Genomic DNA, 72,089 nt, shown 5'->3' with positions numbered 1-72,089 from the left:
ATGAGTATAGATGCTGGTTGCTGGTGACTGTTTCAATGAGTTCTTAAGCTTTGTCAATTGTCTTTTTCATGTGTATTGAACCACCAGCAGAATGATCTAGGGACATCTTAGCTATGTCTGTGAGTCCGTAATAGAAAATGTCTGGCTTTACCCATTCTGAAAGTATTTCCATGGGGCATTTCCGTCGTATTATTCTGTATCTCTCCCAAGCATCTTGAAGGGACTTCTTCTCTTCTTGTCTAAAGCCTTGAATGTCTAGCCTTGGCTGGGTTAGCTTCCTTGGGGGGAAGTATTGGTTCTAGAACTTGTCCACCAACTTATCCCATATTTTCAAACTTGATTTAGGTTAAGTATCCAACCACCTCTTTGCTTGTCCTTTTACAGCAAACGAAAAGAGTAGCAGCCTGTAGACATCCTGGTCTACTCCATCGGCTTGTATGTGTTAGAAATATGTAGGAAGTCTATAAGAAATTTTGTGGGTTCTTCATGTGGAAGTCCATGTTACTGGTAGCTTTACTATACTAAAGTAATCAACTGTGTGTTGAGCTCAAAATTGGCTCCAATAGGTGGTATACAAATACTCCTTCCATAGAAGTCAGGAGTGGGGCTGTATAAGACCCCAAGAATCTTCTAGGTTGAGCACTCTCATTCTGATCTATAGTGATTTTTGTGTTCCTCTGCAAACAAGAGACAAAGAAAAAGGGAGAGCCTCTATGTCACAGTCTAGAGAGTTGCCAGTGAGGTATCATAAAGAAACAAGAATGCATGAATTAAAAGAGAGGGTTTTCAAAGTTTTTATTTTTTTATTTTATTTTTTCAAAAATAAATGAATAAAAAATAAAATACTAAATTGAAATAAGAAAAATTGCTAAAAATTTTGAAAAATTAAAAAATTATAAAAAAAGGGTTTAAAAATTTTCAAAATTCAAAAAGAAAGAAAGAAAGAAAGAAAGAAAAACTAAAGAAATTCTAAACTTTAAAATTAAAACAAGATAAAACAAAAAATTAGTTAATAAGATTTGAAAATAAAATAAAAGATTTGATTTTGAAAGTTTTTGAAATTTAAAAAAAAAAGAGGCAATTAAAGATTTTAAAATTTAAATTTGGAAAGAAAAAGTCAAATAAGATAAGATAAGATTTTAAAAGATTTAAGTTAGAAGATTTGATTTTGAAAAATTTTGAAATTAAAAAGAGAAAGTCAAAGAAAGATTTTGAAATTCAAATTTTAAAGAAAGAAAAACTAACCAATTATTAAACTTTTAAAAATTGAATTTAAAAAGAAAGATAAGATAAAAAAATTTTAAAATCAAAGAAAAAGATAAGATAAAGATGAGTAAATAGCCATTTCTAACCATAAAAGATTTAAGTGCTGACAAAATTGACCATGACTAATTTAAACAAGATTTGTAACCATGAAAGATTAACTCCACTTGACAAATCTAACCAATCGATAAATTGAAAATTAATTCTATTAAAAATTTTATAAAATTTCTAAAATACCCTTTTCTTTCATTTTCTCCATCCCAATATTTTACCAAAACCAAATTCATCAGGCCCTCCCTTCACCACTCTCAATCTCCTTCCCTCTCCACTCTCAGAAAAGCATGTAACACAAAATCTCAACGAATCCTACACACTCATTTAATCATTGTTCAATCTAAGATTCATATTTGCCAGCGCCACCATTGGATCCTGGGGAGACCCTTCTCAACTATTGCAAGTACTACCACTTCATACAAGTATGTCCTCATTCATCACTTCAACACAAAAACCTTGCAGGAGGCACGTGGCTTTTTCGACCAAATTCCTTCCCCTCACGTGACCCTTGCCACCATCATGATTTCTACCTACGCCTGCCGCCACATGCTTCCTGGAGCGCTCGAACTCTTTCGCAAGATATCCTCTAAGGATGTGGTTTCCTGGAACTCCATCATAAAGGGTGGTATATATTGCAGTAATTTTGCCACTGTACGGAAACTGTTCGATGAAATACCACATCGAAACGTCGTGACTTGGACTACCCTTATCAACGCGTCTTGGCTATTGATTTTCCATTTGTCTGCTGGCATTGACAAAGTGGCGACGAGATGCGATGGAGGTGAGAAGGAGCAATCGATGACAAGGCTGACGGCCAGAAGTTGTTGGTGGCACAGAGTAGGAAGAGCCCAATAGTCACGATGACGACGCTGTCGAGGAGTAGATCTGGCGAGGAAGAATCTGGCAGCGACGATCTAAGAGTGGAGAGGGAAGGAGATTGAGAGTGGTGAAGGGAGGGCCTGATGAATTGGTTTTGGTAAAATATTGGGATAGAGAAGATGAAGTAAAAGGGTATTTTGGAAATTTTATAAAATTTTTAATAGAATTAATTTTAAATTTAACGATTGGTTAGATTTTTCAAGTGGAGTTAATATTTCATGGTTACAAATCTTGTTTAAATTAGTCGTGGTCAATTTTGTTAGCACTTAAATCTTTTATGGTCGAAAATGGCTATTTACTTGATAAAGATTTAAAGGCAAAAGATAACAAGAAAATTAAATGAAAAGATTACCAATGGAGCACCAACTTAAAATTTAAATTCAAAATTTAAAAAAATTGAAAATACTATATATTTTTATTATTTTTTTCCAAAAATTTAAAAAGAAAAGATAAACACTAGATGGACACCAAACTTAAAAATTTTAAGATCAAAGAACATAAAATTAGAAAAATTTGAAAAATAAAAACACTAAAAGACACCAAACTTAAAATTTTTGAAATCAAACAAAGAAAAACAAAGAAAATTTCGTGCACCAAGAAAGAAAAGTAAGAACAATTTCAAAAACTCAAGAAAAGAAATGAAAACCAAAGGGACACCAAACTTAAAAATTGACACAAGACTCAAACAGAAAAAAAAGATGACTGAAGATAAAAAGTTTTTGAATTTTTTTTTGAAAAAAAGAATAAGAAACATAATTAAAAGAAAACTAGTAAAAGATACCTGATCTAAGGAGCAAGACAATCGATAGTTGTCAATCTCAAACAATCCCCGACAGCGGCACAAAAAAACTTGGTGCACGAATTTGTGACTCGCACAACTGAACCGGCAAGTGCACCGAGTCGTCCAAGTAATACCTTAGGTGAGTGAGGGTCGAATTCACGAGGATTGCCAGATTGAGCACGTTGTGGTTATCCTAAAGAGCTTAGTCAGGAGAATAGAAAAATGGTTGTTGTTTGTTGTAGGCGCATAAACAAGCAATAATAATAAAACTTAGAAACAGTAATGAGAGATCGATTAAGTCTTCGGAGATGCTTATTCTTTTGGATCAACATGTCATACTAACTACTCCAATGATGAACGATTCCTTCAATGGCAAGGCTGTAAGTGATTAAGCCATTGGTCATGGTCATTAAACTCCTCATGTCCAAACCAAACACCCGAACAGGCTAGATCAATTTGGGAGAGGGCGAAGCGCACACAATTCAATCTCTTGATGATCCTAATCAAAATGCCACAGACAAGGTCGGATCTTCCGGATCAGAGAATGACGCTCTATGATTCTATCCCTTAGAGCCACAGGAACCTCAATTACCCCAAGTAACATGTTGGAACCCGTGATGCACTCTCAAGCTATAGCTCAACATTATCCGGGTCAGGACTCGTAAAGAACTCATGTAGAATAGGGAGTCATACTTTCGTTCCATCCCAAATTCATAAAGATGAAGAGCAACAATGCATCATAGAATAGAATCAAACATAGATTAAAGTAGAAAAGTAATTGTATTAATCCATAGGAATCAACAGAGCTCCTAACTTTAACCTAGAAGGTTTAGTTACACATACTGTACAAAGAACACATTAAGAAGGTGTAATGTAATATGTTTGTGCTTCTCCCCTCCTAGGATGCATAGTCCTCAGAAGGAAGTCCCATATTTATAATAAAAATTCTAAGACTAAACCTAAAAGATATTCTTTTTAGTTAAAAATTACAAAAAGGGAAATAAAATAAGCTAAGAAGTGCTAAAATCCACTTTGGGTCCACTTGGTGAGTGTTTGGGCTGTGCCTGGCATTCAAATTAGGATTTTGGGCGTTTCCTGCTCCTTGGCTAGCGTTGAACGCCAGTTTGGGCGTTCAACTTGGGAGGTTGGTCCTGTTTAGGTGTTGAATGCGAGAAAAATGGGTAGTTTGGGTGTTCAACGCCCGTTTTGGGTAGTACTTTCCAAAGCAAAGTATAGACCATTATATATTGTTGGAAAGCTCTGAAAGTTAGCATTCTAACTCCATTAAGATCGCGTCAATTGGACCTCTTTAGCTCCAGAAATGCGCATTTGAATGCACAGAGGTCAGGATCTGAATACATCTGTTGTCCTTTCTTTGCCTCTGAATTAGACTTTGCCAAAACTTGCCATTTTCACCCAAAAATCACCTAAAATCATAGAAAAATCACAAAAACTCAAATTAGCATCCAAAAAATAAATTTTTCACTAAAAACTACTAAAACACAATAAAATTTAACAAAATATACTAAAAACACTAAGAAAATAATGTCAAAAGTGTATAAAATATCCTCATCAAACCTTCTAGGGAAGCCACAAGTCAAGGCGTGCCACACTACAACTTCAAGCGGCACACCAAGAAAAAGCAAGCTCCAGGGGACAACAAAGAAGCTAGGGCATTCCACACCACTCCTTGATGTGGCACGCTGGGCTAAAAGCCAGAAGCATCCAATGAAGCTCCGTTGAAGGCGTGCCATGCACAACACGCCGCCCTACATGCCAGATTCTCTTCAAGTGGGCATGCAACATGCCCTCCATGCCTCCACATGCCTCGTGCCTAACCATGCATGGAACAAGGGCGTGCTAGAAGCCAAGTCCCTCTTAAAATGCCTTCGTGCACACCAAGTCTCCTCCAAAGCAAAGGCGTGCAACACAGCACTTCCGTTCCTACACGCCTTCGACCATGTCGTGTCCTCCTCCTTCAAAGGCGTGCCACGCTACTCCTTGGCATGGCACGCTGGGCCAAAGCCTAGGGATTCCATTCCTTCCAACTCCACTCAAGTGCCACACGCCCATGCACGTCATGCATACGCCCACATCCATCTTCTTGGGCCAACTTCCAGTGATCATCCAAGTGCAACACCACTTCATCCAAGTGCCACACTAATTGTGTAAGTTTCACATTAAGACCAAGATTAAGTTGCAAGCCCATGATTCCAACGAAGTAACACACCAACTCTGAATCTTGATTATAAGGAGAATATCACTTTTATTTTTGAAGCTTAGATTTTAGCTTAGGATTTAAATCGGTCTAAGAACTTTTTCCACAGACATCGGATCTTTTCACTCTACAATCTTAATTTTTTGTTTTCTCTGCACCATGAGCAACTAATCTCCTCTGTTAAGGTTAGGAGCTCTGTTTATCTCTTTTTATGAATTATTAATCTAAGTGTTTTATTTTATTTGAGGTTTATACTTTGATCTATTTCATGATTGAGTTTTCGTTCTTCATCCCTAAAGATTAGAATTGTTAGAAAATATTCTAACTCCGTTTTGGATTCTAGTATTACTTTGAGAAACTTAATATTGGAATTAGCTTGAAAACTCCTTCTCATGATTTTTCAATATTAACTAGGAATAGTGGTTTAAAAAAATGTGCGACTTTATAACTCATGATTTTCAATTGGATTAGAACTAGTTTGAATAAGTGACATATAATTCAACCTAGGATCACTCTTGAACTTTATGTAAATATAAATTAGAATTGTACTTAACTTCTTTTCCTTACTAATTGACTAAAGAATTAGCGATTAAGAGATTAAAAGAAAATTGAATTGCCAAGAAATTGAAATTTGATAATTTATGGTTTGTCATGAATAGATATCTGCATGTCTCTAAATAAATAAACACAAGGATTATTTTCTTAGAAAGTGGAAATCTCTGAAGCCTTAACATTCTCATCATCATTGTTTTCATTCACTATTTTGCTATTTACTTTGCCTTTGTTTTCTATTTATGCGTTTGAATTCCCTAATTCCCTTGTTTCGATTTGTCTAATTAGAATAATCAATTAATTATTGTCTCTTAGTCTATTAATCCTCGTAAAAATGATATCTACTCACCGTAATATTATTTGATACGATTTGGTGTACTTGTTGAGTTGGTTTTACGACCATCAGAAAACTGAACAATGATCGAAAAGAACTAAAAAACTTATCTATACTCTTATAACAATAAAACAGAGAGATGGAACCAATAGAATTATGAAATGTCCGATAACTTTTTGGTTTGGAGATAAAACGGCTGTAGTTGTTAGCTTAGCCAAAGAAAATAGTTGGTTAAATAAAAATATCACTTCAAAAATGATAACAAGAGATTTATATGCCATTTTGCCTACTATAGAAACAAAAATCATAATTATATCAGTACATGGAGACAATTTTAAATTTCATGGGAGAACAGGTATAAAATGGTGCCACACATTATGTATGTGAATGTCAACTATGGACAAAACCATGCATGCCATATAATTGATGTCAGAAATGTAGTGAGCAATGTCTCCATGCTTTAGAAGCAAGACATGGTGAAATTCCACTATGGGCAGAACCCTTTTTTTAGAATTATAATATAGATATAGATATAAATATGAGAGGGTTTTGTTTGGGTTCCTCTCATTTATTTTAGAATAATGTGTATTTGAGATTTGAATTTGTTTGGAGTCTCAATTTGTATCTTTATCTTATTTTTTATAGTAAGATATTTATTTGCTATTTTTTCTATAAATGTAGGTTTAAACCAAATTATGTAAATTTTGGTGTTTGTTTAATTACGCATTTGCTTTCATTTCTATTTGTCCTTCTGCTTTAACTTCTGCATCGATTTTATTTAAAAAAACTAACAAAATCATCTCTTTCCTTCCACCACTTTGCAATTTGCTATTAATTTTAGTTGTAGGATAACATAGTGTTTTTATTGTTTAGTTAATGGAACTGTTTAGTTAATGGAAGTGTTATGAATTTTTTTTTATTTTTTGTCGTAGCTCTTGCAGCCCAAACAAACAGTCCAAACCAATACAAAATACTCAATCTGAAAATCATCCAATGCCCTTCTTTCTATCATCCGTATTGAATTCATTGCAGATGCTCAACTCAGAGATGTGAGAAGTATCAATTGCCATCTAATCTCATCAAAGAATCAACTGTAGTATTGTCTAAGTTTCGGATTGCCAGCATCTCAACTGTGGTTTTCAACTACTACCTTGTGTTTCTTTTATCAAGACGATTAGATTGAGCTCCAACCACACAAGATTATGAGATCCTCAATCAAAAATCTTGTATTTTGAACTTCAAAAACTCTTTGGGTAGGCTTCGACCGAGTGTGTTAGGTGTGGATGCATAAATGCTATGGTAGGACTGAAATTAATGGGACTAAAAAAGTACACATAATATAAAATAGGATAAAGTATATTTTTTGTTTTTAAAATTTGTTAAAAGTTTTAAAAATATATCTAAATTTTAATTTTTAAAATTTTGACCCAAATTTTTTTATTTACATCAAATATACCCTTTGTTCATACCCTGGCCCAAAATAAAGCCAAGCCCATTAAGTATAAAGGCCCATCAAAGGTGGCCTCCTTTACTTACCCGACCTCCTAAAAGGTCGAACATGACAAGAAGGTCCAGTTTTACTTATCCAAATAAGTAACTGCCTCCTTGAATCTTTTCTACTATCTCTATATCCACTAAAAGATAGATTCTAATAAATTCCCAAGATAAAGGGAAGGATCATCCCCTAAAAAAGGTGTAACTACTCCAAAAGGTGGTTCTCGACTCTACTATAAATACACTGACACCCTTCAGGTACATTCACATCCCAATCTACTAAAAACCTACCTAAAGCCCTTGTTAACTTAAGTATCGGAGTCTCTTGTAGGTACCACCCCCTACCTCCTCAGGAGGAACTTGGATGGCGGCACCTAGGCACCAGCACAAATTGGACGCTGCCTCAGAAAGAGGCTGGACCTTACGTTCAGGCCCAAATCACCATTTTAGGTTACGCTCGGAACATTAGCATTGTTGTCGTGGAGCTCAACCCTTGATAATCGCGGAAAATCAATACGAAGATGGTCACACGGCGTCTGAGTCAAAACCAGAGCCCTACCACAATGACATCATGCTTGCACTACCTCCACCTCGAGAGAGAACACATGTTTCCTATAGAGAAGGAACATCGGAAAACACTCAGCCGTGGTGGATTCAATCAGAAGTCCATCCGCCCGAAGATGAAGAACATCTCCATTCAATAGAAATACTAGGGTTAGTCCACGGCCACCGCGGATGATTAGAGCAACTTGAACTGGAAACTAAATGACAACGGGAAGTAGAACGAGAATTGCGAAGGGAGTGATGAGCGGATAATTTATACGCTTTTTGGCATTGTTTTTAGGTAGTTTTTAGTAGGATCTAGCTACTTTTAGGGATGTTTTTATTAGTTTTTATGTAAAATTTATATTTCTGGACTTTACTATGAGTTTGTGTGTTTTATTCTGATTTCAAATATTTTCTGACTAAAATTGAGGGACCTGAGCAAAAATCTGATGGGAGGCTAAAAAAGGACTACATATGCTGTTGAATTCTGACCTCCCTGCACTCGAAATAGATTTTCTGGAGCTATAGAACTCGAAATGGCGCGCTCTCAATTGCGTTGGAAAGTAGACATCCAGGGCTTTCCATCAATATATAATATTTTATACTTTATTCGAGTTTATATGATGAAAACTGACATTCAACGCTAGTTCCATGCTGCATTCTGGAGTAAAACGCCAGAAACACGTCACAAACAGAGTTAAACGCCAAAAATACGTTACAACTTGGCGTTTAGCCCCAAGAGAAGTCGCTGCATGTGTAAAGCTCAAGCTCAGCCCAAGCACACACCAAAGTGGGCCCTGGAAGTGGATCTCTGCACTTAGACTTATTTCTGTAAACCCTAGTAACTAGTTTAGTATAAATATGACTTTTTACTATTGTATTAGACATCTTTGGATGTTTAGTCCTTAGACTGGTCTTTTTTCCTATTTTCAAATTCATATGCCATTTAGGGAGGCTGGCCATTTGGCCATTCCTAGACCTTGTTCTTATGTATTTTCAACGGTGGAGTTTCTACACACCATAGATTAAGGTGTGGAGCTCTGCTGTACCTCAAGTATTAATGCAATTACTATTATTCTTCTATTCAATTCATACTTATTCTTATTCTAAGATATTCATTCGCACTTCAACTTGATGAATATGATGATCCGTGACACATATCACCATTGTCACTTATGAACGCGCGCCTGACAAACACTTCCGTTTTACCTGCAAAAGCTACAGTGTGTATCTCTTGGATTCCTGACCCACGACGCATGGTCGCCTCACCTGACAACTGAGCCTCCCATTCCGTGAGATCAGGGTCTTCGTGGTATAAGCTAGAATCCATTGGCAGCATTCTTGAGAATCCGAAAAGTCTAAACCTTGTCTGTGGTATTCCGAGTAGGATTCAGGGATTGAATGACTGTGACGAGCTTCAAACTCACGAGTGTTGGGCGTAGTGACAGACGCAAAAGGATCAATGGACCATATTCTAACATGATCAAGAACCGACAGATGATTAGCCTTGCTGTGACAGCGCATTTGGATCATTTTCACTGAGAGGATGGGAAGTAGCCATTGACAATGGTGACGCCCTACATACAGCTTGCCATAGAAAGGAGTAAGAATGATTAGATGAAAGCATTAGGAAAGCAGAGATTCAGAAGGAACACAGTATCTTCATGCGCTTATCTGAAATTTCCACCAATGAATTACATAAGTATCTCTATCTCTATTTTATGCTTTATTTATCTTTATATTCGAAAACCATTATAACCATTAGAATCCACCTGACTGAGATTTACAAGATGACCATAGCTTGCTTCATACCAACAATCTCCGTGGGATCGACCCTTACTCACGTAAGGTTTATTACTTGGACGACCCAGTGCACTTGCTGGTTAGTTGTGCGAAGTTGTGAAAAAGAGTGATATTACAATTGTGCGTACCAAGTTGTTGGCGCCATTGAGATCACAATTTCGTGCACCAAGTTTTTGGCACCATTGCCGGGGATTGTTTGAGTTTGGACAACTGACGTTCATCTTTTTGCTTAGATTAGGTAAATTTCTTTTCAAAAAGTTTTCAAAAAATCTTTCAAAATTCTTTCTTTGTTTTTGTTTTTCAAAAAAAATAAATTTTGAAAAAAAATACAAAAAATTAATAAAATCATAAAAATAAAAAATATTTTTGTGTTTCTTGTTTGAGTCTAGTGTCAATTTTTAAGTTTGGTGTCAATTGCATGTTTTTTAAATTTATGCATTTTTCTTCGAAAAATTCATGCATGGTGTTCTTCATGATCTTCAAGTTGTTCTTTATAAGTCTTCTTGTTTGATCTTCATATTTTCTTGTTTTGTGTCTTTTGTTGTTTTTCCTATGCATTTTTGCATTCATAGTGTCTAAACATGAAAAATTTCTAAATTTGGTGTCTTGCATGTTTTTCTTTTATTGAAAATTTTTCAAAAATAAGTCTTGATGTTCATCTTGATCTTCAAGGTGTTCTTGGTGTTCATCTTGACATTCATAGTGTTCTTGCATGCATTATGTGTTTTGATCTTAATTTTTCATGTCTTGTGTCAATCTTGTTGTTTTACTCATAATTTTCAAAATATTTGGGTTGACTTAGCCAAAAATTTTAAAAATAAGTTGTTTCTTATTAGTCAAGTCAAGATTTCAATTTTAAAAATCTTATCTTTTCAAAACTTTTTCAAAAATCAAATCTTTTTCATTTTTTCTTTTATATTTTCGAATTTTTTTTTCAAAGAGTGATTTCAAAATCTTTTTCTTAATTTCATTTCAAAATTTCGAAAACTTTACTAACAATTAATGTGATTGATTCAAAAATTTGAAGTTTGTTACTTTCTTGTTAAGAAAGATTCAATCTTTAAATTCTAGAATCATATCTTTTAGTTTCTTGTTAGTCAAGTAATCAATTTTGATTTAAAAAAAATTAAATCTTTCTAAATTTCTTTTTTCAAACCTTTTTCAAAATATCTTTTTCAATCATATCTTTTCAAAATATCTTTTTCAAATCATATGTTTTTTAAAATCAATTTCAAAATCTTTTCTAACTTCTTATCTTTTCAAAATTGATTTTCAAATCTTTTTCAACTAACTAATTGACTTTTTGTTTGTTTCTTATCTTTTTCAAAACTACCTAACTACTTCTCTCTCTAATTTTCGAAAATCACCTCCCTCTTTTTCAAAATTCTTTTAATTAACTAATTGTTTCAAATTTTAATTTTAATTTTATTTCTTCTCTTAATTTTCAAAAATCGCTAACCATTTTTCAAAAACAATTTTCGAAAACTCTCTCTCTCTCATCTTCTTCTTTTTAGTTATTTATCTACTAACACTTCTCTTCTACTCAAAATTCGAACCCTCTTCTCCCCTCTACCTGTGTTTGGATTTTCTTCTTATTTTCTTCTACTCACATAAAGGAATCTCTCTACTGTGGTGAAGAGGATTCCTCTTTCTTTTCTGTTTTCTTCTTTTTCATATGAGTAGGAGCAAGGACAAGGACATTCTTGTTGAAGCAGATCCTAAACCTGAAAGGACTCTGAAGAAGAAGCTAAGAGAAGCTAAAGCACAACAATCTAGAGAAAACCTTACAAAGATCTCGAAAAAGAAGACATAGCCGAACCCAATAACAATGGTGGAGGCACAAGGAGGATGCTTGGTGATTATATTACACCTAATTTCAATTTTTATGGAAGAAGCATTTCAATCCCTGCCATTGAAGCAAACAATTTTGAGCTGAAGCCTCAACTAGTTGCTCTAATGCAACAGAACTGCAAGTTTCATGGACTTCCATTAGAAGATCCCTATCAGTTTTTAACTGAGTTCTTGCAGATTTGTGATATTGTTAAGACTAATGGAGTAGATCCTAAAATCTATAGGCTCATGCTTTTCCCATTTGCTGTAAGAGACAGAGCTAGAACATGGTTGGACTCACAACCTAAAGATAGCCTGGACTCTTGGGATAAGCTGGTCACGGCCTTCTTGGCCAAGTTCTTTCCTCCTCAAAAGTTGAGCAAGCTCAGAGTGGATGTTTAGACCTTCAAGCAAAAAGATGGTGAATCCCTCTATGAAGCTTGGAAAAGATACAAGCATTTGACCAAAAAGTGTCCTTCTGACATGCTTTCAGAGTGGACCATTTTGGATATATTCTATGATGGTCTATCTGAGTTCTCTAAGATGTCACTGGACCATTCTGTAGGTGGATCCATTCACCTAAAGAAAATGCCTGCAGAAGCTCAAGAACTCATTGACATGGTTGTAAATAACCAATTCATGTACACCTCTGAGAGGAACCCTGTGAGTAATGGGACGCCTCAGAAGAAGGGAGTTCTTGAAATTGATGCTCTAAATGCCATATTGGGTCAGAACAAAATATTGACTCAGCAAGTCAACATGATTTCTTAGAGTCTGAATCGATTACAAAATGCATCCAACAGTACTAAAGAGGCATTTCTTGAAGAAGAAGCCTATGATCCTGAGAACCTTGCAATGGCAGAGGTGAATTACATGGGTGAAGCCTATGGAAGCACCTATAATCCCTCATGGAGAAATCATCCAAATTTCTCATGGAAGGATCAACAAAAGCCTCAACAAGGCTTCAATAATGGTGGAAGAAACAAGTTTAGCAATAGCAAGCCTTTTTCATCATCTTCTCAGCAACAGACAGAGAATTCTGAGCAGAGCACCTCTAGCTTAGCAAACATAGTCTCTGATCTATTTAAGGCCACTTTAAGTTTCATGAATGAAACAAGGTCCTCCATTAGAAACTTGGAGGCACAAGTGGGTCAGCTGAGTAAGAAAATCACTGAAACTCCTCCTAGTACTCTCCCAAGCAATACAGAAGAAAATCCAAAAAGAGAGTGCAAGGCCGTTGATATAATCAAAATGGCCGAATCCAAAGAGGATGGGAAGGATATGAATCCCAATGAGGAAAACCTCATGGGACGTCCTCCAGACAGAAAGGAGTTCCCTATTGAGGACCTAAAGGAATCTGAGGCTCATATAGAGACCATAGAGATTCCATTATACTTCCTTCTGCCATTCATGAGCTCTGAGAACTATTCTTCCTCTGAAGAGGATGAAGATGTAACTGAAGAGCAAGTTGCTCAATATCTAGGAGCCATTGATGTGAGCGAAAATTGGCAGATTAAGAATTAATTAGAAAAATGGCGTTGCGAGTACAGTTCTTAACCGGCAAAAATCCACTTGTCAATTTAGAAAAGGGTTGTCACAAATTTTAGAAATAAAATACTGGGAGTATGAGTCCCAGGTCATCTCCCAACGAGTTGCAGGAAGATGTGCTATTTTATCAATCAGAGGTTTTCAAAGGGGGTTTTGAATTTGATGAACAGAAAATTAAATTAGAGAATTTATATTATTTAAATAAAATCTTGACTGGGAGAAGATTAATTGGAAGTTCTATCCTTGTTAGAATTTTATCAAGAGCATTTAATAATTAGTCATTGTTTACATTTAGTGACTAACAAGCCAACCAATAATGAACCAATTACAATTGAACTCTTGAGTATTCTAACTCAAAGTTCTCCTTTTAATCATCTCCCAATCAAGTTGGGGGACTACTCCATAATCGTAATTGTAGACTTCACCAAATCAATGGGAGAAATAAGAGAATACATAATAAATAATAATGAAAGAGATTAATTAAAAGTAGAAATAGTCTTATATTAATAAACTATGAAAAATAATCCAATGTCAACTCTGGACAAATTAAGAATATGGAAGAGTAAATGAAAAGTAAATAACAAACTATGATGACCAGTACCGGAGGTAGACTCTTCTCAAAAGCTAAAGCCAAAATTCTTCAAAATCCTAATTTATGCATGTTCAAGTGAGAAACCTAGGGGAGGAGTAAATTCAGATCTAAAAACTTGAAATTGTGTGGAATGAATTGTGTCTCCGTCTCTGCATGTTCCCTGGCTCTAATCTATGTTTCTGGGCCGAAAACTGGGTTGAAATGCGACCCAGAATCTCTGCCAGCGACTTTTGTAATTCTATAAATCGCGCACGTCACGCGACCATGTTGTCCACGCGATCGTGTCACTCAACGTTTTTCGTACCACGCGTGCGCGTCGTCCACGCATTCGCGTTGTTCGCGCAGCTTCCAATCCGCGTGGTCACGTCAGGCACGCGAGCGCGTCACTCTGATTTCTTCCATTTCGCGCGGTCGCGTGAGCCATGCGACCGCGTGACTTCTTGCTGGTCATCTCCTCAATTCCTTGTGTTCCTTCCATTTTTGCACGCTTCTTCTTCATTCCTTATGCTATCCTTGCCCTATGAAGCCTGAAACACTTAAACACATAGATCATGGCATCGAATGGTACGAAGGAAAATAAAAATATACAACTAAAAGGTCTTTAGGAAGCAAGTTTTCAATCATGGAATATTTTTAGGAAGGGATTATAAATACATGCAAATCATATGAATAAGTGGGTGAAGACCTGATAAAACCACACAATTAAACACAATATGAATCACAAAATAGTGGTTTATCAACCTCGCCACACTTAAACATTAGCATGTCCTCATGCTAAGTTGAAGGAGATAAATATGAATGAATAGGAACATGTAAGACTCATGCAATGCAACCTATATAAATATGAATGCAACTATATGATTTTGTCTACATGATTAAAAATAGATAAGTTTTCTAAGACAAAATATGGGGCAGATTTCACTAATTCAATTCATATTATAAAAGCAGATAAATTTGTAAGAAGATAGCTCGTGAAAGCCGGGAATACAGGACTGAGCATTGAACCCTTACTGTTGGTGCGTGTGCACTCTAATAATCTCTAGTATATGGGGTAGTCACTCTATCCTTCTCTAATCATGCCTTTCCAAAATTTTATTTTTCACCTAACCAATCAACAATTTTAAAATTCCCATGCAAACATCATGAGGTCTTTTCGTGGTTGTAATGGGGCTAAAGTAAGGGTGAGGATACACATATGGCTAAGTGAGCTTATACATTGAATCTTTAATTAACCTAAGCTCTCACCTAACATACATATATTCTATATAATTTTAACATTCATCTTAGCTACCCAAAATCTCCTTTTCACATTCCATATTCATGCATTAATCTTTATTTTAATTTTATCACATGTGCATTGATTATTAAACTCTGACTTATCATTTGGGTGATTTTGACCCCTTATTTACTAACATAAAGGAAATTTTTTTTGTATAGCTTATCAATGCACATAGATTTGTAATGTTCTTTTATGGTTTCACAAGAATAGGTACCCAATTTCCCTTTATTTCATCATGACATATTCTCTTATTACCCTTTATTCCCGTAATTTTTCCATACTTAGTTAACACACATTCTATCTTAAGCTAACCAAAGATTCAATTGGGATTTTTCATTGTTTTTCTGCTTAAGGCTAGTAATGTGGTAAAATATAGAATAAATGGGATTAACAACGGCTCAAAGTGGTTAACAAAGGTAATTAAAAGGGTTGGCTTATTTGGGATATGTGAGCTAAACAAACAATCGCCTCAATCATATGCATGCACATAACACATTAACATTGGACATATAGGATAAAACAAAATTCAGATTACAATCATAGAGAAGAAAACACATGAGAAAAAAAATGTTTATTGTTAAATAGTGTAACCATGTATTTAGGCTCAAAGTCTCATAGGTTGTGTGTTCTTTTAGCTCAAAAATTATGTTCCAATTTCAACTTCAAATAAATTTAACATAAATGTTCTGATTTAAATTAGTGAAATTTTCAAAAAAATATATGGTCTTAAAAGAAACTTATTATCTGAGAACATGCATGCAATTAACCTACTAATATGCAATCTATCCTATTCTAAAGAAAAAGAAGTTGGTGTTAGGGGGAAGAATTACCTCCGGAAGTCAGGTATTGACCGACCTCCCCACACTTAAGGCTTTGCACCGTCCTCGGTGCCATCTGTCAGGAACAAAGGTGGGCTGGTGGCAGTATCTCCACAGTCGGGACCGTCATGGCTCCCTGTGCTGGTAAAGGAAGTGGAGTCCAGAGTGCCTAGGTCCTCGTCAGGTCTGTGGTTGCCTGTGAGTAGCTCCTTGAGGTATTTGAATCGGCGGTGGTTGCGGCGCTCTTGTAGCTTTGCTTTCTGGTCTTGTTGGTCCAACCTCTTCAGTATTTGATGTAGCAGCTGACTAGTAGATGGTGGAATGTCTGCAGTATCTTTTGTGGACTGGCTAGTAGTGGCAAGTGGTGGCCTGAGATATCTCCCGTTAGGGACGTACTGATCATCCCGTGGAAGCATGGCTTTGGTGTCCCCAGCTCTGTAGGAGACTCCAGCTGCTGAGACAAGATCTAAGACCAAGGCGGGGAAAGGAAGGTTGCCTGTGATTTGCACGTGTCCCATAGCATTCCGGATGTGTCTTGGTAGATTTAGAGGCTGGTCTGTGAGGATGCACCATAGTAGAACAGCCATGTCTTCGGTGAAGGAGGACTCATGAGTGCTCGGAAAGACGTAATGGGACATAATCTGTGCCCATACATGAGCCTCTAAGGTGAGTGTGGAAGCCGAGATCCCCTAAGGTGTCCTGTGGGATCCACAGATCCTGAGGTGAAAAGAAATACCATTCCTTCACCATATAGGCATGTAAAATGCCTTCATGCATCATTCTGGCGTTCAAACGCCCATTGGTGCATGTTCTGGGCGTTCAACGCCCATGTGATGCATGTTTCTGGCGTTGAACGCCAGTTTCATGCTTGTTCCTGGCGTTCAGCGCCAGTTTGTCCTCTCTGTGCACCATCCTGGCGTTTAACGCCAGGTTGTTGCTTGTTTTGGGCGTTCAGCGCCAGAATGGTGCTCTGTTCTGGCGTTAAACGCCGGCCAGATGCACCTTCTGGGCGTTGAACGCCAGCCCGTGCATCCTCCAGGGTGAAAAAATTTTTTTCTTCTGTTTTTGACTCTGTTTTTAATTCTTTTGATTTTTTCGTGACTCCTCATGATCATGTACCTAATTCAACACAAAAATAACACTAAAACAAAATAAAATAAAATTAGATAAATAAAATTGGGTTGCCTCCCAACAAGCGCTTCTTTAATGTCAATAGCTTGACAGTGGCTCTCATGGAGCTAAAAGGTGATCAGGTCAATTTAAGTGTGTAGTCCCAACACCAAACTTAGAGTTTGGATATGGGGTTTGAACACCAAACTTAGAGTTTGGTTGTGGCCTCACAACACCAAACTTAGAGTTTGACTGTGTGGGCTCTTCTTGACCTTGAACTGAGAGAAGCTCTTCATGCTTACTCTCTATTGTCACAGAGGGATGGCCATGTGCCTTAAACACAAGGTAGTCCCCATTCAATTGAAGGACTAACTCTCCTCTGTTGACATCTATCACAGCTTCTGCTGTGGCTAGGAAGGGTCTTCCTAGGATGATGCATTCATCATCTTCCTTCCTAGTATCTAGGATTATGAAATCAGCAGGGATGTAAAGGCCTTCAACCTTCACTAGCACGTCCTCTACCATCCCATAAGCTTGTCTCACTGACTTGTCTGCCAATTGTAATGAGAACAAGGCAGGTTGTACCTCAATGATCCCTAGCTTCTCCATTACAGAGAGTGGCATCAGATTTATTCCTGACCCAAGATCACATAGAGCTTTTTCAAAGCTCATGGTGCCAATGGTGCAAGGTATTAAGAACTTGCCAGGATCGTGTTTCTTTTGAGGTAGAGTTTTCTGAATCCAAGTATCTAGTTCACTAATGAGCAAGGGAGGTTCACTTTCCCAAGTCTCATTACCAAACAGCTTGGCATTCAGCTTCATGATAGCTCCTAAGTATTGAGCAACTTGCTCTCCAGTCACATCTTCATCCTCTTCAGAGGATGAATATTCTTCAGAGCTCATGAATGGCAGAAGGAGATTTAATGGAATCTCTATGGTCTCTAGGTGAGCCTCAAATTCCTCAGGATCCTTAATAGGAAACTCCTTCTTGCTTGAGGAACGTCCCAGGAGGTCTTCCTCACTGGAATTTTCGTCCTCCTCCTCCTCTATGCATTCGGCCACTTTGATTAAATCAATGGCCTTGCACTCTCCTTTTGGATTTTCTTCTGTATTGCTTGGGAGAGTACTGGGAGGAGTTTCAATAACTTTCTTACTCAGCTGGCCTACTTGTGCCTCCAAATTTCTAATGGAGGATCTTGTTTCATTCATGAAACTGAAAGTGGCTTTTGACAGATCAGAGACTATATTAGCTAAATTAGAATTATTTTGTTCAGAGTTCTCTGTCTGTTGCTGAGAAGATGATGGATATGGCTTACTATTATTCAGCCTATTGCGTCCACCATTGTTAAAGCCTTGTTGAGGCTTTTGTTGATCCTTCCAGGAGAAATTTGGATGATTTCTCCATGATGGGTTATAGGTATTTCCATATGGTTCACCCATGTAATTAACCTCTGCCATGGCAGGGTTCTCAGGATCATAAGCTTCTTCAGAAGCTGCCTCTCTAGTAATGTTGGATGCATGTTGCAATCCATTCAGATTTTGAGAGATTATGTTGACCTGTTGAGTCAACATCTTGTTCTGAGCCAATATGGCATTCAGAGCATCAATTTCAAGAACTCCTTTCTTCTGGGGCACCCCATTATTCATGGAGCTCCTCTCAGAGGTGTACATGAACTGGTTCTTAGCAACCATGTCAATGAGTTCTTGAGCCTCTTCAGGCGTTTTCTTCAGGTGAATAGATCCACCTGCAGAATGGTCCAGTGACATTTTCGAAAATTCAGAGAGACCATAATAGAATATATCTAATAGGGTCCATTCTGAAAACATGTCAGATGGACATCTCTTGGTCAGCTGCTTGTATCTTTCCCATGCTTCATAGAGAGATTCACCATCTTTTTGTTTGAAGGTTTGAACATCCACTCTCAGCTTGCTCAGCTTTTGAGGAGGAAAGAATTTATCCAAGAAGGCAGTGACCAGCTTATCCCAGGAGTCCAGGCTATCCTTAGGTTGTGAATCCAACCATGTTCTGGCTCTGTCTCTTACAGCAAAAGGGAAAAGCATGAGTCTGTAGACTTCAGGATTAACTCCATTCGTCTTTACAGTATCACAGACTTGCAAGAATTCAGTTAAGAACTGATAAGGATCTTCAGATGGAAGTCCATAAAACTTGCAGTTTTGTTGCATTAAAGCAACTAGTTGAGGCTTAAGCTCAAAGTTATTGGCTCCAATGGCAGGAATGGAGATGCTTCTTCATCAAACTTGGATGTTGGCTTTGTGAAATCACCAAGCATTCTCCTTGCATTATTATCATTATTATTTGCGGCTGCCATGTCCTTCTCCTGTTCGAAAATTTCTGAAAGGTTGTTTCTGGATTGTTGTAATTTAGCTTCTCTTAATTTTCTCTTCAGAGTCCTTTCAGGTTCTGGATCAACTTCAACAAGAGTGCCTTTTTCCTTGTTCCTGCTCATATGAAAGAGAAGAAAACAAGAAAAGAAAGAGGAATCCTCTATGTCACAGTATAGAGATTCCTTTATGTTAGTAGAAGAAGAAGGGGGTAAAGAAAGAAGAAGGATGGATTCGGATTTTTGGATGAAGAGAGGTGAAGAGAAGTGTTAGTAATTAAATAAATTAAATAGAATAAGAGAAGAGAAGAGAAATTTCGAAAATAAATTTTGAAAAAGAGGTTAGTAATTTTCGAAAATCAAAGACAAAATATAATTAAAATTAAATTTTAAAACAAAAAGAATTTTTGAAAAAGAGAGGGAGAATTTTCGAAATTTAGAGAGGGAAGAGTAGTTAGGTGGTTTTGAAAAAGATAAGAAACAAACAAAAAGTTAGTTAGTTGATTGAAAAAGATTTGAAATCAAATTTTGAAAAAGATAAGAAGATAAGAAGTTAGATAAGATATTTTGAAATCAAATTTTGAAAAAGATAAAATTTTTGAAAAAGATAAGATAAAAGATAAAATAATATTTTTGAAAAAGGATATTTTTGAAAAAGATTTAATTTTAAAAATAATTTCACTAACAAGAAACTACAAGATAAGATTCTAGAACTTAAAGATTGAACCTTTCTTAACAAGAAAGTAACAAACTTCAAATTTTTGAACCAATCACATTAATTATTAGTGAATTTTCGAAAATATCAAATAAAGATAAGAAAAAGATTTTTGAAAATATTTTGAAAAAGATTTTTGAAATTTTCGAAAAATAGAAAAAAAAATGCAAAAGATATGATTTTTGAAAAAATTTTTTGAAAAGATTAGATTTTTAAAATTGAAATTTTGACTTGACTTGTAAGAAACAACTAATTTTAAAAAATTTTTGACCAAGTCAACCCAAAATTTCGAAAATTTGGAGGAAAATAAGGAAAAGATATTTTTTTGATTTTTTTGAATTTTTAATTATGAGAGAGAAAAACAACAAAAATACTCAATGCATGAAATTTTTAGATCAAAGCAATGAATGCATGCAAGAATGCTATGAATGTCAAGATGAACACCAAGAACACTTTGAAGATCATGATGAACATCAAGAACATATTTTTGAAAAATTTTTAATGCAAAGAAAACATGCAAGACACCAAACTTAGAAATCTTTAATGCATGAAAAATATGAATGCAAAAATGCACATGAAAAACAACAAAAGACACAAAACAAGAAATCATCAAGATCAAACAAGAAGACTTGTCAAGAACAACTTGAAGATCATGAAGAACACTATGAATGCATGAGATTTTCGAAAAATGCAAGAAAAATTTTTAAAAGCATGCAATTGACACCAAACTTAAAAATTAACACAAGACTCAAACAAGAAACACAAAATATTTTTGATTTTTATGATTTTCTAATTTTTTTGTATTTTTATTGAATCTTTTTCGAAAAACATTTTTGGAAAACGAAAAAGGAAAGAAAAATTTTTAAAAAAAAGATTTTTGAAAAGAAAATTACCTAATCTGAGCAACAAGATGAACCGTCAGTTGTCCATACTCGAACAATCCCCGGCAACGGCGCCAAAAACTTGGTGGACGAAATTGTGATCACTGTTCTTTGATTTGCATTATTGTTGTGTTGTGGAATTTAGGATTAATATACTCTTAGGGCACTGTTTATTTTCACAACTCCGTTCAACTAACCAGCAAGTGTACTGGGTCGTCCAAGTAATAACCTTACGTGAGTAAGGGTCGAATCTACAGAGATTGTTGGTATGAAGCAAGCTATGGTCACCTTGCAAATCTCAGTTAGGCAGAAAAAAAGGGAATTGTAATTATTGGAATAATTAATAAAAAGAAATAATAAAAGGATAGAAGACTTATGCAGATTCACTGGTAGGAATTTCAGATAAGCGGATGGAGATGCTGTAGAGCTCTTGAACGCCTGCTCTCCTACTGCTTCTACTCAATCCTTCTTACTCCTTTCCATGGCAAGCTTTGTATAGGGGTTCACCATCAACTGTGGCTACTTTCTTCCTCTCGGGGAAATATCCTGTGCGGCTGTCACTCGCACAGCTAACCAGTCTGGAGGCATCACCCATGGCTGATGGCTACATCCCATCCTCGCAGTGAAAACTAATGCACGCACTCTGTCACAGTACGGCTAATCACCGGTTGGTTCCCGCTCCTACTGGAATAGAATCCCTCTTTTGCGTCTGTCACTAACGCCCAGCAGGTTAAAGTTTGAAGCACGTCACAGTCATTCATTACCGGAATCCTACTCGGAACACCACAGACAAGGTTGGACTTTCCGGATTCCCAGGATCCTACTCGGAATACCACAGACAAGGTGAGACTTTCCGGATCCTCATAAATGCCGCCATCTATCTAGCTTATACCACGAAGATTCTGTTTGGGAATCTAAGAGATACACATTCAAGCTCTGTTGCATGTAGAACGTAAGTGGTTGTCAATCACGCGCGTTCATAAGTGAGAATAATAATGAGGGTTATCTAACTCATTACATTCATCATGTTCTTGGGTACGAATGAATATCTTGGAATAAGAATAGAAGAGATTTGAATAAAAGAAGATAGAATTTCATTAATACTTGAGGTACAGCAGAGCTCCACACCCTTAATCTATGGTGTGCAGAAACTCCACCGTTGAAAATACATAAGCAAAGAGTTCAGGCATGGCCGAATGGCCAGCCCTCTCTAACGTGATCAATGATCCCCTAAGATGAAGAATAAAACAAAACTGAGATCAAAGATGTCTAATACAATAGATAAATGTCCTATATATACTAGACTAGCTACTAGGGTTTACATGAGTAAGTAATTGATGCATAAATCCACTTCCGGGGCCCACTTGGTGTATGCTTGGGCTGAGCTTGATCAATCCACGAGCTAAGGCATTTCTTGGCGTCAAACTCCAGGTTATGACGTGTTTTGGGCGTTTAACTCCGGATCATGACGTTTTTCTGGCGTTTAACTCCAGACAGCAGCATGAACTTGGCGTTTAACGCCAAGTTACGTCGTCATTCTTCGAATAAAGTATGGACTATTATATATTGCTGGAAAGCCCTGGATGTCTACTTTCTAACGCCGTTGAGATCGCGCCATTTGGAGTTCTGTAGCTCCAGAAAATCCATTTCGAGTGCAGGGAGGTCAGAATCCAACAACATCAGCAGTCCTTTTGTCAGCCTTCTTCAGAGTTTAGCTCAAATCCCTCAATTTCAGTCAGAATTTACCTGAAATCACAGAAAAACACACAAACTCATAGTAAAGTCCAGAAATGTGAATTTAACATAAAAACTAATGAAAACATCCCTAAAAGTAGCTTAAACTTACTAAAAACTATATGAAAACAATGCCAAAAAGCGTATAAATTATCCGCTCATCAGTACGCCTGGCGCTTAAGTATGGCTTCTTGAAATATGTCCAATCCTTCTGGAGCAGGGGAAAGATCTAGGGCTCACTGAATGGCCTCTTCTGTAATAGAGACTTACTTCTGACGAACATAAACAGACTGCAGGGTCGGCAGGTGGAAATTGGAGTAGAACTCAACTACCCAAGAAAGGTTAACCTGTCGTGGCTGTCTCTGTAGGAATCCCCAATGTCTTTGTGCAATTTGTGGCTCAACAAAGTTGGCAATATGAGGTGGAAGGATAAGAAGGTGTTCGTTGTTGTAATTCTGAGCTTCCAGAATGGGGAACATCTGCTCACAGTAACGATTGGGAAATTGTGTAGTGTCCTTTGTTGGGAAGGCTTTCTCCTTTTCATCGACCTTGATAATCTGTTTAATTCTTTTTGTTGAGGGCTTAACTGCAGTTGAAGAAGGCTCTACCACTAATGCTCTTTTTGTTCCTTTTCTTGCTGTGGATTTGGGGGTAGCTTTCTCCTTGCCTTTCTTGGTGGCAATCCTGAAAGGAAACGAGTAAAGACATGAATATTTCAAGGGTTATAGCAAGGAAAAGAATGGGAAAGGTGGTAATCAATGCACAGGAAAGGATAATGATGTGAACACATGGTCATGACTACATGTGGGAAATCAACAATGGAAATAAAGCAAGTGCATGTGATGACAGTCAATTGCCAGGTGTTTATTAGCATGCCGGAAAGGGCATGAGTAGTATAGATCAATCATTCAATGTCCAAGTTAGAATACCAAGTCTTTCCAACTAACAATATGCTTGTAATAACAATTATATTTAATTAATAAAATATAAAAAAAAAGGTGTTGTAAAAAGCAAGCATTTATAGTAGTAGATTGAAAGAAATCCAAAAATAGTGCAAAATGCCATATGGGCGTTTTCACAAACACGTAGCATGCATGTTAAATAAGGTATGAAAAAATTAATTTTGAACATGCAAGTAACCCTATAAAAATAATATATAATTGTTAAATAAGTCCTAAACAATTTAAAAGCAACATATAAGAATAATGACCCAAATAAATTTCCAACACCAATAGAAGGAAGAAGAAAAGAAACATAGATAGGGAAAGTAGAAGAGAAAGAAAAAAAAAAGAAAACATGGAAATAAAAAGAAGAATGAAAAAGTAGGAAGGGGAGAAGAGAAGAAAAACCTTGATAATGGTGGTAGGAAAGAGGGGGTAGAAGAGAGAAAGAAGGGAGGAAGAAGGAATGGGGAAAAAATAAAATAGGAATGGGATGAGAAAAGAAAAGATAATCTGGAAGATTTGAATGAGTTGGGCGGCGCAAGCGACGCGGATGCGTGGGGCACGCGGTCACGTGGAAAGCCCGTTGATTAAATGACGCGGACGCGTGACATGATTTGCACTAGTGGCGCGAGGGAAACTTCGCGCTCGCACAACTCTCTGTTTAAATAATATTTTACCAAATTTTAGGGTGACGCGATCGCGTGGTAGATGTGATCGCGTGGATGGCCAGATTGATAAAATGGCACAGATGCGTAGGGCACGCGTTTGCGTGGCAGGGCTTGTGCTTTTAGCATGAGTCCAGCCCAAGTCCAGCTCAACTCTCGGCCATACACCCTTTTTACGTCGATTTATAGGGTACACGTTCGCGTGGGTGACGCAGACGCGTGGGAGACCTTTTTCCCACATGACGCGGACGCGTGGGTGGCGTGGTCGCGTGGGACAATTTGTACCACAGGCACACCTCCAGCCACACTTTTGCGTGACTCTCTGTTTCTTTTCCTCTCGTGTCTAAGGCACCTATGACGTGGATGCGTCGTGTGCTCTCTTTTTTTAAGTAGAAATATGCAATATGCAGTATGTGGATGAGATGCAAAAGATAGGCATTAGTACTGAGAAGAGTTATTGATAAGGGAGGATAAGGAGAGAGGAAGGAACGATCATACCATGGTGGGTTGTCTCCCACCCAGCACTTTGCTTTAACGTCCTTAAGTTGGATGCTCCACTAGCTCAGTCTTTTGCTGTGGGCGGATCTTCCAAGAAGAAGATATCTAGTTCCTGGTTTTTCGCCATCTTTTCACCATGGAATAACTTTAAGTGATGTCCATTGACCTTGATAAGTTCAGAGCTTGAAGGATGGCTCAAGTGAAAGACTCCGTATGGTTCCACCCGCTCTACTCGATACGGACCATCCCATCTGGATCTCAGCTTGCTTGGCATGAGTCACATTCTGGAGTTGTAAAGTAGGACTATGTCCCCTGGTTGGAATTCGCTTCTCTTAATGCTTTTGTCATGCACAGCCTTCACCTTCTCTTTATACAGCCTGGAGTTTTCATAAGCTTCAAGGCGAAGGCTCTCTAATTCTTGTAGTTGCAACTTCCGTTCAGCTCCGGCTCTCTCATAGTCTATGTTGCATTCCTTTACCGCCCAGAAGGCTTTGTGCTCTAACTCAACTGGGAGATGACAGGCCTTTCCATAAACCAAGCGGAAAGGACTCATCCCAATCGGTGTCTTGTGTGCTGTCCGATATGCCAAAGCGCATCTTGGAGCCTGGTGCTCCAGTCCTTTCTATGAGGCTTGACTACCTTTTGTAGTATGCGCTTTATTTCTCTGTTAGACACCTCTGCTTGCCCATTAATCTGGGGATGATAGGCTGTTGATACTTTATGAATGATCCCATGCCTTTTTGGTAAACCTATTAGTCTCCTGTTGCAAAAGTGAGTGCCTTGATCGCTCACGATTGCTCGTGGTGATCCAAAGTGACAAATAATATGGTTTCTAACAAAGGAAACAACGGTGTTAGCATCATCATTATGGGTAGGAATTGCTTCCACCCATTTAGAAACATAATCTACAGCTAATAGTATATAAAGGTGGCCATTAAAATTTGGAAATGGACCCATGAAGTTAATGCCCCAAACATAAAAAATTTCACAGAAGAGTATAATTTGCTGAGGCATTTCATCCCTCTGGGATATATTACCAAACCTTTGGCATGGAGGACAAGATTTACAAAGATCAGCAGCATCTTTAAAAAGAGTAAGCCACCAGAATCCACAGTCTAAAACTTTTCTAGCAGTTCGTTGAGGGCCAAAATGTCCTCCACTCTCAGATGAGTGGCAGGCCTCTAAAATGGACTGGAATTCTTATTGAGGTACACACCTTCTAATTACCTGGTCAGCACCACACCTCCATAGATATGGGTCATCCCAAACATAGTATTTGGACTCGCTTTTCAGCTTGTCTCTCTTATGATTAGTAAAATTGGGAGGGAAAGTATGACTAACTAGATAATTAGCTACAGGTGCATACTAAGGGGCTACATCAGATACTGCCTGTAAGCTATCAAATGGGAAATTATCATTGATAGGAATGGAGTCATCTTTAATGTGCTCAAGGCGACTCAAGTGGTCAGCCACTAAATTTTGGTTACCACTCATATCTTTAATTTTCAGATCAAATTCTTGCAGCAGTAGCATCCAATGTATTAGCCTTGGTTTAGACTCCTTTTAGCTAATAAATATTTTAGAGGTGCATGATCTGAGTACACTACTACCTTAGTACCAAGTAAATAGGCTCGGAATTTATCCAGAGCAAAAACAATAGCTAGAAGCTCTTTTTCAGTAGTAGTGTAATTAGATTGAGCAGCATCTAAAGTCTTAGATGCATAAGCAATTACAAAAGGGTCGCTACCTTCATGTTGAGCCAGTGCTGCTCCTTCTGCATGATTGGAGGTGTCACACATGATTTCAAATGGTTAACTCCAGTCTGGTCCCCTCACACTCGGAGCTTGAGTCAAGGAGGTCTTTAGCTTATCAAACGCTTGTTTGCAATCCTCACTAAACTCAAGGTCAATATCTTTCTGCAGTAGTCTGGACAAGGGTAGTGCTACCTTACTGAAGTCCTTAATGAATCTCCTGTAAAAACCTGCATGGCCAAGGAACGAACGGACTGCCCTCACAGAGGAGGGGTAAGGTAAACTAGAAATAACATCCACCTTTGCTGGGTCTACAGAGATACCAGTATCAGAAACTACATGTCCTAGAATAATACCTTGTTTTACCATAAAATGACACTTTTCAAAATTTAAAACAAGGTTTGAACTAACACACCTGTTCAATACTTTAGACAAACTATCCAAGCAAAGGTTAAATGAATCACCATAAACGCTAAAGTCATCCATAAAAACTTCCATACAAGTCTCAATGAGATCAAAGAAAAGACTCATCATACACCTCTGGAAAGTAGCTGGTGCATTGCACAAGCCAAAGGGTATTCTTTTATAAGTATAAGTCCCAAAAGGACATGTAAAGGTAGTCTTTTCCTGATCTTCAGGAGCTATATGGACTTGAAAATAACCTGTGTAACCATCTAGAAAGCAATAGTGAGATTTACCTGACAAGCAATCAAGCATCTGATCAATGAATGGCAAGGGATAATGATCCTTGCGAGTGGCTTGGTTGAGATGCCTGTAGTCAATGCAGATTCTCCATGCGTTCTGCACTCTGGTTGTCAGAAGTTCTCCTTGCTCATTCCTTATTCTTGTGACTCCAGACTTCTTGGGCACCACTTGTACTGGGCTGACCCATTCGCTATCAGAAATGGGGTAAATGATATCTACCTCAAGTAGTCTGGTTACTTCCTTCTTGACAATTTCTAAGATAGTGGGGTTCAACCTTCTCTGAGGTTGACGGACAGGCTTTGCTCCTTCTTCTAAGAATATTCTATGTTCACAAACTTGAGTGCTGATGCCTACTATATCCGCCAAGCTCCATCCAATTGCTTTCTTATGCGTCCTCAATACACTAAGCAGTTGTTCTTCTTGTTGGGAAGTGAGCTCTCTTGCAATGATAACTGGAAACTTCTGCTTGTCCTCAAGGTATGCATACTTGAGGTGTGGAGGAAGGGGCTTTAATTCTATTTTCCGCTCATGGTTTGGTTCTGGATTCTCTGAGGCTGACGAAAATGGTGATGAATCTTCAGTATGTTCAGAGGGTGTCCCCACACTTGGATCTTGCTCCATGTGACTCTCTTCTATTTTTTCTTAGTGGGTTGTAGCTATAATTTCATCAATGATGTCACATTAGAATATGGAGTGATCTTCTGGGGGATGCTTCATAGCTTTATCTAGATTGAAGCTCACTGTTCTGCCATCTACCTCAAAGGAATAGGTTTCCAAAAAGGCATCCAGCTTGAATTTTGAAGTCTTCAAAAATGGTCTACCAAGAAGGATTGACGAAGGTCTCCCTGAGTCATTTTGGGGCATCTCCAGGATATAAAATCAATGGGAAACGTGAGCCCCTTAATGCTCACTAATACATCTTCAGTAATTCCAACCACTGTGATAATGCTTTTATCTACTAACACAAAATGAGCCGCCGACCTTTTTAAGGGAGGGAGCCTTAAAGCATTATATATAGACAAGGGCATAATACTCACGCATGCTCCTAAATCACACATACAGTCAGAAAATATCACACCTCCAATGGTACAGTTAACCATGCATGGGCCTGGGTCACTACATTTTTCAGGTATATTTCCCATTAAAGCAGATATAAAACTACCTAAAGGAATAGTTTCTAATTCATTAATTTTATCTTTATGTATGCACAACTCTTTTAAAAACTTTGCATATTTAGGCACTTGTTGAATAACATCAAAAAGGAGAACAGTTACCTCAACTTTTTTGAAGATCTCTACCATTTTGGGGATCAAGTTCCAACTGCTTTCTGGGCTTCTTAGCAAGGTGTGGAAATGCAATAGGAGTGGCGTCCTTTATAGCTTCATCTTGCTGGGGTTCTGCATTCCTTGGTTGGGCTGCTTTTGCTTCAGCCATATCTTGTGCTTCATCTTCTTCTTCAACATCCTCTACCTCAGCCGTGTTTGCAGTCGGGGCGTGTTCTGGCTGGCTCAATTCCTCTGGATTCCTCTCTTGCAGTGTGGTTCCAGATCTCAGGGTAATGGCATTGATGCCACCTTTGGGGTTGGGTAATGGTTGAGAGGGGAGTCCACCGGAGCTTGAAGACTGGTTGTTAGAGTTATTCAGTGATCTAATCTGTGAGACAAGGGCTTTCAATGTAGAGTTCAGACCATTTAGAGTAGAAGTAAGGTTGTTTTCCATGGCCTGCTGTCTCTGATCAATAGATTGTAGTAACTCATTATTATGAGATAAAGAGGGATAAGTGATTTGAGGGGTCTGCTGAGATGCTTGAGGCTGCCTTAGATGAGGTGCTCTGTAGGCCTGATTCTGATTCTGCTGCATGAAGTTGTTATTGTTATTCCACCTCTGGTTTTCATTGTTATCACTGCCTCTTCTGTTATGATTGTCCCTCCAACCTTGGTTGGGGTTATCCTGCCATCCATGGTTGTAGCTGCCACCTTGATTATACCCTTGATTGGGGCGGTCATAGAAGTTATGAGTGGCTGCCACAGTGTGGTCTTCCTATTGGAGTTGTGGACACTCATCAGTATAATGACTGTAATCTGCACAGATCCTGCATATTCTTTGTGGAACCAAATGTTGGCTGTGCTGTGGTGGAGAAGGCTGAACTTGCTGAGCTTGTTGTTGACTTAGTTGCATCTGCTTCAGTAAGTTAGTCATTTCACATAAGCTCTGAGTTATAACAGCAGTCTCTTTGCTAGAGGATACCTCTGCAACAGCTCTTGATCGACCTTGTTTCTGCCTGTGATTTCTAGTAGATTTAGCTAAGTCGCTGATCAATTGCCATGCCTCTTCCGTGGTCTTGTACTTTTTCATAGACCCATTGCTAGCACTTTCCAATGTGGTCTTATCTTGAGATTTCATGCCTTGTGTAAAGTAGCCGAGCAACACCATCTTGTCAATCATATGGTGGGGACATGCTTCCAGAAGATTATTGAAGCGCTCCAAATGTTCATAGAGAGTCTCAGATTCGTCCTGAACGATCATGGACATGTCTTTCCTCAGTTTATCAGTAACCTCAGCTGGAAAGAATTTTTCTAAAAATTCTCTTCTAAGCGTATCCCAGTTAGAAACAGTTGCTTCGGGTTGAGTGTAGTACCACTCTCTTGCCTTCCCCTTAAGAGAGAATGGGAAAGCTTTTAACAGAATAGAAATTTCGTCAGTACCATCACGCTTAACAGTAGAATAAGCAATCTAAAAATTCCTAAGGTGCTTGATAGGCTCTTGAGCAGGTAAGCCATGAAACTTGGGCATCAAGTTGAGTAGTGCAGTCTTTATTTCAAAGTCCACAGCCACCACTGGGTGGTGTGCCCGAAATGACTGTAGTGTAAAATCAGGGGATCCAGCCTCCTAGATAGTGACTCTCTTAGGTGCTGTGATGTCACCTGCACGTAAAGCAACTGGATCAGTAGAAAGGGAGCTGGTTTCTTTCTTAAATGACGTTTCAGATTCGTCCTCGGAGAGGACTAACTGACATCGAGCTTGCCTTATACGTGAAATAGTTCTTTCAATCTCAGGGTCAAATACTGGCAAGCTTGGATCAAGAAGTGAACGCGTCATTTAACGAAAGAAACGTGCAGCTCATAGTAACAAAAATAAAAAGAAAAATGCAATTAAATAAATTCCAATCAATAAATTAGCACACTATTGCAACTCCCCTGCAACGGCGCCAAAAATTGACGTGAGCGGAAATTGGCAGATTAAGAATTAATTAGAAAAATGGCGTTACGAGTACAGTTTTTAACCGGCAAAAATCCACTCATCAATTTAGAAAAGGGTTGTCACAAATTTTAGAAATAAAATACTGGGAGTATGAGTCCCAGGTCGTCTCCTAACAAGTTGCAAGAAGATGTGCTATTTTATTAATCAGAGGTTTTCAAAAGGGGTTTTGAATTTGATGAACAAAAAATTAAATTAGAGAATTTATATAATTTAAATAAAATCTTGACCGGGAGAAGATTAATTGGAAGTTCTATCCTTGTTAGAATTTTATCAAGAGCAATTAATAATTAGTCATTGTTTACATTTAGTTAACCCTCAACGAATGAAGGAAAGTCAAATTAAAAGTCAACTTCTATTCACAAGTCCTAATCCTCTCCCTTGGGAAGGATTAGAGTTAGTAACTAACAAGCCAACCAACAATGAACCAATTACAATTGAACTCTTGAGTATTCTAACTTAAAGTTCTCCTTTTAATCATCTCCCAATCAAGTTGGGGGACTACTCCATAATCGTAATTGTAGACTCCACAAAATCAATGGGAGAAATAAGAGAATACATAATAAATAATAATGAAAGAGATTAATTAAAAGTAGAAATAGTCTTGTATTAATAAACTATGAAAAATAATCCAATGTCAACTTTGGACAAATTAAGAATATGGAAGAGTAAATGAAAAGTAAATAACAAACTATGATGACCAGTACCGGAGGTAGACTCTTCTCAAAAGCTAAAGCCAAAATTCAAGTTCAAGTGAGAAACCTAGGGGAGGAGTAAATTCAGATCTAAAAACTTGAAATTGTGTCGAATGATTTGTGTCTCCGTCTCTGCATGTTCCCTATCTCTAATCTGTGTTTCTGGGCCGAAAACTGGGTTGAAATGTGGCCTAGAATCTCTGCCAGCAACTTTTGTAATTCTGCAGATCGCACACGTCACGCGGCCGCGTCGTCCACGCGATCGCGTCACTCAGCGTTTTTCGTACCATGCGTGCGCGTCGTCCACGCATTCGCGTCGTTCGCGCAGCTTCCAATCTGCGCGGTCGCGTCAGGCACGCGAGCGCGTCACTCTGATTTCTTCCATTTCACGCAGTCGCGTGAGCCATGCGACCGCGTGTCTTCTCGCTGGTCATCTCCTCAATTCCTTGTGTTCCTTCCATTTTTGCACGCTTCCTCTTCATTCCTTATGCCATCCTTGTCCTATGAAGCCTGAAACACTTAACACACAGATCACGGCATCGAATAGTACGAAGGAAAATGAAAATATACAACTAAAAGGTCTTTAGGAAGCAAGTTTTCAATCATAGAATATTTTTAGGAAGGAATTATAAATACATGCAAATCATATGAATAAGTGCGCGAAGACCTGATAAAACCACACAATTAAACATAATATGAATCACAAACTAGTGGTTTATTAGCCATCATGAAGCTGAATGCCAAGTTGTTTGGTAATGAGACTAGGGAAGGTGAACCTCCCTTGCTCTTTAGTGAACTAAATACATGGGTTCAGCAAACTCTACCTCAAAAGAAACAAGATCCTGGTAAATTCTTAATACCCTGTACCATAGGCACCATGACCTTTGAGAAGGCTGTGTGTAACCTGGGGTCAAGTATAAATCTTATGCCACTCTCTGTAATGGAGAAACTAGGGATCTTTGAGGTACAAGCTGTAAGAATCTCATTAGAGATGGCAGACAAGTCAATAAAACAAGCTTATGGATTGGTAGAGGACGTGTTAGTGAAGGTTAAAGGCCTTTACATCCCTGCTGATTTCATAATCCTAGACACTGGGAAGGATGAGGATGAATGCATCATCCTTGGAAGACCCTTCCTAGCCACAGAGGGAGCTGTGATTGATGTTGACAGAGGAGAGCTAGTCCTTCAATTGAATGGGGACTACCTTGTGTTTAAAGCTCAAGGATCTTCCTCTGCAACCATAGAGAGGAAGCATGAAAAGCTTCTCTCAATATAGAGTCAAACAAAGCCCCCACAATCAAACTCTAAGTTTGGTGTTGGGAGGCCACAACCAAACTCTAAGTTTGGTGTTGAACCCCCACATTGAAACTCTATGTTGGGAGGTCCCAACAATGCTCTGAACATCTGTGAAGCTCCATGAGAGCTCATTGTCAAGCTATTGGGAGGCAACCCAATTTTTATTTATCTATATTTCTATTTTTTTATGTTTTATTAGGTTTATGATCATGTAGAGTCACAAAACAATTGCAAAAATTAAAAATAGAATCAAAAACAGCAGAAGAAAAAGCACACCCTGGAGGAAGAGCTGTTTGGTGTTTAAACGCCAGAAACAAGCATCAGGCTGGCGTTAAATGCTAGAAACAGGCTACATTTGGGCGTTTAACGCCAGAAACATGCTGCAGTCTGGCGTTAAACGCCAGGATTGCATACAAAGGGCGTTTTACACGCCTAAAAGGTGCAGGGATGAGAAATCCTTGACACCTCAGGATCTGTGGATCCCACAGGATCCCCACCTACCCCACTTCTCTCTTCTTCACATAATCCAATAACCGAACTCTAACCCCTCTCCCTCCACTATATAAACCCATCCATCCTTCTTCATTTTCACACAATACTACCCTCTCTTCTCCCTCTTAGCCGAAACCCAAACCTCTCTCCCTCTCCTCCATATCTTCTTCTTCTTCTATTCTTTCTTCTGTTGCTCGAGGGCGAGCAACATTCTAAGTTTGGTGTGGTAAAAGCATAGCTTTTTTTTGTTTATCCATAACCATTGATGTCGCCTAAGGCCAGAGAAACCTCAAGAAAGAGGAAAGGGAAGGAAATTTCTTCCACCTCTGAGTCATGGGAGATGGAGAGATTGATCTCAAAAGCCCATCAAGACCACTTCTATGAAGTTGTGGCCAAGAAAAAGGTGATCCCTGAGGTCCCTTTTAAGCTCAAAAAGGGCGAATATCCGGAGATCCAACATGAGATCCGAAGAAGAGGATGGGAAGTTCTCTCCAATCCCATTCAACAAGTCAGAATCTTAACGGTTCAAGAGTTCTATGCAAACGCATGGATCACTAGGAACCATAATCAAAGCATGAACCCAAACCCAAAGAATTGGCGTACAATGGTTTGGGGGAAATGCGTAGATTTCAGTCTGGAGAATGTAAGGTTGGCGTTCATCTTGCCTATGATGCAAGAAGACGCACGCCCCTACACTAGAAGGGTCAACTTTGATCAAAGGTTGGACCAAGTCCTCATGGACATATATATGGAAGGAGCTCAAGGACACCATTGGTCCTTCAAGAAGAAGGTGCCACCATCACTAAGGTGGACTCATTCCTTAACTTCCTTGTTCTTATCTCTCTGTTTTTTGGTTTTTGAGCTTCATGTTTGTCTATGTTTGTGTCTTTATTACATGATCATTAGTGTCTAGTGTCTATGTCTTAAGGCTATAAATAATTCCATGAATCCTTCACCTTTCTTAAATGAAAAATGTTTTTAATACAAAAGAACAAGAAATACATGAGTTTCGAATTCATCCTTGAAATTAGTTTAATTATATTGATGTGGTGACAATACTTTTTGTTTCTAAATGAATGCTTAAACAGTGCATATTTTTTATCTTGTTGTTTATGAATGTTAAAATTATTGGCTCTTGAAAGAATGATGAACAAAGAAAAATGTTATTGATAATCTAAAAAATCATGAAATTGATTCTTGAAGCAAGAAAAAGCAGTGAAAAAGAAGAAGCTTGCAAAAAAAAAGCAAGCAGAAAAAGCCAATGGCCCTTAAAACCAAAAGGCAAGGGTAAAAAGGATCCAAGGCTTTGAGCATCAATGGATAGGAGGGCCCAAGAAAATAAAATCCAGGCCTAGGCGGCTAAATCAAGCTGTCCCTAACCATGTGCTTGTGTCATGAAGGTCCAAGTGAAAAGCTTGAGACTGAGTGGTTAAATTCGTGATCCAAAGCAAAAAGAGTGTGCTTAAGAGCTCTGGACACCTCTAACTGGGGACTTTAGCAAAGCTGAGTCACAATCTGAAAAGGTTCACCTAGTCATGTGTTTGTGGCATTTATGTATCCGGTGGAAATACTGGAAAACAAAGTGCTTAGGGCCACGACCAAGACTCATAAAAGTAGCTGTGTCCAAGAATCAACATACTTAACTAGGAGAATCAATAACACTATTCCGACATGATCGAGAAACGACAGATGATTAGCCGTGCTGTGACAGTGCATTTGGACCATTTTCACTAAGAGGATGGGAAGTAGACATTGACAATGGTGACACCTTACATACAGCTTGCCATAGAAAGGAGTAAGAATGATTGGATGAAAGTAGTAGGAAAGCAGAGATTCAGAAGGAACACAGTATCTTCATGCGCTTATCTGAAATTCCCACCAATGAATTACAAAAGTATCTCTATCTCTATTTTATGCTTTATTTATCTTTATATTCGAAAACCATTATAACCATTAGAATCCGCCTGATTGAGATTTACAAGATGACCATAGCTTGCTTCAGACCAACAATCTCTATGGGATCGACCCTTACTCATATAAGGTTTATTACTTGGATGACCCAGTGCACTTGCTGGTTAGTTGTGCGAAGTTCTGAAAAAGAGTGATATTACAATTGTGCGCACCAAGTTGTTGGTGCCATTGAGATCACAATTTCGTGCACCAGGGAGTTTCTACAACAAAAAGAGCCGGAAGAAAAGCTGATCTCCGAAGGCGAAGTAATCGAGCAGATCGGGATGAAAGCCCTCTAAGAGGTGAAGATCCGTTTGTTAAGAGATCATACGAGCCAAGGTACCAAGAAATTTTAAAACCCCCCGACATGGATCTCTATTACGGAACGACCCACCCGAGACACCATCTTAGTCGACGCCTCTAATGCTACTCGTTGCAAAGCCTTCCCGACAACTCTAACCAAAGCCGCGATGAAGTTTTTTGATAACTTACCTCCTAGGTTCTTAAATTGCTTTGATGACCTGGCAACAAAGTTCCTTACCCAGTTCTCAATTCAGAAAGACAAAGTGAAGTATGTTCTAAGTTTGTTAGGGGTTAAACAACAAGTTGGAGAGACACTCTGAGATTATATCTAAAGGTTCAACAAAGCATGCTTGGAAATACAAAACTTACCTATTGAAATAGTGATAATGAGATTAGTTAATGGCCTTAAAGAATGGTTGTTCTCTCAATCCTATCCAAGCAACACCTGACCTCCTTATACGAAGTACAAGAACGGGCAGAAAAAAGTATCAACATGGAGAAAAATTTCCAACTAAGAGAGCCTCTCCTGAGGCCCAACTTGCCTTATCCACCTCGAGAAAAGGAGAAAGAAGCCAAGAGAAAAGAGGAGTATAACTTGAAAAACCTCGAAGGTATTATAATTATACTCCACTCTGAGTCTCTCTTATAGATGTTTACAGAGAGATATGCCACACTGAGAAGCTTCCACCTCCTCGCCCAATTAAACACAGAAAGGCAGGAAGTCAGACAGAATACTGTAATTATCATAAGCTATATGGACATTCTACCAATGATTGTCAGAGAGATCGAGCGACCAAAGAAAAAGGAAACAAAATGAAGATGGAGGTCGGCAAGAATGCCCACCGCAGACTCCTGAACAACACATACATATGATAAATGGAGGATTTGCTGGAGGAGAAATCTCAAAATCATCAAGAAAGAGGCATCTCAAAGAGGTGTACCAAGTCGGGGAAGATAACAAAACTCCCGACTTGCCAACTATCTCGTTCACTAAAGAAGATTCTCAAGGGGTAACGTCTAGCGATGATGACCTAATGGTGATAACAATGATCCTTGCCAATGAAAACCTGCATAGAACCCTAGTGGATCAAGGCAGTTCGGCAGATATATTGTTTAAGCACGCATTTGACAAACTCGGACTAGAAGAGAAGGATCTAAGGGCATAATCGGATAACCTCTTCAGGCTGGAGGACACACCAATCCGACCACTTGAGTTTATCTTCCTATACACCACCTTTGGAAAGGGCACGAAGTCAAGGATGTTAAGCGTCAAATATATTATGGTCGAGTCATGTCAACATACAATGCCCTAATAGGTCAGACCACTTTAAACTGACTTGCAGCAATTGTCTCTACACCGTACTTGTGTATGAAATTTTTCACTGCAGAAGGAATTACCACCATAAAGGGAGATCAAAAGTTAGCATGAAAGTGTTACAATGAAAGCCTTAATTTAAAAGGCAACTCAGGAGGAAAAGAAGTCAACACTATCGAACTCGGTGGTGTTCGAACTTGGGAAGAGCTACGCCCTCAACCTAGAGGAAAGGTAGAAGAAGTGTAAATCGAAGATCATCCTGAAAAGACAACGAATATAGGGGCTAACCTGGAAGGAGGACTGAAAGCATAGCTCATCGACCTCCTACAAAGAAACTCCGATCTCTTCACTTGGGAAGTCTCCGACATGCCTAGTAAAGATCCCGACTTGATGTCTCATAAGCTCGCTGTCTACCCGAGATCCAGACCTATTTAGCAAAAGCGTCAAAAACTTAGACCCAAAAGGACACAGGACGTAAAAGAACAAGTACAAGCCTTATTCGAAGCCAGATTCATACGGGAGGTCAAGTATCCATTATGGCTACCTAACGTGGTTCTGATAAAGTAGTAAAATAGAAAGTGTAGGATGTGTATCAACTACATCGACCTCAACAAGGCTTGTCCCAAGGACCCATACCCTCTCTCAAGCATCGACGCTTTGGTTGACTCAGCCTCAAGTTATCGGTACTTGTCCTTTATGGATGCATACTCAGGATATAACCAAATCCCGATGTATAAGTCGAACCAAGAAAGACCTCTTTCATCACTCTTAAGGCTAAGAATTGTTATGTAGTAATACGTTTTGGACTAAAGAATGTCAGAGTCACATATCCGTGACTGATGAACAAGGTGGTTTCCCCCCACTTAGGAAAACTCATGGAAGTATATGTGGACGACATGCTATTCAAAACTAAAAATAACTTAGCTCTCTTATCCGACCTCTCCGAGGTATTCTCCATAATAAGAAAGCATGAAATGAGATTAAACCCCATAAAATGCGCATTTGCGGTAGAGCTAAAGAAGTTCTTAGGTTTCATGCTAACTCAAAGAGGCATAGAGGCAAACCCAAATAACTATAGAGCTATACTAGAGATGAAGCAACCGACTTGTCTCAAAGAAGTCGAACAACTCAATGGAAGGTTGGCAGCATTATCCAGATTTTTGGCAAGATCATCATTGAACTCCCTACCATTATATTTGATCCTCAAAAAGGGAAGCAATTTGAGTGGACCCCAGAATCCAAACCAGCCTTTCAAATTTTCAAAGCATTTCTGGGCTAATCCCTCATACTCACCGGACCTGTTGTAGTAGGGGTGGCAATGGGTAGGGTAGGGTAGGGTTTGAACCCAACCCTAACGCTACCCGCGGGTTGAGTTTTTGACTAACACTCAACCCTACCCTACCCGCGGGTTGAGAAATACCCAACCCTAACCCTACCCGCGCTCAACCCGCGGGTATCCGACCCTACCCGCGGGTTGACAAAAAAAACATTATAATGACACAAATATCTTATAAATAAAACAAGTATCCTTGGTTCAGTGGCTAGGAACCTTTTGCACATGCTTAAGGTCCTTGGTTCAACTCCCATATGTAACATTTTTAAACATATATAACACATATTATGGGGGTGCGGGTAGGGCGCGTAGGGTTGAGACTCAACCCGCACCTTACCCGCTCCGCAGGCCAACCCGCTCCGTGCTCAACCCTACCCGCAGCGGATCGGGTTGGCAACCCTACCCGACCGGGTTGGGTCGGGTTGGGTACCCGTGGATAGGGTCCATGCTGCCAGGCCTGTGTTGTAGGAGAAGAGCTCATCCTTTACTTAGTCGTGACAAGCCAAGTTATAGCTTTTGCCCTGATTAAAGAAGACAAAACAAACAGTAACCTATCTACTTTGTCAGCAAAGCTTTACAAGGAGCCGAATTAAACTATCAAAAGATAAAAAAGTTTACGTATGCTCTTATCATAACTTTCCGAAGTCTCCGACTCTACTTTCAGGCTCACACCATAAAGATCCAAACTAATCACCCCATGAAGAAAATTCTACAAAAAACAAATCTAGTAGGAAGGATGCTACAATGGGCGGTGGAATTGTCTGAGTTCGACTTGAAATATGAAGCTTGGACAACAATCAAATCTCAGTACCTGGCCGACTTTGTAGCTAAATACACTAAAAGTTGGGAAAGCTCAACAACTTGGAGCTTATACGTAGACGGATCATTTAATAAGGCCGGGAGTGGCACAGGTGTCATCCTGAAAAGTGAGCAAGGAATTCAGATAGAACTTTCGTTAAGGCTCGAGTTTCCTGCTTTTAATAACTAAGCGGAATATGAAGCCTTGTTTGCTAGCTTAAAGCTGGCTAAAGAGGTGGGGACACAAAGTTGATAGTGTTTAGTGATTTCCAAGTGGTAACATCACAAATTAATGACACTTATCAATCCAAAGACCCCAACATAAAGAAATTCTTAGATGAAGTACGGGAACAACTAGCACAGTTCTCAGAAGGAGAGGTCCGACACATAACTCGGGAGTCAAATGCCCAAGTAGATGCCCTCTCCAAGTTAGCCAGCACCAAGCCAGGAGGCAATAATAGAAGTCTCATCCAGAAAACTCTCCATGTACCATCAATACCAAAGGGAGATGACAACTCGGACATAATGGCCATATCCAACCTAAATTTACGATGGATGACCCCTATAGTCAATTATCTTAAGTATGATATTATTTCTGAAGATGAAAAAGAGGCTTGAAGGCTCATAAGGGAAGCACAAAATTATTCCTTGGTCCACAATATTTTATACAAAAGAGGGGTATCAACACCTCTCCTGAAATGTGTCCCGACCTCTAGTACAAAGGAGGTTTTAGAGGAAGTACACAATGGCATATGTGGGAACCACTTAGGAGCCTGATCACTAGCTAAGAAGGTGATCCGAGCCGTCTTCTTTCGGCTGACCTTGCAAAGAGAAGCGGCCGAGTTTGTCAAAAAATGCCTGCCTTGCCAGAAGCATGCCAACTTCCATGTTGCACCTCGGTGGAACACCTTCAAGCCAATGGAAAAGCTGAAGTCGCAAACAAAGTCTTACTGGCTGGGTTGAAGCGTCAACTACAAGATGCAAAGGGAGCATGGGCAGATGAGCTTTCTCAAGTCTTATGGGTATATCAGACAACTTCTCATTCCACAATAGGGGATTCGCCTTTCCAACATGCTTACGGAGTAGAAGCCATGATTCATATAGAGATCCTTGAAGAATCATCAAGGGTTATATTCTACAATGAAGTGGTTAATACCCAAGCGCAAAAGGAAGAGCTCAACCTCCTTCTAGAAGTCCGAGAACAAGCTCGGATCAAAGAGAAAGTTCTAAAACAAAGGATGTCCCTAAGGTATAATCAGAAGATAATCAAAAGAAGCTTGATACACGCCAAACGTCGGTTCAGAATTTCTTCTCAATAAAAAATCGCTTCGTTGCAAGTATAGTTTCAAACCAACAATTGACCCGCAACAATTTAATTTTGTTTGTCACAAATTCAAACTAATAAAAACCGAGAGTATTAGATCTCAAGTCGTCTCTCAAAGATATTGCAGTGAGGTGTGCATATTATCGGTTATGAGGTTCAGGGGGCGGTTTGCGGATAACGAAGCGATAAATTAAATGGCAAAAAATTTAAAGAAAACAACTAAAGATAGAATACACCAAAGAGGGATTCATGGCAAGAATTGAGAACCAATGTTTTCTATCCTAGTCATTAATCATAACACAATAATTACTAAGAGTTAAAACTATTACATTATCCCCATATTGAGAGAAAGTCAAATAAACCTAGTTAATCCCAACCCAGAAGTAGCATCAATAGAAATAAGATTAACTAATAACTCTAGATCACCAACATATATAAGTTGGGTATTAATGACTCAAGATTACCAAGCTTCTCTTTCCAAGCCAAGAATGCTACAAAATCTACTCTAAAACTAAGTTAAGCATTTTATCAAATACTTGGTGTGCATAAAAATAAAAGCATAATAAATTGCATGAATAATAAAATCTAAAGCTACCAAATACAAGAAAATAACAATAACAACTCAATTAAACACCAATAAAAACATCAAATTGCATTAAATGAAATTAAAAGTAACAAAGGTTCATGAAACTAAAAGTGACACAAATGGGAGATTAACAAGAGAAACTAAGAGAATTAAGACAATAGAGAATGGAAATATAAATGAAACTAGATCAATGCAAGAATTAAAACCTAAATCTAAGAGAGATTAACCTAAATTTACCCTAAATTCTAGAGAAGAGGGAGCTTCTCTCTCTCTATAAAATAACCTAAAACATGGTTCCTAAGCTACACTAATTGCTCTCCCCTTGTTTCTTCTTGAATTTGGCCTCAAATACTTCAGAAATGAGTTGGATTTGGGCTTGAATGAGCTCAGAAATTACCAGCCATGTTTTCTTTATGTGGGTCACGTGTCAAGTGTCACGTGTACGTGCCATGTCACGCGTACGCGTGGCTTGGAAAAATCTCCACTCACGCGTATGCGTACACATGGCCATGAATTCCACCAAATCCTCATTTCTTTATGAATTCTCCACCAAATCCTAAAATTGGGGTTTATCAACCTTCCTATACTTAAACAATAGCATGTCCTCATGCTAAACTCAAGAAAGACAAAAAAGGAGATATCAACATTTACTCAATGTAAACTACCTACATGCCATTTATCTAAATGCATACAACTACTTGGTCAAAATAAATCAATTTCCAAGAATACATATATGAACATAAGGGCTAAAGCAATCACAATAAAATTAAATCCAACAATTGATTAGAGTTCTTAGAAAAGAATTTACAAACTTGAAAGATAAGAAATAATCGCATGTAGAGACATAGAATCGAGCAATCAAACCCCTCACCGGATGTGTATACGCTCTAGTCGCTCAAGTATTTAAGGTTGATTCACTCAATTCTCCTCTAATCATGCTTTCTAAGATTTGTTTTTCATCTAACAATAAAAAATTATTCAATGCATAGATACAATTATCATGAAGAATTTCCACAAGGTTGTAATGGGGTTAGGGTAAAAGTAAGGATGCATATGGTCAAGTGAGCTTGAAATTTGAATCTTTGATTAACTTAAACTCTCACCTAACGCATATAACAACCTATACAATTCAAATGCAAACCTAACTACCCATTATTCACTTTTTCACACACTTATGCATTCTCTTTTTTAATTACAATACATATGCATTGTTATGATTACTTTTCTTGGGGCATTTTGTCCCCTTTTTATTGCTTTTCTTTTTCTCTTTTTTTTGGCTTTTTTTTTCTTTCCTTATTTTTATATTTTTTTCTTCATTATTTTTTTCAATAACATAATATATACAAAAAGATTAATGCATATGGTTCAACATTTAATACATGAGTATGTACCCAACTTCCAAGATTTTAATGAAAACTCAAAAATGCACTTTTATCTCAACCAATGTTCCCAAATTTCCCACACTTAAATGATACACACTCTCACTAGTCTAAGCTAATAAAAAATCTAAATTAAGGATATTTATTATTTTTCAATTAGGGATAGTGATGTGCTAAAATTAAGAATAAAAAGGATTAAACATGCTCAAAATTAGTTAACAAATGTTGATAAAAGGATAAGGCCATTTGGGTAAGTGAGCTCAAATGAAATAAAGGCCTCAATCATATAAATGCATTCATACACAAAATAATAGACATAAAGAATCAAACAAATCAAAGATTATAATCATAGAGAGAGAATAATATAAAAGAAGAAAAATAGTGGTTATATGATACAACCACCCAATTAGGCTAAAAAACTCACAAGCCTATGTGTTCTTAGCTCAAAAACATGTTCCACAATATATAATTCAAACAAGTTCAATGAAAATTTTTTACTCAAATCAGTTAGGATGCCCTATAGATAAATTTCTTGAAAATTTTCATTATTTTGACTAAGCTTATTATATATATGCAAACCAAGAAAATACAACTAAAAATTCTAAAAGACATGGTAATAACAGAAAAATTGAAATGTGAAAGTGTTGGAATTTGAATTTTTTTCACCCAAGATTGGATGATTGGTCGGACAACCTCTCCATACTTAAAATTTTACACTGTCCTCGGTGCATTCAGAGATGAGTAAGGCGGTACGGCGACTACACGGATTGCCACCTTCAACTGGTGGATCAACCGGCTGTTGCATGTTCTTTCTTCTTCTTTCCTTTTTGCTTATGGTGAATCATCCTACAAGATAGAAAATAGGATAGTAAGACGAGTAAATGCAAAAGTAAGGAAGCATAGATTTTTGGAATGAGGTGATGATCACTAAAATGAAGTGAGTGAATCAGTGCGTGACATGGTTGAAAACAAGTGTGTGAATTCTAAGTTGCGCGCGGTTTAGAATACACACTACCTTTTAAAAGCTATGTCACAACTACACAAAAGAAGTATGCACTTCACTCATTTTAGTGTGTTTGATATACTTTAAAGAAAACTTGTAGGTTAAGACAAACAAACAAGTAATAAGGAAGCATGAAAGCATTCAAGCAATAATCAAGCAATTGTAAAATGGATAATGAATGAACATTGGTTGATGTGCAAGAGAACTTAATGGACCAAATGAAATATGAAATTCACATATCAATCAATGATACACTTTAAAGTTTATTTTGCATCAACTAATTGACATAGAGGGTGGAACATGGGTGGTATACAAGTTAGAAAATAGAGATAGAAGTTGAAAGCTATCACATAGCAAGCATGGTCCACAAAGCTTAGAGAGCTAAAAAGGATGTCACTAGGCAAGCTTATGATCCAATTTTACATTCCTGAATCTCAACGCATGAATTAGGAGATATAAATAAAAATCAATCATAAACAAGCATCACCTAACAAAAAATGCATCAACTACAAACAATTGCCTTATCATGGTTAAAGAATTTAAATCACATGGTGGCCAAAATATGTAATTCAAAAGATTTAGAGTGCTTTGAAGGCAATTCACAAGTACTTGGTATGCACAATTGTCCAACATTCAAAATTAAATACCAAGCAACAAAATATAACCTCAATAACAATCCAACAATGAATAATCACAACAACGATGCTAAAATAGCATCATGCCAATAATCAACAGCAACATCTCAATAAAATTGGCAAATCAAATTAACAATCCAACACTTATCACCAAAATCTAAACTATTCTAACCACCTAATCTACTAAAATAAAACTAACTAACTGACTAATGGAAATGGTGGTAGATGGTGAATGATGATGAAGTCAGAGAGAAGAAAAGAGAAGAGAAAAAAAAGAAAAGAAATGGAGAGAAGAGAAGAAAAGAAGAGTATTTGAACGGGAGTGGTCACGCGTACGCGTGACATGGGAATACCCACGCGTACGCGTGAGATGCAGTTGTGCCCATTACATAGTTCCCGCATGGTCCTGGCACAACTCTCTGTCCAGGCCATGCGGTGGCATAGTTCATGCATAGTGGACGCATGGACAGATTGGGGTGTCACGCGTACGTGTGACTCTCTTATTTTCGTTTTTTTAGCAATCTAAACACTCAAAAAGTTACCAAAACACTACTAAACCTTATTAAACATACTAAACTATCAAACAAACTTAACAAAACTAAAAGAACATGGAAATTTAAAGTTATTTACCAATATATACCAAAAGGAAAAAGTGAAAAGATGTTACCATGGTGGAGTGTCTCTCACCTAGCACTTTTATTTATAGTCCTTAAGTTGGACATTTTGGAGAGCTCTAATCAAGGAGGCTTGTGCTTGAATTCATCCTTGAACTTCCACCAATACTTTGACTTCCATTGATTGTCAGAATTTCCAATCAAATTCACCAAACTTTGATGAAATTCCACACAAGTCAAGAGCTCCAAAATTGATCCTCATCTTTTAATTCGGGATCTCAAACCTTGTTTTCACACCCGTCTTTAAGTTGACTCTTGTGATTTCACTCGGGTGACAAGTAGGCAGAATTCTCATTTGAACACTAAAACATCATCCTAGACCCAATCAATTGAGAACTACACCAACCTTTGCACTTAGACCTTGAAGCTTCAACCTTAATGAGCCTTGATTTACAATGCCAACCACTAATTATCTCTCTTTTACTCTTCAACCCACAAAGCATCCTAAGTTGACCATCTATTTCTAGAAAACCATATTCAAGCGGAATAAGAAAGCTAACAGATATGAATTTTACCCACTTGAATGATGTAATGGATGATGGTGACCTAGGAAGAGATGCTTTTAATAGTCTTGACAATTCAATTTTCACTCATTTCTGTCCTTTTTGAGGGACTTCAACCACTTGATAAGCTTCTTCCAATTCAACCTCTTCTTTGCCAATTTCTTCAAACTCTTACCCATCACTCAAGTCATAAACTGGAGGTTGAGTAAAATCTACCTCAACATCAAATTCAAATTCAATGGGGAATGCTTTATCAAGCTCAAAGGGATCATATATTGATACGGAATCATCATCAATAGGAGGACTTGTTGCTTGCCTAATTTCATCCAATTCTTCATTCACAATATGCTTTGGAGGTTATGCACTATCCTCCTCAAGATCACTTTCAAACTCCATGGAAGAAGACTCTACAACTTTAGATTCCTCTGTGCATTCAACATCTCCTAAATCTTCAACCAATTCTTCCGGTTCAATTATCTCAACTTCCTCCTCTGGTTACGATTCTTACTTCGACTTCTCTTCTTCACATTGAAGCTCCAAGTTCTCTTTCTCATTACACTCCTAAGTAAGTCATCCATATTCGTCAATAGGAGTGTCTTGATTGTATGAGCACAATGAGATTAAGTGCTTCACCGCTTCGGCTATAGTAGCCATCTTTTGGAGGTCTTCTTCTCGCCTTTGGAGAATGGAAAGAAGCTATCTTTGTTCTTGCATTAAAGGTTGGAGAACTTTATACAATGAAGGCAATGGTGGAAGATAGGGTTCATTATTTTAGAGAAAGGTGTCATAGTTAGAATGTGGTTCCTTGTGGTGAGGGTGTTGAGGTGGTGTATGTGAAATTTGTGGTTCTTGAAAGTATTGGTATTAAAATGGTGGTGGCTCTAAGTATGGTTCATATGGCTCATATGGTTGTTGGTATGGTGAGTATGTGTTAGGATCATATGAAAGTTTTTGGTGGTATTGGACTTGTGGGTAAGATTGACAACAATGTTGAGGAGTTGGTTCATAATTGTGTACATTATGGGGTGGATTGTAACCATAAGAGACCGGAGGAGGTTGTTGCCATGAAGGTTGAATATAAGCATGTGGCTCCTCCCTAACTTGATTTCCATTCCCATAATGTGATCCCTCGTTGAAACTTTCATTCGCTACAACATAATTATAACCAAACTCATAGCGAAAGGGATGAGAATTCATAGTGAAAAGGGAAAACAAAAACAAAAACTACTAAGAAACAAAGAGAAAAAATTCTAACTACTAACTCAAACAAGCAAACAAACAAAGAAAAAACTTGATATAATAAAACCAATAACAAGCACACATTGCAATTCCTTGGCAATGGCGCCAAAAACTTGATACACGACAAACGTTGGTTTGGAATTTCTTCTCAATAAAAGAATTGCTTTGTCGCAAGTATAGTTCCAAACTAACAATTGACCCGCATCAGAGTTTAATTTTGTTTGTCACCAATGCAAACCAATAAAAATTGAGAGTATTAGATCCCGGGTCGTCTGCAAAAGGAATTGCAATGAGGTGTGCATATTATCAGTTATGAGGTTCAACAGGGGGTGGTTTGTGGATAAAGAAGCGAGAAATTAAATGGCAAGAAATTTAAAGCAAACAACTAAAGATAGCAAACACCAAAGAGGCATCCATGACAAGGATTGAGAATCAAGGTTTTCTATCCTAGTCATTAATCATAACACAATAATTACCAAGAGTTAAGCCTATTACAGTATCCCCATATTGAGAGAAAGTCAAATAGGCCTAGTTAATCCCAATTCATAAGTACCATCAATAGAAACAACATTAACTAACAACTCTAGATCACCAACATAAGTTAGGTATTAAGGACTCAAGATTACCAAACTTCTCTTTCCAAGCCAAGAATGCTAAAAAATCTACTCTAAAACTAAGCCAAGTATTTTATCAAACACTTGCTGTGCATAAAAATAAAAACATAATAAATTGCATGAATAATAAAATCTAAAGCTACCAAATACAAGAAAATAACAATAACAACTCACTTAAACACCAATAAACATAAAAAGATCAAATTGCATTAAATAAAATCAAAAGTAACAAAGGTTCATGAAACCAAAATTGACACAAATGAGAGATTAACAAGAGAAACTAAGAGAATTAAGACAATAGAGCATGGAAATATAAATGAAACTAGATCAAAACAAGAATTAAAACCAAAATCTAAGAGAGATTAACCTAAATATATCCTAAATTCTAGAGAGAAAAGGGAGTTTCTCTCTCTAGAAAATAACCTAAAACATGGTTCCTAAGCTACACTAACTGCTCCCTCCTCCCTTTGTTCCTTCTTGAATTTGACCTCAAATACTTCAGAAATGAGTTAGATTTGGGCTGAATGATCTCAGAAATCGTTAGCCACATTTTCTTTAAGTGAGACACGTGCTGAGTGTCACGCATACACGCCATGTCACGCGTACGCGTGTCCATGAATTCCACCAAATCCTCATTTCTTCATGAATTCTCCACTTTTCATGCTTTTTCTTCACTTCTTCAATCCAATCTTTGCCTTCTAAGCCTAAAATCACTTAACAAACACATTAAGGTATTAAATGCAATTAAAAGAAATTAAATTTAGCAATTTAAGAGCCTAAAAAGCATGTTTTTAATCTTAAGCACAATTTAGTAGATAGCTCTCTCTTTTAGTTTTCCTTTTTGATTTTGAATTGTGGATTGAGAATTGAAGGAATTCTGTTTCACTCTTGATCTACAATTTCTCTTTGTCCTACTTCTGCATAATTTTTAGTGAATTGATAATTGAAATTGAGTTTTCCTTTACTGCTTCCATCTTCATTTCTTCTTCAATCTATTTGCTATTGAATCAAGGAAGGGCTTGAGATCTAGATTTGTTTTCTAGTCTCATTGATTCCCTGAGATCTTTACTTGTCTTTTTAAATTTTGTAATTGAGCTGAGTTCATTTCTGTTTTTGCTCCTTCAAGCAATTTTTCCCTACTGTTTAGATATGCTACATTTTATTTCATCTACTACTTCTCTAATTGAGTGCATCTTGAATTCTCTTGTTTAAATTTTGAATCCCAAGTCCCAATTTACATTCAGGCAATTTAGTTCCTCTGCAATTGTTCTGCATTTTACAATCCTTGCTGTGATGTGAATTTTATTCTACCTGCAAGTTGAATTTTCCAGTTAATTGTTCTTAAGCTCTCTTCAATTACTTGATCTATTGCCTTCTTTAATTTCCAGCACCCCAGCCCCTTTACAATTCACTGCAATTTATATTTCTTATCATTTAAGATTCTGCCAATTTACTTTTCTTGCACTTTAAGTTTCTGCACATTTACTTTATGCAACTTTAAATTCTCTGCACTTTACTTTCTGTTGGTCACTTTTCACTCTATTTCACTCAATGTTAGCTTGACTAAACTAATCACCCACTAAAGTTGCTTGATCCATCAATCCCTGTGGGATCGACCTCACTCATGTGAGTTATTATTACTTGATGCGACCCGGTATACTTGCCGGTTAGATCTATGTGTTTGGAAATTCATTTTTCCACAAAAAACACCATCAATATTGCGGAGTCAATTTCGTGCACTAAGTTTTTGACGCTGTTGCCGGGGATTTTTCGAGTTTGACAAAGTACCGGACTATCTTGTTACTTAGATTAGGTACTTTTAATTGTGTCTTTTGTTTTCTTTTTCAAAAACTTTTCAAAATACACCTTTTCTTTGTCTTGTGTTTGAGTCTTTTGTTAAAAGTTTTGAACTTTCTTGGTTTCTTTTGCTAAAAATTTTTAAAAATTGTGTCTTTTGTTTGAGTCTAGTGTCACTTCTTAAGTTTGGTGTCCTTTTTGTGTTCTTTATTTTCTTTAAATTTTCGAATTTGCTCTTGAGTGTTCTTCTTGGTGTTCAAGTTGTTCTTGTTTCTTTTCTTTGTTTGATCTTAAAAATTTTTAAGTTTGGTGTCTTTTGGTGTTTGTCTTTCTAATTTTCAAAAAACTAATGTCTTTGATCTAAAAATTTTAAGTTTTGTGTCTTTTAGTTGTTTTTCTCTTTCCTCATCAATTCGAAAAAAATATATTTTCTATCTTTAATCAAAATTTGGAAAATCTTGCTTTCTTTTCTTATCTTGATTTAAAAAAATATAAGTTTAGTATTTTCTTGTTAGTAAAATTTAAATTTTGAATTTCAAATCTTATCTTTTCATATCTTTTTCAAATCTTTATCTTATCTTTTTATCTTTCTTTAAATTTCAAAAATCCTATCTTATCTTATTTCAAATTCAAAATTTTAAAACTCAATTTCAAAATTTAAAATTTAAAAATTCAAATCTCAAATTTCAAATCTTTTTAAATCTTTACTATCTTTTCAAATCTTCACCATATCTTATCTTTTCAACTTATTTTTAAATCTTTATCTTATCTTGTTTCAATTTCAAAATTCAATCTTTTTTAAATCTTTTCAATTCTTATCTTATCTTGTTGACTTTTCCTTTCTAATTTTAAATTTAAAAATCTTTAAAATGAAATCTTTTTCAAATTTCCTATCTTATCTTATTTTCAAATCTTTCTTTTTTCTTTTTCGAGATCTACCTTTTAATTTTCAAATTTTTTTAGTTAACTAGCTTTTAATTTCCTTCTTGTTTTTTGAATTCAATAAATAAATAAAGTAAAAACAAAAATATTTTACTTCTAATTTCCCTTTTTATTCTTAATTTTCGAATTCTTCTACCCCCTCTATTCGAATTCTTCCTCTATCTTCATTCTTCTTTCTTTTTCACATCTCACTGGGAGTCCTCTATACTTTGACATATAAACCCCCATTCTCTTTCTTTCGTCTTTTTCTTTTTCTTATTTATGAGCAGGAACAGAGATAAAGAACCTCTCTTTGATCCTGATCCTGAACCTGAGAAGACTCTAAAGAGGCGTTTACAACAAGTTAAAGTACAACACTCCGAAGGAAACCTCACAGAACTTTTCAAACAAGAAGTTGAAAGTACAAACATGGCAGCCGATCTGAATAATGGAGGAGATGCAAGGAAGGTTCTTGGCGACTTCACTGCACCCACTTTTGACTTTTATGGAAGAAGCATCTCCATACCTGCCATTAGAGCAAATAACTTTGAGCTTAAGCCTCAGTTAGTCTCTCTAAAGCAATAGAATTGCAAATTTTATAGACTTCCACTGGAAGATCTACATCAATTACTATCTAAATTCTTGCAAATCTATGATACTGTTAAGACCAATGGAGTAGATCCTGAGGTCTACAGGCTTATGCTTTTTCCTTTCCCTTTTGCTATTAGAGACAGAGCTAGGATATGGTTGGATTCTCAACCTAAAGAAAGCCTAGACTCTTGGAAAAAGTTGGTCAATGTATTCTTGGCCAAGTTCTTTCCACCTTAGAAGATGAGCAAGCTCAGGGTGGAAGTTCAAACTTTCAGACAAAAAGATGGTGAATCCCTCTACGAAGCTTGGGAAAGATACAAGCAACTGATTAGGAGATGTCCTCTTGACATGCTCTCAGAATGAACTATCCTAGGTATCTTCTATGATGGTCTATCTGAGATGTCCTTTGATCATTCTGCTGGTAGATCACTCCACTTGAAGAAAATGCCTGAAGAGGCATAGGAACTCATTGAAATAGCTACAAACAACCAATTCATGTACACTTCTGAGAGAAATTCTGTGAACAATGGGGTAGCTCAAAAGAAAGGAGTCTTGGAAGTTGACACTTTGAATGCCTTGGCTCATAACAAGATCTTGACCCAACAGATCAATATGATCTCTAAGCATTTGATTGGAATGCAAGCTGCAGCTGGCAGCACTCAAGATACCTCCTATAATGGAGACACTTATGATCCAGATCAACCTACAACGGGGGAGGTGAATTATATGGAAGAACCTTATGGAAGCACCTATAACTCCTTATAGAGAAATCATCTTAACTTCTCATGGAAGGATCAACAGAAGCCTCAGCAAGGCTTTAACAATAACCAAGGTGGAAGAAACCAGAGTAGATTTAATAGTAATAAACCATTCCCATCTTCTCAGCAACATATGGAGACTACTAAGCAAAGCCTTTCTAACTTAGCAACCATAGTCTCTGAACTCTCTAAGACCACTCACAGTTTCACAATAGAAACTAGGTCCTCCATCAGAAATCTGGAGGTACAAGTTGGTTAGCTGAGTAAGAGAATCCCTGAGAATTCTCCTAACACTCTCCCAAGTAACACTGAAGTAAACTCAAGAGAAGAGTACAAAGCCATCACTGTAGAAGTTGAGGCCGAATCTGAAGGGGATGCTCTGGCATTGAATGCCAGTAAGGAAGTCCCTACTGGGCGTTCAACGTCCAAAGAAGAGCCATCCCTGGTGTTAAACACTGTAACACCCTAACTATCAAAATGTCATGCTTCCGGCTGCGCCACTCTGATATCTCGGGTATTACAACAACTTCATATACTTAATAATAAAATAGGAGCCTTTCTCTTAAAAATCATATCACTGTCCTTTTTTGAAAACTGGAAAAAGAATACTTTTTAAATAAAACAAAACAAGCATATACATGTACAAAACTTCCTACTCAAGTAACTTATACGTGTATTACATGCATACAAATCATACAAATCCTATCCCTCTTACATAATATAATATTGATGACAAGGGGTAAGTAAATAAAAACTAAGTAGCATTATCGACTAAGCGAAACGCAATACAATCCTTCGTGAGCTTTTTCATCTATCTCCTGAAAAGATAAAGCTGTAGAGGGTGAGAACCTAACCACACAATCTCACCACAGAGTTTTAGAATTGTTATAATAAGATATTTAAAGAGAAATCTATTTTTAAGCTCAGTGATTATTGTTTGTCCCTTGAATCTTTTAAAAACCAACAACTAGTCATCCAAAAACTCTTTTTGAAAATCAATATTTAAATATTCAGAAATCCAAAACTTTTCTTTTCTTATAAGAAAATCTTAATCAGAAACCAACTACGCAATCAATCAACACAGTCATCAATTCAGTACCAAAGCTCATTCTCAAAAGTAGCACATCAAGACAAACACAGGCAAAATAGACAAGGAAAGCACAGGTTTAGGTAGCAATTACAGCAAATAGTTCTAGTAGCAGTTAATAATAGTTTAACAATTAGGCAAACCAAAACAAATTCAAACCCAAGCAAAGCATACAAATGCATATGATGCATGCCTGTTCTATGGCTAATGAGCTCATCTGTCGATTATACAGCCAACCCGACAAGTTCGATTTGCTAAACCCTTGGACTGTCCCCCGACACGCATCCCCATGAGTCTATGTATAGTTTTTCTCATATATATATCAAATCGCTCAATGGGGGTACCATTTCCGGAAATTTATAAGTGTCTGGTCACCCTTACATCATAGGGTCAACAGAGTATCGAGTCTCAATCTGGAGCAAGTGGTGGCAAGCCACTGCGTCCACCCAGGGAAACTCGTGTCTCAGATAATTCAAATTCATAAGCCATATGAATAATTCATTCAACATTCATCAATATCTAAGTCATTCTCAATATCATCATTATTTGTCAAATCCATATCTCATTTCCAAATTCATCCAAAAATCATATTTCAAAGTCAATCCTCATCATCCTTCTTCGCATTCTGTTCATCAACAATCCTAATTCAAAATATAATTCTTTCTTTGATAAATAAGTCAATCTTAAAACATATAATGTTTAAAACCAAATCTTTTTAAATAATTAATTCAAACGAAACTTTCAATTTTATAAAATTTTGGCAGCATCTCCTCTAAAACTCGGACTCTGCCACCTTTTTTGGGTCCCATCTAAACATTCCTCAAACCCTTTCTCAAGCATTTCCAAATTTCAATCATTTTCTAAAATTCAACCGGTTCCAATATCAAATTATGTTCAAATCGAACCATTTCCAATAATAAATCTCTTTTTAAAATCAAACCAGCTCAAATATTAAATTATTTATAAAATCAGACTAACTCAAAATCAAACCGCTACCAGAATTAATTTATTTTCATATCACAAATCATTTCCAAAGTCGATTCATTTACATTACCAAATTAACTCAAAAACCAAGAAAATCAATTTTCATAATAATCAACTAAATAACTTTTCAAACCAATTTTTTATCAACAACTATATACCACTCAAACAATCAAGAAACTAATAATTCAGTCTAGCAAACAACCACATCCACAAGACAAACATAATCACAGAAGTATATTTTCTTTTGCATCAATATCTATTTAAATAAATTTTAAGAAAAACCCTACCTCGATGTCGCAATCGCATAATTTAACACAACAGTCCCGCTTAGTCTAAACTTACAGCAGCAGTGGTGATTCTAACACAACCTGGACGATGGCAGCATCACCAACTCCGATTACACTTGCAGCAACAACAATAGATTCGAATTTGGCGGAATCAAACGTATAAACAACTCTGAAAAGTCAAGGTGACACCGAAACTAAAATGGAATTAAAACCATAACAAACAGATAAACGAGACCAAGGCAGTTCTGAGTATAAAAGTGAAACAGAGTCAGGAGAAAGGCTAGACCTAGGGCAGTGACACTAAACTTGAATTGGGGTAAGTCAACAGTAACGGTAGCAATACAAAATTGAACCAGAGCAGTGACGGTAATACCTCCGGCAACAAGAGAACAACTGGATTCATCTCTAATGGTGGTGGTGGCGATGAATTCTGGCGACGAATTCTATAACAAACATGCAACGACAATAAAGCTTCTGGAATCTAAAGAGAAGCAAAACCCAAAACTTAAAACCTTGTCGGCAGTGCCTTTTCCGGCAACGGCAGTGGTATTCTCTGACGACAAAGGCGCAGCCAGAAGCTTCGACAGCGGCGGATCTAGCGGTGGTTCAAACGAAGACGATGATGGGGACTATGCGCAGTGGCTGGACTGGTCGCGGCCCTCCCAGGTTCTCTCTCTCTCACCTGCAAATTCTCTCTCTGCCCGTGGCTCTGCTTGACAGCAGCGGACTCAGAGGCGGCGGTGACGTCATGTGCAGCAGCAATCCGTGATGATGATGATGATAGCGGCGCTGGGTTCATGGCGAGGAGGACGGTGGCGACGGGGACCCGCGAAGACGACGACGAACGCAAGGGTAGGGCTTCTCCTTCCTCGCGCATGCTCTCTGCTCTCTGACGACAGCACGGCGACCCAACAGCAGCGGCGGCGCGACAGTGGCATGACGGCTCCTCCTTGTACACCGGCACCCTCTCCCCTCCACCGGATCTCCCTCTCCTCTCTTGTTGTGTCTGAAATCTCTTTCTCTTTTTCTTTTTTTCGGGCTGGGGGGTTGAGTGGTATGTGTGGCGGTGAGGCAATGGGTAGGTTAGGTTGGGTTAGTTTTGTGTATGTAATTTTAGGATCAGGGTTTAATTTGGGACAAATGTAAAATTAGAGATTTGAGTAAATTGGAGTTTAGTAAATTTTAAGAAAATTAGGGTATATAGTATTTAATTTAAAATCTAATTTAACCCCTTAAAATTATTTTAAAAATATTATTTAATTATCAAATTTGCTAATTGATTTTCAATACAATACTCTTAATTTAAAATATAAGGTAATATAATTAATTTTCTTCATTTATAAAAACTATAATATTAAATTTCAAAATCTCAATTATTTAAATCAATTCATATAAAATTCTTATTCTTTTAAAACTACTAATATTTATAATTTAAATATAGAAAATACCTCAATAATTATAAAATTGAATAAGAATTTTAATTTATTTCAAACTCAATTAATCCAAACTTACTTTAATTATCTTTAATAAAGAAATTTCTGAAATTAAAGGTATAAATAAATAATTAAACTTGAAATTAATTTATAATAAAATTTTCAAAAATTCTCGGACTTACAAACGCCAGTAAGGGACTCCTTACTGGGCGTTCAACGCCTAAAAAAGAATCATCACTGGCGTTGAACTCCTTACTAGACGTTCAATGCCCAAAGAGGAGCATTAATGACCACTGACCTGACGTTAATCACATACAGCCTGCCATGGAATGAATCATTAGAAGTTGGAGTAGACAGTGAGAAAAGTTGATCCAGAAGGAAGAAGCATCTCCGAAACCTCAACCGTTCTCTCATTACTGATTTCACACCTATCCCGTAACACTTTAATTATTATGTTTTTATGCGTTTTTCACAACAACTATATTTTCTATCCGCCTGACTAAGATCTACAAGGTAGCCATTGCTTGTTGAAACCAACAATCTCCGTGAGATCGACACTCACCTGAGGTATTACTTGGACGACTTGGTGTACTTGTCAGTCTATCTGTGCGAATATTGCGGAGTCAATTTCGTACACCAACGTCCTTATACTGATCCAAAATGACATGGAGATTCAAAAGTTGGGCAAAGGAAAGCTAGCCGCAAACTGGAAAGGACCCTACAAGATTATTGAAGTCTTAGGGAAAGGTTACTACGAAGTGTCCGACCTACAAGGAAGGAAACTCCCGAGGTCATGGCACATGTGTAACTTAAAGAAGTACTACAGTTAAGTAGCGCACCTTGTTCCTTGGTGTACTCTTTTTCCCGACCTTAAGATTTTTTTCTAAGTAGGGTTTGTTTTTCCTGATGAGGGTTTTAATGAGGCACCATAATAAGGGCTAAGAGTCATCGAAGTCCTTAGTAGCAAATTTATGTAAAGGCATTTTTTCATTTGTCAATGATAAATCCACTTCTTTTTTAAAAGTTTTCTATAAAAATGTATTAATTTAAACTTGATAAACTGCGAAAATCGTTGCCCGACCAAAAATGGTCAACGAGATGAAGCGACGAGGCACAAATTAATATAAGAAGTTATGTAAGAAATTCATAAGACCGACCTCAAAATCAAGACGGGAATAAAAACAAAATGTAAAAGTAACTTGACAAAGTCCGATTATACAAAGTCAGAACTTATAAAAGAAATTATTATACCGACCTAGTTCGCCGATATCATTTTTAACTTAACAAAAAAATAGCATTAAAAGATCTAATTCAACAAAAGGCGATTGCTAAAAACTATAATCATTTTGGAGAAAGGTTCTTAAAATAAAATTCCAAAAGTTGTTTAATCTACAAAAAAAAAAAGTAAGACCGTTCAGATAACTATGCAAAATGTTCATCAAAAGACCCACATATGGGGCCATTCAAACTATGAAAATTAAGGGATACTACAAAGGATTGACTCTCCACATACCATCACAATGAATAAAGTCAATAATTGCTCGGTTACGTTTTTCATAAGAAGCCTACATATTTGAGTAAGCAAAGCAAAACCAAGATACGTGAATGAATGAAATCTGGAATATTACATCAATTTCAGCCATGAAGGTTGAATAAAGGCAAACAGAGATAAATTTGTTTAGTATTAAATAATATTATTAATATTTTTTTCTTTATTGTTATAAAAGATTAATTTAATGTATTTACAGTGTATATAACTTTTCAATTAGATGATGCATTTAGATTATTTTAAATATTAAATTTGATGATTAGGTTATTTTTTATTTATGTGATAATATAAGATTACATATTTATCTAAAATTTTTTTAAACTTAATGTATGAAAATTAAATTTTTATTATAAATGCTTACAATGTAGTAGCAATGTAGCATGCTAGTGGCCCTTCTGACTGTCTCTTGTCTTTTTATTTTTTTAATAAAATGATAAATAAATTTTTAAAAATTTATATTTTAAATAGATTAATTTTTTAAAAAAAATATTAATAAAATCTTTTACGATAACAACTGTAGATAAAGTAGTTTAAATTAAAACTTTTTATCCTAGCCAGTAATCACAAAGATTAATTTAGAGATAATGTATCTATATCTAATTATCTATTATCTTAGAGGACTTTATTAATATTTTTTTTTAAAATTAATTTCTTTAAAGTATAAATTTTTATAGATTTATTTGTCATTTTACTTTTTTTATGTTTGTATTTTTTGGACAAAAATTCAAATACTTTTTTCTATCATTTTTAAAATCGAAGGAAAAATATATCTTTTGCTTCTCTTTTTATAGGCTAGATTTTCTAATTTCTATCAACAATTTCACTCATATGTTGTATTTTTTAAACTAAGAAAATAGAAAGTAGACAATAAAATTATTATAAATGAAGAAAATAAAATTAAAAGAAAAAGGAAAGAGAGAGGGTGAAAGAAAAAAGTAAAAATTAATAGTGAGTTAGTTTATTTTTTTCTGTGGAGAAATGATTCTTTAATTATAGAAAAAAATTAGAATAAAATAATGGAATTGATTAATAAAAAATTAAGAACTTAAGAATATATAAAAACAGTTGGAAAATGATACTTTCTTGTTCATCATCATCAATTCATGATAGTTACAGATTTCACTAATGGAGAATACTAAATAAATATTTTTGGTAAAAAAAATGAAAATTGATTAATACTAAATTAATACAAAATAATAAAAACATAGATAAATAAACAGAAAAAGGTCAAAACAGTAAAAATACAGGTAAATTAAATCAAACGTCAAACATGTGGAAATTAATGAAGAAAATTTCCAATTCACCATTCACAAATTCACATGATCACATTATCTTCTCTTTCTTTTCAATTTACGCTGTGTCCCGTTGAAACCAGTGTGATCTTCATCATCCCCACGAAACACCCCTCTTCTTCCCCAATTTTGAAACCCTAATTCCTCCCAAATCCAATCACCATTTCCAATCAATTAGGTTAGGGTTTCGAACTTGTACATACGCTCTCAATCCCCAATTTCAACGAGCACGTCGATCAGTTTTTCAGCTTTCCCATTCCTAGGGGTTTTTTCCAGTCATATTAGAGATGGCGATCGGATTCGATGATCTTGTTCGAGCCTTGGAGCTCTGGTTGAAGCTCAACAAGAAGCCCAAGCAAACAGGGGCAAACGTGAACACCGATCTTGACCCTGTTTTGTTGGTGCCTGGTATTGGTGGCTCCATTCTCCACGCCGTTAACATTGATGATGATAGTTATGAACGAGTATGGGTTCGATTCGTCGCGGCCGAGTACAAGCTGAAGACCAAGCTTTGGTCACGTTACGATTCTTCTACAGGTGAACCATAAATTGGTGGAAAATAAATAGATAAATAAATAATTAAATAATGTTAAGCTCATGCTATTCAGTTATATAATTGGTTCACAAGGTAGTTTCTTTTTGGGAACTACCAAGTATGAGGTTATGAATTCCTTGCTGGATTAAAGAAAGCTTAATTTTAATTGGTTAAAGGGCGTGTAAGTGTAATTTTTCTCTATTTAGTTTGTACTTACATCAGTTAGTGATGGCGGTGAGACTGAGAGTGTGCAAAACCATGGAGCAACCGCTTGATTGAGTAATTTTTATGTTATGCATTCTTATGATGTATCTGACTATCTAAGCTTAAAAGTTTGCTCGGTTTGGTTCTTTATTTATTGCAATGGATGCACCAGTACTTTATGCTGAAGAGTCTGCTGCAAGAAAACTCTAAATTTGGTTGGTTTAAAATTTATGGTGATCTCTTTTGAAACTAGGGAAAACCGAATCCATGGATCCAAAGACAACTATTGCGGTTCCTGAAGATAGGCATGGGCTCTATGCTATTGATATTTTGGACCCTGACTTGGTATGCCTGTTTTTAAGATGATATGCATGAACTTTAGCTCAGATAGGTAAAGAGTTGACTTTGGATCCTGGTTAAATTTTGTGATGCAGGTAATTGGATCTGAGTCTGTGTATTATTTCCATGACATGATCGTTGAAATGCTCAAATGGGGGTATCAAGAGGGGACAACACTTTTTGGCTTTGGGTATGATTTTCGCCAAAGCAACAGGTAATAAATTAATTTGAAATTGGAAATTTTTGAAGTGTTTAATTATATTAATTTGATCAAACTTGGAGTGGCAGGATGTGAACTATTTAAGTCTCTTGACAACTATGGTATTTATGAAAATGAAAGTAATTTCTTTATCAACTGTGCTTTTATTTCATTTAGGTTGCCCGAAACAATGGACAAGTTGGCTGCAAAACTAGCAGCAGTGTATAATGCTGCAGGGGGAAAAAAGATAAACATCATAACTCATTCTATGGGTGGTATTTTGGTGAAATGTTTTATGGCCCTCCATACTGATGTAATACAACTACTCAGCTTCTCAAATCAGTGTTTTACTATGTAGATCCTTTACAACATAATCTTTGATTCTTTTCCATTGTCAATTTGTATTTACTCTTTTCATTAACCTCAAAAGTTAAAGCCTATGATTTGTACCTGTCTTTTTGCAGATTTTTGAGAAGTACGTGAAAAATTGGATTGCAGTTTGTGCTCCATTCCAGGGTAAGCACTAACTACTAATCAATTCTGCTATATGTATACTTAGAAATTCAAAAGTAAATAAGTTAGTATATATTGCGTTGAAATGCCTCTTCTAGTATTTCAGTTCAACAACGTGGGGCATGGTTAAATATTTATTTTCTTTGGTAAATTTAATTGAAGAATGCATGCTCTGCAGGTGCACCTGGATGTACCAATTCTACCTTTCTAAACGGAATGTCGTTTGTGGAGGGATGGGAGCAGAGGCTTTATATTTCCAAATGGAGCATGCACCAGTTGGTAAAAACAAGATAACTTACTCTCTGAATATTTGTGTTGAGTTCAATTATTCATATAGCACCTGTCAGGAAAATTTTGAGTCATTCTCCCTTTCTTAGTATATTATTATTGCGTATGACAATTTTTTTAGTATATCTTACCAATCTTAATGTCTTTTTTTTCCGGGACTATCTTGTCAAATTATCCTACCTTTAGTGCTGGCAACTGACATCGATATGCATGTAATATATTAATTGTTAATGAGTATGAAGAAGCTGGAACATAGAAATCAATATTACTTAAAGGCTAAAAGCCTGAAACCAAGTGCAAAACCCTAAGAAAGCCTAACAAGTTATATTAGCCATCATAATTCCTCATCATGCTTTTTAGATGTATGGGTATATACTATGTAGAAAAAGGAAGTTTGCAATGAAAACGAGTATTTTTATCTGCCATTATTCTTGTTATTTTGTACAAGTTATTGATAAATGGATTCATGAGAATGATCACTTGATATTGAATAGCTGATTTAGACTTTTCAGGGTATGTGTTGCTGGGTTATGTCTTCTCTCTTTCTATTTGCTTGTGTCCACATTTTAGAGTTATTTAACGAAGCTTGTTATAATGGTACAGCTGATGGAATGTCCATCTATATACGAATTGATGGGCCCTCGTAATTTTAATTGGCAAGTCATTCCTCGTCTGGAATTGTTTCGCAAGCATGATTCCGATGGGAACTCTCGTATTATTCTTGAATCATATACACCATCTGATAACGTTGGTGTTCTCAAGGAAGCACTTGCAACTAACACAGTGAGTTACTGACTCTTTGTTGCTTAGAAAGGAGTAAATTTAAGTATCTCCTATATTTCTGTAATGAAAGCAACTCTGCCTTTTTTCATTATGTACAATTGATTGAACTTCATTCAATTTGATACATGAAACCCTGTTTCTTGGGTGCGTTGGAGCTGGTTATGTTCTTATTTTCATGCACTGTAGAAGTGCATCAATATATTTGCAAAGTACATCTTTTGCCTGTTTATTGAAGATTTACTGATGTAGTTACTAGTGTGTTTACTAGTGCAGAGCTTAATGACATTGCTATGACGCCTATTTGTGATGCAGATTAATTGCAATGGTTTGGATTTGCCCCTGCCTTTCAATTCAGACATCTTGAAATGGGCAAATGAAACATGGGAGATTCTTTCCTCAGCCAAACTTCCCTCAGGAGTTAAATTTTACAATATTTATGGAACCAATCTTGCAACATCTCATACTGTTTGGTAATGCATATACCAAATCTTTGCTTGATACCCAGAATTGGAGTTTATCAACTGTACTAAGAATGTTATTCTAGCAGGTTTAGCTTAGAAAATATATTAACCTCAGTCTACATAATTACAATTCTGCAGCTATGGAAGTCAGGACAAGCCTGTAACTGATCTGGAACAGCTACGATATTTTGAGGTCATTACCATTTTTAATTGTACTAAATATGTATGCTTTGATTTATCTTACATTTCAAAGTGGAGCGAGGCAATTAGCTTTTCTGCATACTGTATTGATTCTCTAATTTTGTGTTACAGCTTTTGTTTACACTAATATCAATATTAAAACCAGGACAGACTTTCATTTGGATTCTGGTCTGAAAAATTTTTATAATTTTTGCATGTATTATGCTGATTAGTAAAAGCTGTCTTCAATAGTGTGATTAATAAATTTTAAATTTTTGAATTCCTTTTTGTCCTAGCTTTTGAATGTGGCATTCTCTGGCCTCAAATTTGCTTAAAATTTATTTCCCTAATTTGAAAAAGGAAGTATTCTTTCAGATTGGTATACATTTAATTCTTTTATTGACTTGCAACTTAGGTCTTCTGTCTCTGTTGTGATAGAAGTTTAACTTGAAATGTGCACTCTGTTAAAACAACTGTTTCATCATTTTATTTTTTCATTCAATTGCCGAGGCTAACATTTTTGTAATATTCAGGCCAAATATATATGCGTTGATGGTGATGGAACAGTCCCAGTAGAGTCAGCTAAGGTTTGCTAACTTCCCTATGCTGGTCTTTATGCAGTTCGTGATTAGTCGAATCTAAAAATGCCTTGAAGTATGTGAATTTGTTACAACTGTGGTTGGTTTAACATATTTTTCAATGTGAAGCTATGTTGGGAGGATTGCACTTGGTGACTTGTGGATATATTCTAGAAAAAATCTACTTTCCCTGGAATTTCAACTGCCACATAATTACACCAATAAAGTTTCCATTGGCACAATTCACCCTCCATGAATCATAATTCAATTAACAAGCTAATATTGGGGGACCAAGATATTTATGGATCCCTCTCCTGCATCATTCTACCTGCAATTCATGTCTTCTAATTCTGCCTTATGTTTAATATGCTATATCATCATCTCAAATGCAGGCTGATGGGCTCAATGCTGAGGCAAGAGTTGGAATTCCAGGTGAACATCGGGGTATCCTCTGCGAACCTCATCTATTCCGGATTATCAAGCACTGGCTGAGAGCTGGAGACCCAGATCCTTTTTACGATCCCCTGAATGATTATGTGATTCTACCCACTGCTTTTGAAATGGAGAGTCACAAAGAGAAGGGTATAGAAGTAGCTTCCCTTAAAGAGGAATGGGATGTTATTTCCAAAGACCAAGATGAACAAAGCAATAGTCATGATAAAATGGAGATGAGATCCATATCAGTTAAACATGATGGGACTAAGGCTCATGCTACCGTCACTGTTCGCGAGGGTAAACAACATGTTAAACTGAAAGCTGTGACCGTTTCAGTGGATGCCTAATGCATCTGTTTCGGTTGATTGAATGAGTGAACAGGGAGGAACACCTTCTGTACAGTTTGATTGTGGCCGCCATCACTTGTATATAAGAACTGAAATGATGGTGCTGCCATGTTCCTCCATGTTTTCATGTATGATTTGTGAATTATATGTATTCGTTATGACCATCTTTCTACCATTAACTCATGGTTCCAAGAGTGGTGTTCGTTGTGCAAAGTTCATGTAAAACGTTACTGTTTATTCGACTATTTTAAAATCCAATAAATAATTCATAATTCCCGTTCATTATTCATAATTCGATGCCCTCTGTTAAAACTTTTTTGACGACTGCAATAGTGCAACTAATGCACCTAAAAGAGTCTTATTTTGGAAACACTACAACATAGTATCATATGCTTAAGTTACTAAAACTATTAGCTCGCGTTCTCTATTTGATCCTTCCTAAGATTTCGTACATCAAAGAAAGAAATCTCATTACTGTCTAGCTTAGTTCCTTTGGTTTGATGGCAACACCTTTGATCACAAGTCCCTGCTTCCACATGCCACCTTCATACTCATACAGAGACACCTCCATCTCCCCACCATCTTTTTCAGATGCTACAAACTCGCCAACCGGAATCTCTATATACTGCATTCGTAACTTCTCAATCAAACTCTCCTTGTGTTGCTGCTTTTTACCTCCCGGAAGCACGAGTCTAACGTTGACCGGAACTTCCCACCCTTGCGCCAGATCCTTCAACATTACAATAAACGACACTTCATATAGAGTTCCTGGGGAAAGGTTTCTGGTATCAAATTTTCCATGCACCTCTAGCCAACACACTCTTTCCAGTTCAGCCGCTTCAATAATTGTGCCACTGCAATATCACATAACTCGCTCTAATCAGTTAGGACTAGATAAAAAAGCTGTCTAAGATAAATCAATGTGCTTTGATCATAAGATTCATTTTAACTAAATGCGGACCTTGATTCTTTCTGGGTTACCCATTTCCAATAATGTTGATTTTCTGCCCACGTGATTGATAGTGCTCTTGCGTATAACATGAAACAGTTGCTATTGGACTTCTTTTCTATCCAATATTTCTGTCAATAATGATAATCAATGCTCAATAGAGAATTATATTATATTAAACTAAAGATAATATGGCATGCGACAAGTTGATCAATAAAGAAAGATAGAGTGTTGAGCTTGCCTTAGTGTTATGGTCTAAGAAGACTCCAGAATATAGCTGATCAAGCAACTTCTCCTTGGAAGATGTATGAACCGGTGAGTCTGCACCCTTCAATATGTCTTCATATCTATATGGAAGATTCATCATCAGTTCTTTGGAGGATTTAGTAGTGGCTATCATGGATTGGTGATGATTGTTTCCCTTGTTGGGTTTTACAACTCTTGTGGGGGAATAATTTTCCACTGATGAGTTTGTGGCTTTGATGGATGGTTTTGATGGCAGTAACCATCCATCCTTGCTGGTAGCTCCTTCATTATTTGCCACAGGCTGCCGTTGCGGTTGTGGTTGTGGTTGTGACTGTGGCCTTCTTAGCTGTGGAGACTGCGTTCTTGATAATTGCGGCTGAGGCTGTGGTTGTGATTGTGATTGTGGCCTCAACAGCTGCTGGTGTTGGTGGTTGCGAGGCTCCTCATCAACTTCTCGTGAAAGTTCAGCTCCCATTTCTCTTGTTAATTTCTTCGGTTCCTATCACTATTATACCTATTAGTGGATTTTCAATTGTAGCACCCTTTTTCTTTTATAGCCGAACTAATGTAAAGAAAATTGCAAATGATGTTAGATGCATTTATTTGATTAGTGATATAAAGATATTTGTTTAAAACAATGTTACATTTAAAAAATAGTGGATAATGTATACTTTTTATTCCTATCGTTTTGTAATTTCTTTTTAAAATATTTCTAACATTTCATTTCATTCAATTTTATTTTTAACGTTTTAAATTTATTCAATTTTGTTTTTAATGATTTTGATTTGTATCAAAAGTTAAAATTATCCTTAAAACTTTTTAATTTATCCCTAAAATTTTACAGAGTTAACGTTTACGGTAATTTTGACACAAATTAAAAACATTAAGAATAGAATTGAATGCAACTAAAAATTACGGATATTTAAAAAAAATAAATATTAGAGACAAAAATATATTTAATCCAAAAATAATAAGTATATGAAATTAACTTTTAATTAGTTAATATTAACTAATTTTTTATTATAACATTATTTGTTAATTTTTATTCTTGGAAGATTTGCAATTTAAGATTTAGCATTTAGGATTCAAAAGTTTAAAATTTAAGATTTATAATTTAAGATTTAGAGAGACCAATAGAGGTCGGCTGCTAGTTGGCGATGGTAATAAAAAAGTGATTTTAGAAAATATTGATGGTTATTATTAGCTAAAAAATAATATGATTTTTTAATTTGATTGAATAATACTAAGGAGCCACTTTTTTTACTTTTTCTTTTTCCAAAAGCAAGAATTTTATTGATTCTGACAAAATAAATAAGTCGTCTAACTTGGATAACAACAGTAACAAGTGGTAAATGTCAAAAGAACACTTGAGATAAAGAAATATTAAAATAAGTGAATAGGTTATAGATCAAATGATATGGTCTTTTCATACTCACCTTGAAGTCGCAGGTTCGAATTTCACTCATAACTTTGGTATTTCTTACGACTAAATATTCATATTTTCAAAGACATGTTAATTATGACTTAATCAAATCTTTCTTAAGGCTGCTACAATTGTCGAGTTTCTTCTGGAGTTTGAATTTCCAATAGCAGAGTATAACACCATGTTCTTCTACCATCCCTAAGGTCCAATTTTGTAATAGGTATATTCATTACTCTCTGTTATTGCCAAATCTTTATTACTTGTAGACAATTAATTAAGCAGTATATGACTAATTCTGGCATTTTTACATTTAAGACATATGATTGAGAAATTAAAAATTTTAGTTTGGAAATTGGAAATTCTGTGGATAGCTTTCCAAACGAAGAACTTAACTTTTGTTAGAATTTTAATGGACCAAATTGATTTTCAAATCATCTTCTGAGTGAAAAGTTACGAGAGAAATTCTATTGTGGCGTGAAAAATCTGAATACAAATGCATAATTGAAACACAGAGTAAGAACCACTCTTTTTTTCATGTTAATTTGTTCGGGTTTGAATTTCTTTTAATGCTGAGTATATTTTGAACCATAAGAGAAAAAAATTAAACAGTAATAAGTGATGAATTTTAGTGACCATTAGTCTAAAGTAATTGTGACACCTATTGAAGGTTCTGGTTAAGAGATAATGACCGAGGTCTTTAATTAAATTATGTTAATATTATCGTCACATGTTTTTGTTCAAAAATAAAAATTATATTATCCCTACTTATTTGCCTTTCAAACCTTTTTCTAGAATCTTGCAATCTTCTAAGATACTTTTATATCTTTAGGATAGATTGGTTTCTAGACCTTTATAAATGATAAGAAAGAAAAGTACTTGCTTTTGGGTACTTTATAAATCAAAGAGTTTGTCCTAGAAGTTAGTCTCCAACCTTTTTTTTTCAAAAAAGCTTTACATCCATGTAATTTTTTCATCCAAGCTATCCAAGTAACTTCAATCAGATGCACCTCCCGAATCCCCTTACGTGTTTGTTATACACGCGCCTCATATAACGTAAACTTCGTTCTTCTCGCGTTTTCGTTCTTCTTCTTCTTCTTCTCTGATCGTGTTCTTCTTCGACCTAATAAAATTTGTCGTTCTCCTCTGTTTGCGTTTTTCTTCTCTGCTCGCATTCTTTATTATTGATCTGCATTGAATTCAACGTAATAAGCTCCATCGTTCTTCTTTTTCTTCTTCTTTTTCTTAGATCTACACTTCTGAATGGAAACAATGAATGATTCAACTTCAAATTAGTTGAATGAAGTTATTACGTTGAGATAGCTAGGGAATGATTGCTGCATGCTATTACAATAATCTTAAACACTGAACAAAGTAAAAGGAGGCCACCGAACCGAACAACATTCATTTGATGAATCAAAATCACAAAGGCCACCGAACCGAACAATGTTCATGTCGTGAATAAATACTGATCAACTTTTAATCAACAAGAATAGTATTTCTCCTCCTCTTCCTCCTCCTCCTTCTTCTTTCAAATTTGTGCACGTAGATTCTTCTTCTGCTTCTTCTTCTTCCTGCACGCAGATTCTCTTTCTTCTTTCGTTATAATTATCACCAACAACACTAACATTTTGCTCGGTTAAGTGGAGTTGCTCATTTTAATTCACTTGATTGTTAATGTATTCAGTTGAGTCCTTATGCATGCAGAAATATTTTTTTACCGATTGAATGTTTATCACGTTTTATTCAGCACATAATTGGTGTTCGGTTCAGTGGTGTTGGTCATTTCGGTTCACCTGATTATTATGTGTTCAGTTGACTTCTTTTGCATGGAAAAATGCTATTCTTGACGATTGAATATTTATGACATTTTATTCAGCACATGAATGTTGCTCGATTCAGTGGAGTTGTTCATTTTGATTTACTTGATTGTTAGTATGTTCAATTGAGTCCTTGTGCATGTAAAAATATTTTTCTTGATGATTAAATGTTTATGACGTTTTATTCAGCACATGAATGATGTTCGGTTTAGTGGAGTTGGCCATTTCAGTTCATTTCTATTCTGCACAATTTAAAACTCTTCCTCTTCACATTCTACTGCTTCTTCACCAAGGAGAGAAAGAGGAAAAGACAAAAAAATACAACAGCAATAACAACAAAAGAATGAAGATAAAGAGAAAACACGTGAAGAAGAAGGAACGCGAAAAGAAGGAGGAGAATGAGGAGGAGGAGGAAGGCGAATTTCTGTTGCTGTTTTCATTTGTTTCTGGTTGTTCCTTGCCAAATCTTCCTGCGATTCTTCTCCAGTAGTGGTTTTCGCAGAGAACGTGACTGAAGTTTGAGTGATTTTGAGAGAAATTCGAAGAGAAGGAGCAGTTTCGTGTTGAGGAAGAAGTAACGTCTTTTCATAATGAACGCGAAGTAACGAAGGGCTTTCGAGCACATGTTTTCACTTGTCATTAATGCGCATGACTCTATTTAGACTTGGGCCAACTTGGTTATATGGTTACATAAATGTGTAGCGCGTCCATATTTTTTTACATAGTTAAGTTGACTACTTTTAAATTTTTAAAACTCAATTCTCTCTGATTTTTATCACGATATAGTGTTCCGGACTTAAAATTATAAAGTCTTAATTTTTTTAAAATTATTTTGTTTATATTAAATTTTAGATTCTAAATTTCTTAACTTTAAACCGTAAATTATAAATTATAACCCAAAAATTCTAAAAGGAATTAAAAATTTTAAAAGTAAAAAAATTAACTAATGTTAGTTATTAACTAAGAGTTGATTCTCTATATTTTTATTTGATTTTATAAAATGTTAAACAAATTTGAAGTATAACTAAAATGTTAAAATGAGAATTATGTTAAAATATAAGAGTAGTCAAATAAATATAAATCTCAAGATTTGGGTAAAAATTCGTGCATTGTTTTTTTATTTTTTTAAGAATAAAAAACAAAAAGTGAATTGTTATCATAAACTTGAAAGTGAAGTAGATAAATGCCGCCGAAAAGAATCGGCAAAAAGAAAAGAAACTTTGAAGGTTCCTCCAGAATGAGACATATGAGGCTCACATATAGTCATATGTTTGCAAAGTATTTGTTCCTTGCTCTTTAATTTAGCAACATTAAGGGTAAGGTGGGGAAAGGAATATTGAAGATCTTGATGGTCCAAATTAAAAAAAAAATTAACAAATAAAATAATAAATTACGTAAATATTCTCATTTTTTTTAATGTCTATACTAACTATTATACCACTTATTTACTGTATTCTTATTTTTTTTTTTAACAATAGCAACTATCGCATCCCTTATTTCTGTGCAACTAATATTATAATAATGTTATTAACTAATTATTATTTTTTCCTGTTCATATTGTTAGAACAAGCTGGAGAATGTTTTCCGGCAAGACTAGAGAGGTTGCTCTCCCATAAAGGAATCTGCAGGAGAACTACTTTTGGAGAAATATTCATAATCAAATATCATTTTCTATTTAGGTCCAATTTGATAACCAATTTAATTAAGTTTCTTTTGATAAAATAATTTAAATAATAAATAACTTTATTAAAAATAACTTATAAATAAATTATTTTATATTTAGATTTTTAACTCTAAAAATATTTATTTTATAGAAATACGATAAAAAATAAAAATATTATGAGAGAAGCCATTTTTTTAATTTTTCTATAAATTTCTAAATAATTTTAAAAGTTTTCAAAGAGACCCTAATTATGATGGCTTGACTAATCAAGATCATTAGATCAACGTATGTACTATAGCAATTCTCTTCTAGCGTTGATTTCAATATCAATATTTAATAATTACTTTTCTAAAACATATTATTTTGATCTATATGTTAAAATTGAATTTAGATTCTCTAAATTTTGAATTTTATTTTAGAAAATAAAATATAATCTTTTATAATATTTTATATGTGGAATTAAAAAAAATATAAAAAAAATATTTAAAGACAAAAAATTATATTTTACCTTTTAAAATAAAAATTTAAAATTTAAAAGATCTAAATTCGTAAAAGCTCGTTAAGAAGATATTTATTATACTGTAGGAAAACTAACTTGAAGAAATCAGTAGTGGCCTGGTGGGGCAGCAGGAGAGAAAGATTTTTTTTTCTTACTAGTTGAATGTCTTGTAGAGTAGAGGATGAAAGTGGATAGTAAAGGAGTGACCGAATTTAAAAAATAATTTAGAGTAAAAAAATTAAATCAAAATTTTGTAAAGATTTAATAATTAATTTATTTTATTATAATTTTTAATATATAAAATAACCAATTTCATTTAAATCGTCTATTCATTTTCTTTAATGATTAGGATAAAAAATTTTATTTAGACCACCAAAATTTCAAATATATTTTCCTCAAAAATTCTCCCAAGATCAGAGTAATATCATTTTAAGCTAGTACGGAAGAATCTCTTGCAAAATATGTTGGCCGTTGATTATTTTATCTAGTATATATATATTAAAAAAAGTTTATTCAATGCATGTGATTTTTTAGTTCATTCTTTGCATCAAATTCTCTGTTTATGTTTACGAGAAAAAGCAAAATGTTTATTCCATGATAAGGTTTGCATCTGATTCTAGTTCTAATTTTTGTTTCGTTGAGTGACCAATCTATGTTATCTTGATTCCTTTTCTTTTGTTCAAAGCCAATACCTCACCCCCCCCCCCCCCCTTTTCCCTTCTCTCTTTCTTATGTAAGAGCAATGTTAGGGGTTAGTGAGTGACCAATCTATGTTATCTTGATTCCTTCTCTTTTGTTCAAAGCCAATACCTCACCCCCCCCCCCTTTTCCCTTCTCTCTTTTTTATGTAAGAGCAATGTTAGGAGTTAGTAATTTGTGATTGATAGTCATCAACTAGCTATCAATGATGATTTGATGGTATAAGATTGATGTGAAATTTCATTCAATAGCTCACTTTTCTCTGCTGGTTACATACTGACCAAAATGCAATAAAATTGCTAGCCCCCTAGACTTTTCCTTTCTGTAATTCTATTTCTCATATGGGAGCTTCACTAGATAGATATTTAATTTTTACTTTTTTCTTCTAGAAAAGGTTAAAATTGTAAGAGAGATTATCTAGACTAAAATAGACAATCATATTAATGGAATGTGATAATATAATCAGTTATGAAACACGAACACTTTATTGACATATTTCGAACACGACGCTCATCGATATTCGTTCGATACGTATGTATTTTGTGTCCAACCGTGTTTTAATAAAAAATAAAAAATATTTTTCTGAACACGCTTGGATACACTTAAATACCATCATATGTCAATGTGTCTAGTCTTATTCTTAACATATATTTTTGAAATAACTTTAGATATAATATATATTATTATTTATTAAAACAAAAAATATTTTAATACTTGACATAATTAAAATAAGATATTAAAATAATTAAAAAAATTATATTTTAGTATCAATAAAATATTAAAATATCATTACGATTTATCTAAAAATTTTATATGTATGCATGTCTCAACTTGGCTCATTGTTTTTTTTATGGAAAACATATTAGTGTAATGCATTGAAATGGACTAATGGACAAAATATCCACTACTATGGTGTCAGCACAAAACGCAACCTACGTTTTACCTTTTCTTTTATTTTTTTAAATTTTTTTCTTCAGCATATTGAAACAAACGCAAGGTACATTTTGATTGTTGAAAGCTTTTTAATTTTTGTTATTTCATTGAAGCCCAAACGCAACCTGCGTTTAGTGATGGGCATTTTTTTTTGAGATAACAAAACGCAGGATGCGTTTTACTTTTTGCGCCAGCTTTATTTTTGGAAGACTCAAATGCAGGTTGCGTTTTGAAAATGTCAAATTTTTTTTTGGAAAACATAAAACGCAGGTTGCATTTTGTTTGAAAAATATATTTTATTCGAGAGGCCTGCTTATAAATACGAAGCAACACTCGTTCAAAATGCCTCATTCTACTTCTACTCCTCCTATTCTTCTTTGTTGCACATATCCAATAGTTCTAAATTTTGTTTGGCAGTTAGGTGTGTCAAAAAAGTCGGATTAGGTGAGGTTGAAGTTATGAAAAATATTACAAATTTGCGAGTGTGTTATAACGGTGAGGCTATACCAAACACACATGAAAGAGTGACTTTTGTTTGTGATTGTCCATTGTCATTTGCTATTCCATGTACCATGAGTTTTGTCGAGTTACAAAATGGGCTTTGTAGTAACATTCAAAGCCACATTTTGAAAAGGGTGAGCAACCTGTTATACAGAAACCATGTGCAAGTATCTGGTGGGCTGATACAGTTTCAAATAATGTCCATCACTGATGATGGCAGTATGCAGCAGATGTTGTATTTATCAACAAACCTGATTTCACGTGCCGATGATAGAGCTGTATGTTGAGTTTACACAACAGTTAGGGCTGGGCGCGGTCGGCGAGGAGGTCACTGTTGATGAGCTCGGGGATATAGATTGGGAAGAAGATAATAATGACAGTGAAGAGGAGTTCGAAGCCAACTATGAAGTTGATGACGAAAATGATGACGGAGACTTGGCAGGCAATTCGGCGATGCAAAATGAAGCAGATGTGATTGTAAGCCAATACCTGTTTGGTGCTTCGTCTTTTATGCGGACTTTAGATCTCGAAACCATGCATGCCCTGGAATTTCCTGAGTATGCGAATACATTAACTCAAGTTTCCTATAATGTTTATTTTATTTGCCTTATCTAACTGATGATGGTGCGCATGTCATAGGTGAAGGCAACGCTCCGGCGGAAGATGGCAAGTTTAGTGTCGGAATGGAATTTGGTTCGAGAGAGTCGGTGATATCTGCAATCAAAAGCTACACTATCTCTAGAGGAGTTAATTACATTGTGTATGAGTCTGAGCTGCGGACATTCTATGCGAAATGCAAGGGTTATGGTGAAGGGTGCGATTGGCTTATTCGAGCTAGCTTGATTAGAAAGAAAGCATGTTGGGATATCAGGAGATATAATGGCATGCACACGTGCACCATGGGCACGATTTCACAAGATCATGCGAAGTTGGACTCGGACACAATTGCAGATGCCATTAGGCCGTTGGTCGAAGCAGACTCCTCGATAAAGGTGAAGTCTGTTATTACAGAAGTTCAATCCAGGTTCAACTACACTGTGAGTTACTGCAAGGCTTGGTTGGCAA

At 36.2% G+C, this 72,089-nt stretch overlaps 3 protein-coding genes and 2 non-coding genes across 5 annotated transcripts; 2 read left to right on the top strand and 3 right to left on the bottom strand.

The window, feature by feature from the left end:
* Positions 1 to 12,135: 12,135 nt before the first annotated feature.
* LOC112798350 (small nucleolar RNA R71) lies at positions 12,136 to 12,239 on the bottom strand. Its single transcript, XR_003199965.1, has one exon. It is a non-coding gene; the product is annotated as a small nucleolar RNA R71 (small nucleolar RNA).
* Positions 12,240 to 39,630: 27,391 nt separating this feature from the next.
* LOC140184108 (uncharacterized) lies at positions 39,631 to 40,294 on the top strand. Its single transcript, XM_072234394.1, has 2 exons — positions 39,631 to 40,025; positions 40,261 to 40,294. The coding sequence occupies exons 1-2, from the start codon at positions 39,631 to 39,633 to the stop codon at positions 40,292 to 40,294; spliced, it is 429 nt and encodes a 142-aa protein (XP_072090495.1).
* Positions 40,295 to 50,288: 9,994 nt separating this feature from the next.
* On the bottom strand, positions 50,289 to 50,392 carry LOC112799225 (small nucleolar RNA R71). The gene has a single exon (XR_003200801.1). It is a non-coding gene; the product is annotated as a small nucleolar RNA R71 (small nucleolar RNA).
* A 6,952-nt stretch (positions 50,393 to 57,344) lies between these two features.
* LOC112796676 (lecithin-cholesterol acyltransferase-like 4) lies at positions 57,345 to 62,576 on the top strand. Its single transcript, XM_025839246.3, has 11 exons — positions 57,345 to 57,969; positions 58,425 to 58,516; positions 58,606 to 58,724; positions 58,887 to 59,022; positions 59,174 to 59,225; positions 59,401 to 59,501; positions 60,114 to 60,293; positions 60,606 to 60,763; positions 60,893 to 60,947; positions 61,468 to 61,521; positions 61,905 to 62,576. Exons 1-11 carry the CDS (start codon positions 57,720 to 57,722, stop codon positions 62,292 to 62,294), a joined length of 1,587 nt encoding a protein of 528 aa, XP_025695031.1. The 5' UTR covers positions 57,345 to 57,719; the 3' UTR covers positions 62,295 to 62,576.
* Positions 62,557 to 64,086, bottom strand: LOC112796677 (protein PHLOEM PROTEIN 2-LIKE A1). The gene is made up of 3 exons (XM_025839247.3): positions 63,485 to 64,086; positions 63,256 to 63,374; positions 62,557 to 63,148 (listed from the first exon to the last, which is right to left on the bottom strand). Exons 1-3 carry the CDS (start codon positions 63,962 to 63,964, stop codon positions 62,773 to 62,775), a joined length of 975 nt encoding a protein of 324 aa, XP_025695032.1. The 5' UTR covers positions 63,965 to 64,086; the 3' UTR covers positions 62,557 to 62,772.
* Positions 64,087 to 72,089: the final 8,003 nt, after the last annotated feature.

This window comes from Arachis hypogaea, chromosome 4 (genome assembly GCF_003086295.3).
Source record: "Arachis hypogaea cultivar Tifrunner chromosome 4, arahy.Tifrunner.gnm2.J5K5, whole genome shotgun sequence".
NCBI classification, from domain to species: Eukaryota; Viridiplantae; Streptophyta; class Magnoliopsida; order Fabales; family Fabaceae; genus Arachis; species Arachis hypogaea.
This window is presented reverse-complemented; position numbering and strand designations above follow the sequence as displayed.

Excerpts from the sequence above, each read along its gene's own strand:
- LOC140184108 (XM_072234394.1), top strand. The coding sequence starts at position 39,631 with ATGCCTGCCTTGCCAGAAGCATGCCAACTTCCATGTTGCACCTCGGTG. Across the intron at positions 40,026-40,260 it reads AAACAAAGGATGTCCCTAAG|GGGGCGGTTTGCGGATAACG; the intron begins GTATAATCAGAA and ends TATGAGGTTCAG.
- LOC112796677 (XM_025839247.3), bottom strand. The coding sequence starts at position 63,964 with ATGGGAGCTGAACTTTCACGAGAAGTTGATGAGGAGCCTCGCAACCAC. Across the intron at positions 63,375-63,484 it reads TCTTAGACCATAACACTAAG|AAATATTGGATAGAAAAGAA; the intron begins GCAAGCTCAACA and ends CATTATTGACAG. Across the intron at positions 63,149-63,255 it reads GTAACCCAGAAAGAATCAAG|TGGCACAATTATTGAAGCGG; the intron begins GTCCGCATTTAG and ends GTGATATTGCAG.
- LOC112796676 (XM_025839246.3), top strand. The coding sequence starts at position 57,720 with ATGGCGATCGGATTCGATGATCTTGTTCGAGCCTTGGAGCTCTGGTTG. Across the intron at positions 59,502-60,113 it reads AATGGAGCATGCACCAGTTG|CTGATGGAATGTCCATCTAT; the intron begins GTAAAAACAAGA and ends ATAATGGTACAG. Across the intron at positions 60,948-61,467 it reads AACAGCTACGATATTTTGAG|GCCAAATATATATGCGTTGA; the intron begins GTCATTACCATT and ends TGTAATATTCAG.